Source organism: Symsagittifera roscoffensis, chromosome 5 (genome assembly GCF_963678635.1).
Source record: "Symsagittifera roscoffensis chromosome 5, txSymRosc1.1, whole genome shotgun sequence".
NCBI classification, from domain to species: domain Eukaryota; kingdom Metazoa; phylum Xenacoelomorpha; order Acoela; family Convolutidae; genus Symsagittifera; species Symsagittifera roscoffensis.
The window spans coordinates 10,370,357-10,442,445 of NC_087066.1; the positions used below are offsets into that span (position 1 = coordinate 10,370,357).

The 72,089-nt window shown below is 33.7% G+C and overlaps 1 protein-coding gene across 3 annotated transcripts; it reads right to left on the bottom strand.

Moving 5' to 3' along the window:
- Positions 1-14,280: 14,280 nt before the first annotated feature.
- On the bottom strand, positions 14,281-42,029 carry LOC134845988 (uncharacterized). Of its 3 annotated transcripts, none has more exons than XM_063863137.1 (6): positions 41,870-42,029; positions 27,823-28,090; positions 24,424-24,561; positions 23,677-23,783; positions 15,926-15,991; positions 14,281-14,506 (listed from the first exon to the last, which is right to left on the bottom strand). In XM_063863137.1, exons 2-6 carry the CDS (start codon positions 27,878-27,880, stop codon positions 14,330-14,332), a joined length of 546 nt encoding a protein of 181 aa, XP_063719207.1. In that variant the 5' UTR covers positions 27,881-28,090; positions 41,870-42,029; the 3' UTR covers positions 14,281-14,329. The 3 variants fall into 3 exon arrangements, with proteins under 3 accessions (XP_063719207.1, XP_063719209.1, XP_063719208.1); XM_063863139.1 differs by lacking the exon at positions 41,870-42,029 and adding an exon at positions 36,266-36,448; XM_063863138.1 differs by lacking the exon at positions 41,870-42,029 and adding an exon at positions 31,244-31,545.
- Positions 42,030-72,089: the final 30,060 nt, after the last annotated feature.

Here is a 72,089-nt window from a genome sequence, read left to right on the forward strand (position 1 = left end):
AATGACACATCATTCACAAGATGAAAATACATATGAACAAATTATAGAACAACCCCATACCACCGCTTTTCAGTCTCAAAATAATAATTTTTTTAGCCCACGATGAGCCCTACACCGCTCAAATTCCCACCCACCAACCTCAACACTCCAATTACAATAATTCCACTTTTTGCCTTCCCGCCACCCGATTTCCCAACCAGTAATATAACATCAGGCATGAATTCAGACACTAATTCACATATTTCAGTTTTATACTCCATTTCACAACTCAATAACCCTAATATTGAAACCCCTGATGAATTTGCAGACTCTGAACCATCTCCATCCAATAATTTTCAAACCAACTCCTCAATTTTTTCAACACCCCCTTTTCAACCAATCCCACCAAATAACCCACTCCCATCCATTTCTACACCCTCTTACGCTTCCCAGGTCACCCCAGCCTACTCTTCATTTCATTCAGACCGATCATCCAATTCTCCAGATACTCCCCAAATCTCCCAAGAACTAGATAATTTTATCACCCTACAACAACAACCCTTACACCTTGACACCCCCACTATAAATCAGATTTCATCCACAATAGAATCATCAAACCCACCTACCTCTACACCCTCTTCAGCTTATACCGCATCATTAGCACCATCATCTACACCCACCGAATCATCAAATAGCACTAATAGAGCTTATCGCACTTTCAAAAGAAAATTCCCAAACCATCCATTTCCAACAAAACCAGGAACAGCCCGTGAATATATTAATCATCCAAATCACACTAACACGAAAGATTTTCTAGCAATCACCTTACCTTCATTTCCACAGTATACTTTAAACACCCCTCATGACACTAACGACACACGTAGTTTTGTAGATGAACATGTTTTAATGCCTACACTTCATTGGACATCATATTATCATTTTACTAATCCCCTTTGCCTACCATTATCTAATACTCATATCGATACCCAGAAAGAAATCAAGATATGCTATACCGACTCACCACACCACTAACACATAGACAATTTACTTATATAGGATATAAAAAGTCACTAAAAACATACACTGCACCCCGAGCTAACGAATATACGCTAGAATACTACGATCATAACATCATCCGAGCTAACCAAGACCAATTTTTAGATGATGATCGCTTCGCTAGCCCACAAATCACAGAAAAATTCTTCATCAAAACACCATATGTATTTACACTCAATATATTTGATCGCAAATTCGACCACGTCATTTCTGAAGCACTAACCGACATGCAAGCTTACGAAAGTTTTAAAGAAAGATTTCAATTATTTTCACTAACCTTCAATTTCTTGCACCACATGAACGCGATTTGCACTGCTCACACGACATTATGTTACGCACTAAACAAACCCACACATATACATATTATCGTTTCATACAAAATCATTTTGATCTGCACACTCCATCAAGACAACCACACCACCGTTTTCAGTTTATGAACTCTAAATACACTTCACCATTTTTCTTAACTTCACATATTGCATCAAAGATACTAACCTTCACGGTATTCTTCGCAATTATGATCCCATAACCCAAATGTATATATTTTGTCCCATCACGAAGACCCTTAACACAGAAGAATCCATACCCTTCCTTATCCCACATGAATTTATTCAACCTATAGAAATCCCAATATTAGAATTCATCCACAACACTAAATACAATCACAAATTATATAATCTCATTCAAAACACACCTTATGAGTTTGCAGTTGGCACTGAAGAACTAAAAACTATTAAAGCACTTCAATTGCTTTGGCCACTGCTTCAAACTAAAAACATCATTCGCATACTAGCAAAATTACTAACAAATTCCGACATAATACACGACATCTTCCCCCACGGTTTTTTCCCCGACGACTAACAGGTAAGTATAATTGATACATATTCTTCACTAATAAATTCAAATTAAAACTAACCATTCTTTATCCATGTCTCATTTAGATTTTTAGTCTTCATCCCACGATCATCTGCAAAAAACACAAAAGAAAAATAAAAAATAGAAAACTTCTTCAAATTCTTCTAAACTCTATTAATATTTTGCACTAGATAAATATAAGAAAATTCATACCAATGTAGTAAATTCATTTATAAATTGTTTCCCCAAAATTAGTAAATTTAGTAATGATGAAAATTTGTAACTTAATTTTTCCCCAAAACTAGCAGTAAAATTGAAATTCTATGTAGTAAATTGATAAGACGAAAATGCAGTACTAACCTTTTGATATTTTCATTCACTCGCACAAGAATTCTATCCAAACTCGCACAGCTCGCCCACGAAGAATTGTTTAAATAATAAATTTCAGTTTCAAGTTTTCACACTCAACAACTCTAACACGCGATAACAAGTTTCAAACTTTCCTTTAACCCGGTTGGAAAGGAATTATATACCAAACAAAACTAACCAACGCAGCTTACTAAACACCACAAAACATAGAATAACAGCATGACTAAGAAAAGAAAACCAACGGTACCCAAACCGGATTAACCCAGTTTAAAACTGGATAATTTATTTTTTTGAAGACTATTATAAAGTCTAAGAAAGAAATAATAAAACACAAAAAAGTCGAAAGACAAACCCATACCAAAAACAATTTGATTTTTGAAAAAAGGACACAACCAACGAAACATAAGAAAAACCACCACAAACCCGACATAAAACGTTATCACATAACAGGACCTCTCACAGAAACCGCACGAAATCATACTCCCACTCTTGGCCTAACCCACCAGAGAGGACGTCCTGAGCATGCTCTATAGCCGGCCTAACCCACCGCGCTACATCCACGCTTTGTGACCACACTTCTATTTTTAATAAGAGGTACTCAAGGGTGAGTAACTCTTCAAAATAACCAAACTAAAACAAAAAGCTTTTGTGAAAACAACTAACCAAAATCATAATTAAAACACTAAACTAATAAAAATTCTTTAAAATGTAAATTATACCTTGCAGTATATAGATCAGCACCCCGAGCTAACGAATATACGCTAGAATACTACGATCATAACATCATCCGAGCTAACCAAGACCAATTTTTAGATGATGATCGCTTCGCTAGCCCACAAATCACAGAAAAATTCTTCATCAAAACACCATATGTATTTACACTCAATATATTTGATCGCAAATTCGACCACGTCATTTCTGAAGCACTAACCGACATGCAAGCTTACGAAAGTTTTAAAGAAAGATTTCAATTATTTTCACTAACCTTCAATTTCTTGCACCACATGAACGCGATTTGCACTGCTCACACGACATTATGTTACGCACTAAACAAACCCACACATATACATATTATCGTTTCATACAAAATCATTTTGATCTGCACACTCCATCAAGACAACCACACCACCGTTTTCAGTTTATGAACTCTAAATACACTTCACCATTTTTCTTAACTTCACATATTGCATCAAAGATACTAACCTTCACGGTATTCTTCGCAATTATGATCCCATAACCCAAATGTATATATTTTGTCCCATCACGAAGACCCTTAACACAGAAGAATCCATACCCTTCCTTATCCCACATGAATTTATTCAACCTATAGAAATCCCAATATTAGAATTCATCCACAACACTAAATACAATCACAAATTATATAATCTCATTCAAAACACACCTTATGAGTTTGCAGTTGGCACTGAAGAACTAAAAACTATTAAAGCACTTCAATTGCTTTGGCCACTGCTTCAAACTAAAAACATCATTCGCATACTAGCAAAATTACTAACAAATTCCGACATAATACACGACATCTTCCCCCACGGTTTTTTCCCCGACGACTAACAGGTAAGTATAATTGATACATATTCTTCACTAATAAATTCAAATTAAAACTAACCATTCTTTATCCATGTCTCATTTAGATTTTTAGTCTTCATCCCACGATCATCTGCAAAAAACACAAAAGAAAAATAAAAAATAGAAAACTTCTTCAAATTCTTCTAAACTCTATTAATATTTTGCACTAGATAAATATAAGAAAATTCATACCAATGTAGTAAATTCATTTATAAATTGTTTCCCCAAAATTAGTAAATTTAGTAATGATGAAAATTTGTAACTTAATTTTTCCCCAAAACTAGCAGTAAAATTGAAATTCTATGTAGTAAATTGATAAGACGAAAATGCAGTACTAACCTTTTGATATTTTCATTCACTCGCACAAGAATTCTATCCAAACTCGCACAGCTCGCCCACGAAGAATTGTTTAAATAATAAATTTCAGTTTCAAGTTTTCACACTCAACAACTCTAACACGCGATAACAAGTTTCAAACTTTCCTTTAACCCGGTTGGAAAGGAATTATATACCAAACAAAACTAACCAACGCAGCTTACTAAACACCACAAAACATAGAATAACAGCATGACTAAGAAAAGAAAACCAACGGTACCCAAACCGGATTAACCCAGTTTAAAACTGGATAATTTATTTTTTTGAAGACTATTATAAAGTCTAAGAAAGAAATAATAAAACACAAAAAAGTCGAAAGACAAACCCATACCAAAAACAATTTGATTTTTGAAAAAAGGACACAACCAACGAAACATAAGAAAAACCACCACAAACCCGACATAAAACGTTATCACATAACAGGACCTCTCACAGAAACCGCACGAAATCATACTCCCACTCTTGGCCTAACCCACCAGAGAGGACGTCCTGAGCATGCTCTATAGCCGGCCTAACCCACCGCGCTACATCCACGCTTTGTGACCACACTTCTATTTTTAATAAGAGGTACTCAAGGGTGAGTAACTCTTCAAAATAACCAAACTAAAACAAAAAGCTTTTGTGAAAACAACTAACCAAAATCATAATTAAAACACTAAACTAATAAAAATTCTTTAAAATGTAAATTATACCTTGCAGTATATAGATCAGCATACAACACCAAAGACGAACATCCAAAGACAAAATGAACCCACTACACTCGAAAAAGAATGGCCAACCACAACCAATATGCCGTCCACAATCATAACTCAAAGGATTTAGAGTACGACTTGACTTCGCAGAAAAGGAGTTCATTGAACTAGACCAATGACCACCTCGATGTTCAAGTATACGTACAGATCCGAGTAACCAGGCATCCCCTCCACGCACAATCTCCACGCCATTCCCAGACAAGGTCGAACACAAAAGAAGTTCTCTACGTGAAACAGAAAAACCTGTCATAGCAAACCATTCTGAAATCAGATTGATTTCGTTGGGAAACCCAGTCGTTGTCATAAGAAGACACAACGATTGATATCCATCATTCCAGCGTCCTGGAACTTCTCTAACAAGAGAACCCAGAAGAATATGATGTTCGCAAAATACCAACGTCCATCATCCATCCTTTGAATTGCAGAAAGACAATTCTAAAAAACACTGTAAAACCCGGATGGGTGGAACCTGATCTAAACTACATTTTATGATTGGATAAATTAGATATTTTACCACTGTAAAGTATTTAATATTAACCAATCATGATCCATCTAACTAACAACCCACTTATTTGTAAGTGCTGAAATTACTTGTAATTTCAGCACCAGAGAGATTTGATTTTAACTTAGAAATTAGTTGCCTCTCCAAGAGAACTTCAGCAGCCGCAATAAACCAGTATACCCTAGATCTATTGAGCCTAGCAGAGACTAGTTAAACAACCTGAGACTAGATAGTATAAGAGTAAGATTAGGATCGGTATTAGACTAAGAAGTTGCACGAATCTATCCGGCCGAAAATAAGATAGCGTGACGAGCAGACGGTGTACCCTATCCGAAATTACTCTATGAGTTAACCACATCGGTCATAACTCAGTAAGCAAATTTTTGAAAACCTGGAAAAATTTTATTTTGCTTTATTTTGGAACCTTAACAACTTCCAGTACCCTTCCATTCTTCTAGTGAAGTAAAGCGATAGATTGAGTTTTAAAATTCAAAGTTTTTGATTGTCACAATAAATTTATCTTGGAAATCAGTGTAAGTGGCCTGTTGATTCGATGCTGATTTTGAATCAGAAGAAAAAAAACCAAGGAAGAGAAAATCGAGTGGCGAAAAGACCACCGCGAAGAACCTAAGTGAAAGGAATTGGCGAACAAACCAAATAGAAGGTTTACCATAAAGTAGACTAGACATAGTTGCCCTGGCAGACTGAAAACTTGATCAATAGTTTTCAATAGTTTTTATCAATCAAATTTTCAACAGCTGTAGTCTCTATTAGGTTATCATAAAAATCTAAAGAGTTAAAGCTTTGTCATTTTCTCCTCACAAGCTATATTTAAGTAGGTCATCATTCGCATGAAAATGAAATGGTTAAGCCTCTATCAACGAAGTAAAGACACTTACATGGGTTGTGTTGCTTTTTTCTTACAAACAAGAAATTGTTCACGATCATTTTTTTTGTGATTTTTATTCTTGAACGGTGAATGATGGGGAAAAACGTCCATGGCGTGAAAAGTAAAAACAAAAACTTCTAGGAAGGAAAAATTTAACCTATTTATCCAGTTTTTTTTTCAAATTGGGGCAATTTTCTCAAAAAATTATCAATCATTAAATGTTCTTAAAATTCAAATATCTGTTAAGATGTTAACTTTTTTCTTTGAAATTCGAAAGAGGTGTCTTGTGTTTAGAGGGAATAATCAAAGAAGTTATTACCCTTGTAATGTCGGCTTAGCTACTGCTTGGCAAATATGTTCTCAATACTAATGTACATTGTTTATCTTGTTTCTTGATTTGTTTTCCCTCTAATTGAGCTTCATCAGCGACAAACGTTTACAAGTTTTGGTAGATGTGTTCTTGTACATATTGGCTTTTTTGTTAGCTGGTCACACTGTTTTTGTTGTAACGCAAGAGGCGCAAATCAACTCCGTGGCATAGCTTCACACGAAGCTCGACATAAAGCTGACAGTTAGCCTTGAGACAGTTTTTTTGATTGCAAGTCCAAACAGCAATGCTAATCGAATTGGGTTTCTATCATGATTAAATAGAAAAAGTTGCACTGATATACGGAAAAGATTGTTAATGTTTCAAGGTTTCTACAGCTTGGATATAAGTAATCTCAATTGTACATTTGGATAGTAATTTTTAAATCTTTTTCTGTCCTACAATCCCTTCATATGTTTCCCGGTTCCCCTGAGAAAGGATCTTTGGTTTCGATTCTCGTGTTTCATTCTCACGTTGAATCAGTTATTAAAATAACATACATTGACTGGAGATGATTAAATCTGAGAAAATTGAATTTAAAATATCGAATTGAAGTGAGCCAATTGAACTGAAGTTTTCAATAGCAAAGGTTAGGTTCTAATTAAAATATTTTTCAACTATTAAGTTGTTTTTGAGAGTAATGTATTGATGTCGGATCATATAACGCAACCGTGCTCTGTTCCAGATTTGAAAAATGAGTTGCAGCAAATTCCAAAAAGTCTACTTGATTGACCTGCCGGACAACGTTTTAGAAAATGTCATCGTCCTTTTAGCAGCACCGCGCATAAAAGTTGGCCATTTTGAAAGATCGGGTGTGGATGTTCATTCATTGAGTTTATGTTGTCGGATACTCAACAAGCTTGTGAATCAATCTGCTCTTAATTTCGAGTTCGATTTCACTTCTCATGTCTATCCATTCAATACCGAAATGATATTAAGTTTGGTGCGATATGCTGAAAAATTCAAGTGTAACTGGAATTTAGACCTTGTCAAAATAGAAGTGGACGAAGAATATGTAATTGACGAAGAATATGTAATTGACGAAAGTGACGATGAAGTAAATGAAAGTAGTGATGAAGATTTTTTGCCAAGATATATACCAAAATCCTTCATTCCTTTTTACAAGAATATACTTGAGCTAATTCCTTTGCTAGAAGCCAATGCCAACTGGTTTGCTAGACAGAAACTGGTAATCAAATTTGTAGCTTCATCAGACGAGTGCCAGGAACCTGAACCTGCTCCTACCTGTTTGAGAAATATCCTCGATATATTTTGTCGACTAAGTAATGAAGTCATCCTGGAACTACATGGTTGCCTCTATCAAAACTTGGGAGAATTCAACAACCAAAATCTTAAATTCTTATTTCACCCGCCTTATAATTCTCTTGTTAGGAAAATTGCTCACAACAATATTTCTTACAAATGCAGACATTTTGATGGTAATGAAATTATCCATGACGGTTTTATGGCGTTCCCAAATCTAGATTATATTTCAACAATTGATTTGTTTCTAGAAGAACTTAGCAGTCGCAACATTGAGGCTTTGACCAAATTAAAAGTGATTGGAATAAAAATACCCAAGTCTTCTCAGGAGAGTCTTCCTAAGTTTGTAAATGCGCATTACCTCAAGATTGTCAAAGCGGTGCAAGAAACGAGTGTTTCCGAGAAGCGATTACTTGCAGATGTGATTCCATTGTTTCCAAATTTGAAGACACTGGATATTGAGGATAAATTTAATGACAATGATCTCGAAGAAAGTCTGAAAGTTTTACCTCTAACTTGTTCATCTATCCACGCTGCGCCAAGTGTGGTACCCAAATTAAGTCATTGTAGTCAACTGAATTTTCTTGCGATAAGATTTTCAGCTTCTCGCGAAAGCCATCCCGATTTGGAAAGTTTTTCTGATTCTTTTTTGAACTTGTGTAATGACACCCAGATTTCACTGAAAGCCATTTTTTTAAATATCAACGACTACTCAGAATGGGCTGAGACCGTTTCGGATTCGATAGTGTTGAATTGCCTGATGGCGGTGCTACGCTCCCAACCAACATTAAAAGTAGTTTTAATCAATAGTTATATAGTAATTAATAGTTTTCAGCAATGGCACACAAAAAATTCTGATTTCATTCAGTCTCATGGCGTCCAATTAATCAAATCTTTCGCGATAAAATCAAATGATAGAATTCCTTTCTGTCTGTTTACTGATTCCGTTATACTTTACATGAAGCCGTCCGTTAATTATGAGACAGTAAACCTGATTTCCTATCTTAAAAATCAATGCGAGTGGCCGATTGATTCGAGGCTGATTTTGAACGAAAACGAAAACATATCTAGGAAGAGAAAAGCGAGTGAGGAAAAGAATACTGCGAAGATCGTAATTGAAAGTAACTGACGAACAAAGCGAATAGAAGGTTTTTATTATCACCATTAAGTAGATTTAGTTGCCCTGATGTACTTAAAGCATGATCCAATCTTATCTTTTCATTAGCTTTAGTTTCAAATCATGTATTATCGAAATTTCATTTTTGATCTTATTATAAGCTTTCATTGTCTGCTTGCAAGTTTTATTTTGGTAGCTGATATGCTGATATCTTACAAATGTAGTTTGATATGATTCTTGAAAGTATTTAGTTTGATTATGAAGGACCACGAAAATTCTTTACTGAAGGAAAGTGAGAAAGAATTTGTGCCTCAATCTGATCTTTTTTCGAATTCGATTCACTACTTGTGCAATGGAAACATGGTGTTTAGTTTGATGCAATATGCAGAAAAGTACAAGTGTGACTGGAGTTTAGACCTGGACAGAGTTGAAGTCAAGGAAAGAAAAGTGAGTGACGAAAAGACCACTGCGAAGATCCTAATTGACGAATAAAGCGAATAGAAAGTACCCATTGTCACTTGAATTTAAAAATATTTGCTCTAATAGACTGAAAACTTGACCAAAACCAATTTTGTTAACAGCAACTATCTGAAATAACTTTCGGCCCAGTGAAAAATCGTATAATTTTTCGACAGCAGATTATACTGATTTCTTCGAATACATCTCGATACTGTTGAATTGCCTAAAGCAGGTGGTACGTTCTCAGCCAAACTAATTTTGTTGATCAAATGTGATATAACATTTAAATGTCTGCAGAAATAGCCTATTTTTTGAAGCTATCAATGTTCTGACTTCCTTCAGTTTCATAGCCTTCAATTTTTCAAAACTTTCTCGAAGGTATCAAACAGAATTGGATGCGGCGGGTTCGTCCAATAAAATAGGTTGCTTCATTACTTTATACTTTACATGAAGCCGTCTGAAAATTGTGAGACAGTAAATCTGATTACCTAGCTTAGAAATCAATGCGAGTGGCCTTCGATTCCTGACTGATTTTGAATCAATGGAGAAAAAATTGGGGAGATGCTAGTGACGTAAAACCAGTGGGAAGAAGATAATTCAATGTTACATTATCACGATGAAGTAGACTTAGTTGCTCTGATAGACTAAAAACTTGATGAAATTATCTATTTTCAACGGTTTTAATTTTACATAGTATAACGTAAAAATTTACTTTTTTTTATTATTTAAAAGCGTTATCATTACTTGTATCTTAGTTTTAGTTGAAAATCATACACCAGAAAAAAGGTAATGTGAAATATTAAAAAAAATCTATGAACGCAGTGAAGAAACCTTCATAGGTCATGTTGATTTTTGTTTTGTTTTTGCTCAAAACATTTTTTTCACGCTTAAATATTACTTTTTATAAATTTGAAAAAAGTTGAAAGTGTTTAATTTTTTTTTACTTTTCGTTTTTCTAGTTATTTTTCTACCAAGTTTTGTCAAATTTGCATATATTATTATGACTGTCAATTAAGCCTAATTTATAGTTTTACGTCAGATCCTTTTGTTTTAGTTTCACGTCAGATCACACCACCCAGAAAAAACCAACTAATTTGAAAAAAAACTTTTTGTAATTTTTTAAAAAGACTATGGTCGGAACATTCTGTGCTACTTGCACAGTAACCAGCTATCCTTGTTTTTATTAATTTTGCTGCTTAGTATTGTCAATTTTTAAGCATCTCTACCTGAGTATTTAGCTAGCTTTCAAAGTCGTGCGGCACTGACGCGAGAACAAGAGATTTTATTGATCCAGCTTGTTCTACACTTTTGCAAGCTTCTGTTGGCTATTTTTTCTACAAATATTTCAAGCAAAGCGACGTATTGCTACTACCAGGTGGCAATTTGGATTCAGTTTGTGCTGAATGGAGGATATGAACATCTCAAGGTGTATTTCTTTGTCAATAGTTGTGTAATTTACAGAATTCTAGCGAAACAGTCAAAAAGTTCTAGCATTGTGGTTATATTCAACCGTATCTCGATTTTGAAAATTGCACTTTTTGAGTTATATTTAACGATGACTCACGATGAGCACCATCAATAGAGTGTATTGTCTGGCAATGTTCGGGTTTTCTTGCCCAATCGAGCTAGCAAGCGTAGTCTCTGATGGTAGTTTTTAGTCTCTGAGTTAAATTTTTATGCCCATTTAAAGAGATATCAAAGGATATTTTTGAAAGATCAGTTGAAAGATGTCGATAGACCTTTATTAAAATTTATCTAGTGATGAATCGGCCCAACATAAGCCTACATACATTTTTGGAATAAAATTGTTCCGAGCATTTAGTTTTAGCGCCGACGGCTTGCAACCCATTTTTACTAAAAAGGCACGGACCGTGGAAAATGAATTATACCTAACCTTGTCTTTAGGAAATGAGAATATTACGGAGCCTAACATCAAAATATAGGCAAATACTTGTTTATTTTTCTTCGTTGACGATCATTTAACATCAAAAAAACCAGGTGTTTTGGCCAAAACAACTCAAAAATCTGATTGTTCCTGCTAGAAATCGAAGTTTAGATGGCTTTGTCATGAGCAGCGTTTGAGCAAAAAAATAAATCTTTAGTGTAAGCGAAAACTTTGTTTCTGTCGTGTGGTTTTTGTTTTTTCCAATATATTCATATCTAATCTATCTATCTTGTCTATGAATTACTCAACTGGCGTTTGACTTCATCATGCTTGGGAATTCCCTATTTTGACGAGTTTTAAAATTTTAGAAAAGCAACCTTCTAACTTTGGGTGTTGTCGGTGTTTTTTCAGTGTTACAAATCTGACCTCAAAATCCTTTTAGTTAACGAGATTTGACATTTTGACTGAAATAACTAAAAGCAACGAACTGAAATAACTATCACGTGCGACCAACTAATTGATATCGAAACATTTAAATTCTGATCAAAATTTTGATTGAAATAGTTTTCGCTACATTTTCTTGGACAATTTGACTTCGTCCGCGTTCGTCTATCGGCTACTTCATGATGTATGTGATGTGAAGTTGTATGTGGAATGCGTTTTTTCGAAGATGTCATCCAACTGCATCCTTTATAAACAATTTCCATATATGGAAAATGCTAGTCATACACTTTCCATACAATTCCATACGTACAGAAAATTGCATGAAAGGTCTATGATTAGTATTTTTGGCTCTTTATCTTTTTCCCCCCACCTGCAAATTTTTCAATTTGAAATTACTGTTCACTTTGTCCGATTGTCATGAAAATTGACATGCAGACTGATTAGGCCATAACAAACATATTTGGTTTTCTTAATTAACCTTGTAAAACCACTCGTTAGACTATAAAATTCATGTTTGTGTGAGGTGGGGGGAAAGGAAAAAGAGCCGTATTTTTTCATATATGGAAACTGTATGACTAGCATTTTTCCATAAACCCCCCAAAAAATTGATTTTTCTACATTTTTTAGTTCTCAAATTTTTTTTGGTTTGGTTGTGTTCGTAACCGAACACAAATGACATAAACCTTACTTACTCAAACGTAGTAACCAAAGGTTTGGCCGTCTCGCATTAAAAATGCTTTGCAAACAGCCTGCAGTGTCCTAATTCTGTCTTACGCAAATAATATAACAAAAGTATCAAAGTTTTAAGTTTTGGCAAACTTCAAATTACCAGACATTGATCAAGGCATACAAAAACATGCCATACAAAAAAAGAAGAATCTTGAGCATTTTTAAAAAATGTTATCAAGAGAAAAGGAAAAAATCCATGATTAGTATATCCAGGACTACGTTATACAAACAAAAAATTAAATTTTGCAAAAAAGTTTGTTTGAGTACGAATATCATTTTGCGGTTGGAAAAAAAACAAAAAATTTTTGGGGGCATTTTCAAAAATACTTTGAAAAATTTTTGTTTTCGCCATCAAAAAAATGCTAGTCATACAATTTCCATGTATGCAAATTGTATGATAAGCATTTTTTGACAAAAAATTTTTCTTTTTTATTTAGTACGGTACACCAAAATTTATGCCAAAACAAGAGAAAAGTTCTTTGAAAATTGATGAAACGAGTTAAGCAAAATGTATGAAATTTGAATGATTCGTATTTTTTCAGGGACTTAATTTATGGAATTGTATGATTAGCATTTTTGGTCTACGGAGGTCAACCCGGGTTAATAAATTGAATGACTGAAATTCGGTCCTTTTTCAAATTGCTGCGTAGAAAACGACATAAATGTCTAAAAATTTTCATTCAATCTATCTATCGATCTATCTTTCAAACGTATTTGAACCGCGTTGACCTTGATACATGTTTAAGTCCTATTTTGGAATGATTTGTAAAAAAAAATTAACAAAACTGAACAATTGAAATTTCTTGAAATTTGCCACTTGATTTGCCAAAATTTATGCTATGGGATAACTACTCGGTAATGGTTAGAATAAACGGTATCAAGAAGAGCGTCTTAGTCGCTCAAAATGTCAAAAAGAGTTTTTCGGTAGTTTCACTAAAAGTTATTTGTTTAAAAGTAAAATCGTGTTTACATTTGGTTTTAAAGCAATTTAATCTGAGAACTTTTTTCGCATTTTTTGTTTTAATTTATTTTTCGAACGTTAATTAGATTTTGACAAGTTTTGATTCGAATTATATATGGTGGTCATTTTTAAAATATATTTTGTTTTGCTCCGTTTTTCTGTGCGGTTTCAGGTGCCTCAAGGAAAACTCATAGGCGTCAAATGTACCATATTAAAGCCCTTACAGTCGTTATTTGGATTCCAAAATAATTCAAAACACACCCTTTTTTGTTTTTATAGAAGAGATTTTACCAAATTGAAACTTTTAAAAACAATTTGCGTCCGTATTTCAAGGTAATGCTGCTGCCCAAGTAAACTGCAAAACAAATTTTTAACATATCAGCGATACACTTTTTTGTTATTTTTAAGCTTATTTTAGATAATTGCCGTGGACTTAATATTCTTTGCTACTTGCTAAGTAACTGACTATACTTCTTATCTGAAGGTCGTTTTTTTCAGTTTTTTATATTCGACCGCCGTTTTTTATTATGTACATTAAAGGAAAACAGAAAGTTTAATTAGATTTTCCGTCTAGTTTCCTTAAGTTTAACGAGTTTTCTTTTGCCATTAATTGCCGTGCCTTCAAGCTTAAGCTTATTAACACAAAAGGTGCATGCCTCTGTTGAATGATAGTATAAAAATAGGTATTGGTAAATTGGGATTAGAGATAAAAAACATCGAGATAGATTGTTTGTAATAGACCACTACAAAAATATTTTCTGCACAGCTATTGAACACAGAATGAGAAGAGTCAGTTTCATCGGGAGGGGGGTTGAATGAGGGTGGGGGGCTGAGTTGCAGTACTCGGAGGCACAGCAGTTGAAGGTGCAATCCGCCATGCTTCCCTGGCACATTTCATTATAGGTCTTGCTCACACATGTCTGAAGGCACACAAAATATCCATAGTAAAATCATAATGAAAATGAATCTAATGAGCAAACGATACAGAAAATGATTTAATGTAGCAAACGATGTAGCCATTCAAACGGTGCAACCTTCAACTGAAGTTCAGTTTTGCTTTTTTATTTTGAGCAAGCGGTATGGCGCAATGCTCAAAAAATGGGACACAAAGGAAAGATTTAGATGAAGATCAGTTTCGCCTCAATGTGTGTTTCACCCCCAAATTAATTTGCCTCGCTTTTGTTCTGGAAGAAGACGTAGTCAGGTTTAAACAGCTGCGAAAAGAAGGTTAGTCGGGGCCGTTTCAGCAAATTTGCGATATTTCGAGATCATGCATTGGTCTAGAGCAAGACTCTCGGAGAGTAGAGCCAAAATTTGCAGTGGTCGATTGGAATGTTTGTAAAGGGGTACTCCGAGACGAATATCAGACTAACCATGCTGTGGAAGGATGAAATGTCAATTTCAAAAAAAATTGCAGCGAAACATCCATATTTGCCGAAATTAATCTGCGTTTCAAAGATGAACAAAAAAACGCAGCAATTAACGTCGAAAGACTGATGGCCGGAGAAGAAATTAGGAAAGCGAGAAAAAGTATGTGAATGCCAATCAAAAACTTTAAAAAAAATTGCCCTCCAATACTAACTAAATGAAGTTCACAAGTACTTGAGAAATTGTACAACCAATGTTCACTTATCTTAAAATGCAAGCTCTTTAAAATCTTTTCTATCTCTTTATTCTTTGTAACTCTGTTAAATTTGATGATTTAAATTAAAACTTTGTTATTTTCCTCTTATCTTTTTGACCAAAAAATTTTTTGGCTAAAAAATCAGATTGAAATCGGCTGAAATGCGTTTATCCGAAATTTCGTGGCTCCATATTAAAAGATTTTGAATAGACAATTAGCAAATGATATAGTACACGAACGTAAATGAGATACTCTTCGAACTAAGAAATGATTACAACTTTTTGTTCGAGATCTAAACTGGAAGTATGTATGTCTTGGCTGTGACGCATTAAGACAAAAAGACGAATAAAATATTCATAATTCTTTAAAAAAAACTTTGCTTTCATTATGTAATTGAGTTTTCTTGAGGAATTTCATCAGATTGTAGTTTGCATCAAAATGTTTAACGTTCAATTTTTTGTACATGCAAATATCCTTTTGACAGTTAAATGTTTCTCAAAACCGTTTCCGATTTTTGTAGCTTCTTTGTCGCTTTGAAAATGTAGATTAGACTTTTTTTATTGTTAAAAAGAAAAGTTTGCTTGAGTTTTTCTGGTGCTAAGGTCGAAGAAATCGATTCTTCCAATTAAATTATGTAACCTCCTTTAGCAAAAAACAACTAAATTTTTTGTTTTGTTTCATTCATTCCTTAGTGTGGCAAAGCAACTATACTCACGTCTTTTGGGACACATGACCTCTGTGTGGTCCGAGAGTCAATCCCACGCAAAGTGTAGCTCAATACCTACACCAAATAAAACAACATTAAGACACTAAGTAAAACAAGGATAGGACCATGTTCCGCAATTAGGACTATGATCCGACCGATTACAATGATTAAAAATCCAAAAAAGTTATCAGAGGATAAATCATCGAAGAAAAGAATTCCAAAAACAAGAAAAAAAATCCCAAATGAAAATTTGTTTCTCATTTTCTGAAACTTTGTTTTTCTCAAGTTTGCCGTTTCTTAAATTTGCATTTTCGGTTTCTTAAATTTGCCGTTTCGTAGATTTTTCCAGTAAACAGCATTGTGTTGGTAAGAAAATGCGAAAATGAGGTTGAAAATATCTAACTTAGCTACTGTTAATGTAAATTAACTATTTACAGAATAATTGAATTGAGAGTTCATTCTTTTAGCATGCCATATCCAAATTTTGTGGCTTTTAATCTGAAAAACGGAAATTTCTGGCCAATTTTTCTCAAATCAGATACATTTTTTCTAAAATTCTGAGTCACGACTCGGTCTTTTATATGATACAATACTTGACCTCCTGCGAGCTATCTCTGAGGTACATAAAATTGAGCGAAAAAACTCCCAGTGCCATAGTCGTTTCCCATTTTGTGGGAACTTTAAACGGCCCTAACTTTTCACGCATCCCCACCTAATATATAAAGACAAGAGTCCAATTCATGATCATTTCTGTTATCATTTTTCAAGATTTAAAGGTTTCGACCGCTTAGGTAAAAAGACCCCCTGTTTGCAAACATAGTCTAACGAAAACATCTTTTTTTTGCGAAAGAGGGCTACACATGCTTTGATTCCTAGTTCAACATTTTGCTGCATATGTTTAGTCTCAGATTGGACTCGACTTAGAAACCGAACAGCTTTGCCTTGGCGCGTAACGGGGCTATTATAGAGCGTAGCACCTAGCAGTGATCAGTTGGACCACTGACGGTTGTCCTGAAATTCGAATTTTTTTGCTGCTGTTCAGACCATTTTACGTGTATAGCTTCCTGAATGTTACTGAACGAAAACTTGGCAATCAGAATTGAGTATTTAAAAGTTTCAGAGAAATCGAGACAATCTCAAAAAGATTAAATGAATCAGTATTAGCCGGTTACAAAAACGCAGGTTGTGCGATCGGGCAGGTACATTTTGCGTGCTGCCAGGCCCTTCCTCTTTTTTAAAATAACGCGAAGCTCCCCTACAGCCACTAGAATTCTGATTTTGGTTTCCGCATATTTCCTTCAACGAATATAAACTTGTTCTGGCTTTAATCGATTCTGATTGGTTGAAGTATTTCAATTATTTCAAAGCCACTTTTTGTCAGTATTTCAGTAAATGTATAGTTGAGGACTGTCTTATTGGCAGTCCAAAAAAAAACTAAAAAGTGAAATTTGGCTTCAATATAATACAAACTCAATATATAATACAGTGCTCGCTTAAACTATCCGCACAAAAACAACGCGCTTGGAAATTTTTAACAAGTTTTTCTCATTGGATTGAAATTGGAATAAAAAGTGATGAGAACAATAGTTATTTAGAATTTTACCCTAACAAAACCAAAAAATTTGTGAATTTCTGACCCGAAGTTTCATCTTTTTTTGATTCAATCAAGAATTACTACAAAATTACTTTATCAAAAGTGGAGCCAATTATATCAATTAGATTTTCTTATGCAGACCAATAAAGTTAAAGAAGGGCATAGTATCCAAAGTTTTGCGCATAATGTTTGAATTTGTTTTGGAATCCAAAATTGGTCTTTTATGTCGCAAAAACGACATTTTTTGGGTTCTAAAACTCAATGACTTTCAAGTTCAAAAATTTTTGGAGATTATGTCATTTTCAAATTTCATTGGTATAAATAAGAAGCTTACTTTAATATAATTTGCTTATCAATTGACCAGGTAATTTTTGCCTAGCTCTTGATCTGCTAAAACAAGACATGAACCATGAAAAAGTCATTTTTACGCTTTTGATTAGCGATCGTTACGAATTCGGAGTAAAGACTTTGAGGTTGATGCAATTTTTTATCAGGTATTTTCCGAAATTTTGCATTGGATTTTCAGCTTATTGGAAATCAGCTTTAATTCTGTCGGTTTTTTTACTGAGTTTTTTGTTTCCAAAAGTTGTCCGTTGTTTTTTTTTGAAATTGATGACCCAAAAATTTTGCGAACGCTCGAAATCAAACCCACAAGAGGATCTTTTTAAAAAACTTTAATCTGAAGATGGAAAAAACCTTTTCTTTCCAATTGTGTCATGGTTCAAAATCCTCTTTGCTAATTTCTGAGCGACATACTGTTTTCATTCCATTTTGTTTTTTGTAGGAACCATTTGCGCCATTTTTTAAAAAAAGTTTTCATAATTTTTTTTTCATTTTTTTGGTTTGTTTGCTTTCTAGCCATTTTCGTGGAGTACGATATAAATAATTTTTTTTCAATAATCAATCTGTGCCTATAGCAGAGTGAAAAAAAATCAAACTTGCTTGAGACACATAGGCTTAGTGTTTGATTCTTGTCCGGACCCATTTTTTTTGCAAATTGAAATTTTTCAATATTTTAGACTATCGTCCGTCAGCTTATTTTTGTCGGCTTGGTTAACTTATACCAGACTTTTTTTGGAAGTTTGGCTCTTTAACCCTCCAATTGCTCTTTGTATAAATTCTCGAAGTACTTGTAATTGAGTTCCGAGTTTTTCAGGATTTTCTAAGCTTTTTTTGTAACTTGTGGTTGTCGATAGATCATTTACGCGTAATCATTGTTATTCAATTTTGTATCAAAAAAGATACGAAGCTCGGATTCGACTCTGCATATTAATTCTGGTGAAAAACAAAGAATTTTTGCTCTCATCGCATTTTGTTTACTGTTAACCCAACTTGAAAAAAGCGTTTTAAAGTTTCTAAGCTTGTTGTTACTGTCCGGATAATTAACACTGGTACATCATAAATGGTCGACTTAAAAACAGTCTAAAATTAAGATTAACATCTATTGTTGTGTCAACACACTTCATTTTAATTAATAGTAAGCACAGTCTCCTCACATGCTATCCTGATTTACTATTTTGCAGTAGCCATCTCACCGCCAGCGACCTATTTTTCAAATTAAAGCTAGAAAAATTTCATGAAAATTCAATAAAAACCGTAAGTATTTCATCAAATCCGTTGTTTGAAATTACAAAAGTGGCAAAAAAAGTTGCTTTGATGCGTATAAAGAGATGAAGTTGAAATTTTTGACCAAAATTTTTAAACTTTCCTAGAACTTATTCAAACTCATCAATTGTTGTTTCTCTTGTAGTACTTTGCCCAATTTTCTCAATAAAATGTCCAATTAGATCTACTCGAAAAATTATTTTCGCGAAATCAAATGACATGAATTATGATAAAAATCTGAAAAACGAATTTAAAAGCGTAGTCATGTTTTTAAAAATATAAATATAAATCGGATCCTTGCTCGAGACGCAAGAGAGTATAGCCTCTTGAAGGATTGAAACCTTGCAGTTTTACCAGCAAGTACACCTTTTCCAATCGGAAGGTGCAGAAAAATCAAATAAAAATTATTGAGATCTTTTATAGGCTCAGAGACACTTCAAGTACGTACAAAAATATCAGACATTTTCAAATACTGACAATTCAACCAAAAAAACTCTGACAACTCAGCTAAAGACAGATCGGCCAAATTAGATTAGAGAACCAGATCAACAGAAATTTTTTTTTTATTAGTGTCAGCTTTAAAAGACTTTGTGAAAGATTTATTAAACAATAAGTGACAAATTTCAAAGATCAAAACTATGAATAAAGTTTCATCTTTATGCATAACGTGTTTTGATATGTTTAAAGTAGAAGTAAAAAATTTCAAATACTTCTGTAATTAGTCTCGATTGTAGTTGTTTGCATTTTGCAAGAGATTCTAGTTAGCGATTGGAAAATAGGGCTTTGCTTTTAAAAAAAATATATTGAAGCTGTCATTCCAGGCATTATTTATGCGAGATTCTCCGCTTACCACCCGATTACAAATGTTCCAATCAACAATGTTTAATTCAGTTTGATGCGTCTGTTTCTACGACAGGTGGCAATATAGGTGTCTTAAAAGTAGTCCGTTACACTTTGAAATTCCACTGAAGGGTCTTTGTTTCGGAGTTTTTCGAAAGCGAAGGTTACATCATGAAGGGGAATGCCAATTAAATCAGTTTTTGACCTTTAGGCGAAAAACATCATAGTCCGTCTACTTTTATGTATTTTGATTAGCTTGATGTATAATGATTTTTTTCATACTATTCTAATTTTGAAAACATGTTAGATTGTAAACGATTCTATAGGGTTATGGTCCTATTGCCTCCTTGTTTCATGGATTATTTCATGTGCAGTACCGGGTTGACCTCCATAGGTTGGAAATGGTAGTCATAGAATTCCGTGAACTGACTAAGTTTATGCTGCTAAACCGCCAGTCAAACAATTTTCTTGCGAGTGTTCCGTCAGAGAAATGTTTCTGGCGAAAAAATGCTAGTGATACAGTTTCTCCAAATGAAAATTGTATGGCCAACATTTTTTGATGGGGGAACCCAAATTTTTTTATCAATTCTTCTCGAAATCTGTCGCAACCATTTTTTCTGTTTTTTTTTTCAGCGCGAAAAGAACTGTGTACTCCAAGATAAGTTTTCCCAAAAACTTTTTTGCGTGTAAATATAATTTTTTGTATGCATGACAAATTTTGGATTGTTTTTCGTTTTCTCTAGATAGTTTTTTTTGACACTCAAAAAGCTTGTTTCTGATTTTTCTTGAATATTTTTGTATGCCTCGTTCTATACATGATTCATCAAATTTTCATATTCAAAAAAAACTAGCTTATCTGAATTTTTTTGCCACAATATTTATGAGTTTGCTACTTTCGTTACACTGTGTGTAAGAAATCATTATTCAAGTCGTTTCTAATGCATTGCACATAGACGACCGGTCACTTTTTGGCGAATCTAGCTGTAATCAACCAGAGTTTTAATCGATCGCTTGAGTTTGGTTACGAACACAGCTCAAAAATTTTCCGAAGTTGTCTTTCAGAAAATATTATTGTTGCATTGGTTTCGTTTATGAAAAAAACTAGTCATGTTCCTTGCGATAAGCAAAGCTATTGCTATCGGTTACCAGATTCTTTCCCCGTAAACATTTTTGTTCACAGGCCTCTTTTCATTGGGACTCATTTCCTGGAAGCCTCTTTTAGCAACCTATAAATGATGTGCTTGTTGGCATTTTAAATATCTGTCCAGTTCAAAATTTTTTTAATATTGGTCTTAATTTTAACTACCTGCTTTAATAAATTTTCATGTTTTTTTTTTTACTTTTTTCGGTTTGTTCGTTTTAGACCTTTATTAAATCGGCTTAGTGGCCTCATTTTTCGTCGTTTGACAAGCGAATATATTTATTTTTTGTGTTGCCTGTGTGCGTTTCGAGGCTGAGAAGGACTTATTTACTTTTTTGGTCTTTATTTTTTTCGTTTCTTTTTTGTTTTTTTTTCCTTGTTTTTCGTTTTGGTAAGTTTCTGCCTGTTTTATATCGTATTAGTGGCCTCATTTGATTCATTTGATGAGCGGTGAAAGTTTTTGTGTGTGTCCGTGTTAAAATTTTTTTGAAGTTTTTGGCTTGAAAGGTATCTGCTGAGGTGTTTTCGGCTCGGTAATATTTTGTTCAATGCTAATTTTACCTTCTATTGTTTTGGTGCTTTTTTGTTCATTTTGATAGATAATTTTTTTTCGACATTTTCAATTTACACATTATTTAATTGGCGTTTCACTTGACACATGTTTGACTAGTCCCTATGTTGACATATTTAAAAATGCCAATATTTTGGAACATTCAATATGTTTTATCGAGTTCAGCGTTTTGATTTTCTAAGGTCATCTATTATTTTAACTGACATCTGATGAAGAGTGAAAGCTTTCATTGTACAGTTTTTTGTTACTTAGCAATGCAATTTTTAAAGCTTTTAGTTTCAATATTTATTTGAAAAAATTGAAATTCTCAACCTTATGATGGGGTGCTCTCAGAGTACACTATGGGGTTGCTTTTATGCCCGCTGAATATAACTGCTCAAATCTCTTTGGTTGTCCAGATGTGGCGTTTTTGTATTTTCTCATTGAAAATTTTTTGAAGATTTGAGAAACACTAAAAAACTTGAAACCTGAAGTGGGATGCTCTCAGGGTACACTATGGACTTGCCATTTTGCCTTTCATAAATGACTGCTCAAATCCTTTTGGTTCGCAAGATTTTATATGTTATTATCAATTGTTTCAATAAAAATAGAATTTCTACAAATTAACTGAACTTGAAGCTCTCCGCCGTATCGTGGTGTGCACACAGTGTACACTAGGGGTTGCAATTCTGCCTTCTAAATACAACTGCTCAAATATTTTTGGTTTTCGCGATAATTGGGGTCTCTTATTAATTTTTTCAAAAAACTTTAAAAAAAAACACTTAAACCTTGAAAACCTCAACCGTATGCTGGGGTGCTATCTGGAAAACTTTACGAGTTGTAAATCTAGCCTCTAAATTAATACCTCTCATTTTTTTCCGGTTTTCTAGATATGGCGTTTGTAGGATTTATTCATTTTTCTAATAAACTTGATTAAAAAAATTAAGAGAACTTGAATCTCTCAACCCTACGGGAGAATTCTCCCTGGGTACTTTTTGATGTTGCTTTTTTGCTCACCAAATAAGAGTGCTCATTTTTTTTTGGTTTTCGAGATATGCCGTTTTTCATAGTTTTTTCATTTTTTTCCAAAAAACTTAAAGATTGAAAAAAGTAACATAACTTGAAACTCTCAACCCTATGTTGGGGTCCCTTCAGGTTACACTTTTAAAAAATATATGAAAGGAGCAAGAGTACGATGTCGGCTTTGAAGGGTCTTTTTCTGATTTTAAAGTGTCACAAAACTGATAAAACTCAGTAGTTTTGGAGACATAACCATTTAGATGAAAAATAACATCAAAGATTGTTTTTTAAAAGGTTCAATTAATGAAGTGAAAAACCCATATGGATGGGCCCAATTCAATTTAACGGTTGTATTAAATGTCGTTTTGTTGTAAATAATTCAGGAAATCCTTTTCACGTTCAACAATCTACTTGAAGTACCGTAGGTGCGAGTCATGCGCTAGTTTTTTGTATTTTTTGAATTCCATGAAAAGTGTATGACTAGCAGTTTTCCATATATGAAAATTGTATGATAAGCATTTCTGGTTCACTCGGGTTTGAAATGAATTATTTATAAGCCATCTAAACATGTTTTGCCGCATGTGAAAAGTTTTCGCGCCTCTTTTAAAACGTTTAATTTTACTCAAAACCATTTGGCTGAATTGTCTCACTCAAATTGGCTGAATTACCGTTTTCTAAAAAATTGCTGAAATGCCCGTGACGGAATTGTCTGAACGAGCTTTAATAACATAGTGTGAGCTTTGAACTTGTCTGTTTCACAAAAAAAATCCAGTGTAAACCACTTAAAATGTTTGACATGCATAAAATGCTTATTTTAACGCATTTTTTCCAAATCTTGGTAAAAAGATCAAGATAGGATCGTGCACACCATCGTTCAAGGATCAAAATCGCTTAGCACTTAATTTAAATGCTCGATTCTGATTGGCTGAAAACTCGACTTCAAGACCAAGTGTATATCACCCCCCTGAATCTTCCAGTGGTCCAGGTAAAATATTGTTAGGATTGCTTACGTAGCAGTATCCGTCGCAATCTATGGCCGGGTATGCCTCTGGGAACATGTTGCCTCTTACACAGTCACTGTTCGGATCCTTCTCTTCACACACGTAACACTTGAATCCTAGAAGTACATAATTACATATAAAAGAGTGAAGTGTCACCCATATTTGGGCTACTTTTCTTTCCTCGTCCACAGCATTTCAAGTTTTCTGTTTTTGTAGTTGTTTTCGTATTATAATGGCTAAATTCCTGATGTTACAATGCAAAGAAAGAACAAGACTGCTCGTATTAGGGCGAAACTGTCAATGTCCTGACTGACTTTGAAGCTCTAAAGCTCTATGGAGTAGTGTTCGCTTTAACAAAAATTGATGAGATTTTCAAAAAAAAAGAAAAAAATTATGAATTTTTTTGTGAGTTGTTTTTGAAAATCATCAGCCCACACTGTGTCGTACAAAATGATAATTTTCGCTAATAGCAAAGCATTAAATAGACCAAATGCCTCAATTAAATTTTTTTTCTAATTTTTTTTTTAATTTTGAATGTTTAAACCCGCCATGTGGATCTTTCAGCCATGTGGGATCTCATTTACAACTGTGTGAGCAACCAAAAAGAGTGAAGACATCATTTGGTAGAAGCAATTTTGTCAATAAATTCCTGACCAGTAGCTTTTGTAAAAGTCCAAAAAGTCTTTTTCGAAAATCCCCCGACGAAAAAATCCTGCTCCACGAGAAAATTCTATATACTAGCGTGACTGTACTCACTGTATTTGGGACCACTGTATTGCTCATAGGAGCTGTAGTAGGCGTTGTTCGTCCCCCCTACTCCATCACTTGGTGAGTCATAGGAGAACGCTCCTCGGGATGCGAAGTCGGCGGGTGAATTGAGCCGAAGGGCAGTGGCTAAAACAACAAAAAAATGGGAGGCTGAATTCGAAAAGCTTTAAATGAGGAAACAATGTTGAATGATTAGTGTTATACGTCCAGTACACTTTTTGCAATATTTTTTGCTGTTTTAGTGCAATGTTTTTTTAATAAGCTATCAAAAGAATAGTTTTTGAGGGACATTTTTATACTCTTTTGAAACTATTATGTTTATGATTATGTAAAATGATTATGATCTGTGATATTATTGTTCCGACTTTCGATACGAAAGTAACGGAATATTTGTGCTCGGGGTGGGTTTTTTTTTCAGACAAATTTCGACTTTTTACCTAGCCATTTTTGACGGAATTTTTTTATATCATTCAAAAGGTATTGTTGTTTTGAGCTTAACTTTGAAAAGATATTTCATCTGTGATCATTTTTCGTAAAGTTATAAGGGTTTAAAAATTGCCGTTATTAACGCGTAAGCGGAGATTTAATCCGTCTTAGAAATTGTTCCAAATTGGTTAAAAGAAGCTTATTTGCCATAATTGATCTGTTACAAGGAGCGAACATTATCCTTTTGTACTTAATATGGGGTGTGGGGGGATGATTTTCATTAAAAAAATTAGAATTTCAGAAAAAAAAGTTTTTCATTTTATTTAATTATCTTTAATTTTTTTATAGGTTATTACTGCTCCATAAACTTTAAAAGGCAGTCGGAGCATTCAGGGCTTCGCCGTGATACGAGCAGTCTTGTTTCTTTTATTACAGTTAACCAGTCAGAGGCCTAACCCGAAGATTAATTATTTAAGGATGGCTATCCTACAAGAGCTCGCCTCGCTGGGCACCGTCACTACTGATGCGCCACAACGCCAGTATATTTCGCATAGGTTTGTTACGGTGTCCAGCAAATAAGATGACAGCTGCTAAGACATTAACCGATTTTGATGGGCTTTGAAACGGCGCTATACACGGTCTGCAATTTGTCTTTCTGAGAAACGGAATTCACTTAAGTTCGAACAGTTCAATTTACTTGTTTTAACTCTCATTTGTCTAATCCATGATGCTCAGTGTGTCCAGGCTGTACTCTTAGCCGAATTCAGCGCTCATTTAGGTAATAAACAAATGTGTTCAGTTTGTTTCCGTGCCGTGTTTGAAAAACTAATGCAATATTTGAAACACTAGTGCAATATTTGAAAAACCAATGCAATATTTGAAACACTAATGCAATATTTGAAAAAACTAATGCACTATTTGAACCACTAGTATACTATTTGATACACTAGTGCAATATACTTCCTAGAACAATCAGTCAAAACAAATTAAAAAGAAAAGAAATCGCGTGTTAACGTGAATTTTTTTTTCAAATTTGTGTTTTGTTAAATTTATTCTCATGTGTCGCATACCAGATAAGCAACAGTTTAAATTGCTTCTCGAAATTTGTACACATCTCGGCAGTGCGTGTCTCGATTTTTCCACTAAATTTGTTGATGCAATATTTAGCTGCTGCTTATCTCCTACATAAATGCATAAAAACGCATTGATAAATCAAGCTCTGATCAGTGCCAGTTAAACGCTCACGTGTACTGATTTATTGCTGTAAGACCACTAAAAAAAAGCAACGAATCGCCGCTAAGTCAGCGATGAAGTTACACTAAAAAAAAGCTGAATGCTGATTTACCACTGTTATACCACTAAACTAGCGATCAACCAACAGATTTTTATATAGTTTTGGTTTTAATTAATTAAAATAGATTTTCTTTTAATTGTAAAATTTTATCCAAAAATTGTTTTCCAAGAAAAATCTCCGTCAGAGTTCTATACTGAAACAACAATCAATCCAAGTGAATTGTTAATTGTAAATCATAAATTTAAAAAGAGCTAACATTAAGATTTTCACAATTAAGGGCTCCCGCGGTAGGGAAAAGTTAACATTGACATTATTTTCATATTTCATTTTTTTGTGTGTGTGTCTGTGTGTATTTACAAAAGTGTTAGCTTGCAGACCTAATTCGTTGTCGGAACATCGCGGACAAAAAAGTAAAATGTAATTCCTGGCGCTAATTCATCAGTTAAACAACGTTATTTTATAACTGAAATACTTATCTACAAAAAAAAGAATTTTTGCTAAAACTTCCATAACATTGATAAATCAATTCCCTAGAGATAATTATCTACGTCAGTACAACCTGAACGTAAGCACGGTTTCTCTGATCTCAGCGAATTATTCCAAAATTTGAAGCGCACAACTAATTTTTGAAAATTGATTGAAGGAAGCTTAATGTTTCCGACTAGAGAGAATTTATGGTTTCTTGTGCTGATCATTTCGAAGTTTGGGATTTTTTCTGTACTTTTTTGCTTTAAGAGCTACTTAAACCATTTTTTTAATTTAATTGTTCTGGAATTGCAGCTTCACCTTGTCCTCTGAAGTATATGGAGAAGGGCGTTTATTTACGCCCAATTTTTGGTTCATCAGGCGTCTTGTGAGAGATCGAGTGTGGCATCATATTAAAGCTTTTCTTAGTTGTGATCTGGATCGAAAAAAAATTGCCAAATATTTTTTTGAAATCCGTTAAAAACTGGTTTTAGTTTCCCACTTTTCCACAAAAAAACTCAACGCAAAAAAAACAGAACTCTAATTTTTCTGCGATTTCCTCAAGTTGCAAAAGTTATCAAAATATGTAGCTAAAGTTTTATCTTAATTTGCGATTTTTCTGATTTTGATAATCACCCCCAGTTAAAAAGTGTGATATGCTACTAGTGCATCAACCGGTAGTCTTTTTCTAATTTATAAAATTAGCTTTTCGAGTTTTTACTTTTTAAGTTTCGCGCATAGTTATCTTGTTTTGAAACGTCAAAGCAGGACTTCTGACTTTCATTGCGAAAGTTAAAACGTCACGAAAAATATGATCGACTTCTAGTTTCGAAAAGTGAATAAAACAGAAATTTTCAGATTTTTTTTCAGATTTTATTGTGAAGTAGATAATTGATCTTTGATCCATTTTTCCTAAATTGTGATAATTTTATCGAAAAATTGCCAATCATAAATTGTTCTAGAAAATTAAAGAGCTTCGAGGGCATCTATTCTTTTGAAGTTCAAAAGTTGACATTTTTAAAAAAATAAGTCTTTTTCTGTTTAATTGTGGTCATTGACTCTTTTCGAAGTATATGTTGGGTATGTTGTTCTATTTCAATCAAATTTTTTTGCAACAAGTTAAAATTTTTCTAAATGTTGTTTTTCAATTAATTTATTTAATTAATCCTAGTCTAAATGAATTTTTTTAAAACAATGCATACCTTGTAGGAATATCTCGATGAGTTGGACGAAGAAGGCAATAAGCGTTGATATCTTCATAATTGGAGAGATAAATAAGCAAACAAAGAAAGAAGCGGTAGATTACCCGAGTAGTTAATGGACACAATCCATAGTGGTGCTAATGTAGGTATGGATATAGTGCCATGAGTGGTTCTTTGGTCTCTGAATTAGTATCAGCCATGGTGAAGAGATGCTCATGAAGATGATGACTGAACACAGTTTTAATGCATAGTCAATTTAGAAATACATCTGAAAATATCAACAGACTCTTAGTAGAGACATATTTGCTACCCTTGAAAAAATGCAATAAGTGAAAAAAAAATCTGCAAAAAGAAACAAATGGGAATTGCTTAAAGAGCGGCAATGATTTTTATAGTTTTCACTTAGCACTAAAAATAGTAAAAATATCAAGGAATGTTGAGTTAATTGATATTGGTTTTTTTCTTCTCGTTTTGTTTACTTCTTGTTCTGTTTGGTCTGTGAAAACAGAATCTACTGATCAAAAGGGGGGAGTTATTTCCACGACTGCTGAATTATTGATTTATTCTGTAAAGAACCATCAGTTACTTGGAAGCGTACAGACATATAAATGATGTTTTTGAAATGAAATTTCATCAATTATTTGCGCCGATAAATTTGTATTATGTTGATATGATGATAAAAATTTCCATTGTCGGGCAGAAAAAAAAAACGTTTTTTTTTGTTTTGTTTTTATTGCCACATGCAGGTAAATATCTCCTCTTTCATTTGTCGGCGGACAACACAAAAGTAAACCAATTTTCAAAATTGCGGCTTGAGGTACATTAAAAAACGGAATTTACAACGAAACAATGATAGATGTAAACACACTCGAAAATTGGTATGAAATTGGAAAGCTCAAATTCATTTCACCTTTTGTTAATCAGGTCAGACCCAATTATGAGCTTTCTCAGACTTCGCAACATTTAAGAAGTTCTGAATTGCTCTGTTCTTTGGAAAAAATGTCGAAAAGGTTTAAAAAACCATTCCTCGAGTCCTGAATGATTAAAACCACAAAAATTAGTTCAACAATCAAATGGTTAAAAGTGTCTTTTGAAAAGTTTTGAGCCAGTTTTTTTTAAAATAAATTTTGATAGGAAAAAGTTGAAGTAGTTAGATTTTTGGCTGTTTTTGTCCAAATAAGCGAGTCTCGCCTAGCTATTTTGATAAAAATTTAATTGAAGAAAATGATGAAATTTTCAAGTTTTAATTCTAGCTTCCGAGTGCTTAAATTCACAGACCTGCTCATTCGCTCTTTTTCGTTTTTTCTATCCATCAAATTTAACTGGCTGTACCGATGAAACAGTTAATATCGCCAAAAAAATTATTAAAAAATAGTTCTATTGACTGAAAATTAGCGTGTTAACCGGTTGCAAAATTGGATGAAAACTGAATATGCTCGTGTAATTAAATCAAGTAATCAAACCGAAGTCCCGAATAATTAAATCGGCCTTTCAAGGATTTTTTTGCAAAAGCAGTTACCAAACATGCTTTTTTCGGAAATCTAGCTTTGCTTTCAAAGTTGAGGTTCTTATATATTGATGCGATTTGCATCTTCTGATGAAAGCGTAAACAGAAGTCTTTTTCTCCGACTGAATCGATTTTGGGAGCAGATTAAAGTGCTGCGTGCGTGTTATGCATACAAACTAGAAATAAGTACGTGTAAGATAAGTCCACCTAGGAAATTTGTTAGACCTTCAGTACTTCTTAAAAATGTACCTAAACAAATAATATTTTGAAGCTTGCGGTCATCGATATTGCCAGTTTATCTTGGCCGTCATCAAAACCTATCTGACGAATCAAACGACCAGAGTGTAAGACTCCTCTTTTTCTTCGAACTTTGGAAAAGAAGTTTTGGAGTAAAAATAAACAAATGAAAAACTTTTACTGTTTATAATATTGAAAATTAACGAAATGTTGGTGGCGAAATATCTATTTACACATCTTTAAATAATCTTTTTAAACAATGTATCAATTGTTTAAATAGATTCCAGTTTTTTCCAAGCACGAAGTGGGAATAGCCTCGGTGTTCGGGTGTTTTTTTTGCTGCGCTAATTTTTGTCCTATTTGCTCATCAACAGCTGTTGTTCTTTTAAATTTTTATAACGATTGTATATCGATTGAGCAGTTTTGTCTAAAAAAATTGAACTGAAAAATTGATCTACCGAAATAATAGAACACGGTATCAATGAGTATATAATTGGTTTCTTTATTTTTTTTGTTACCCTTTTTAGATTGATGATTGTTTCAATATACTGGATGGTTTTTGTTCCAACTACTATTGAAGCATGGTAATCAGCTATAAAGTAGGGCAGGGTTTTTAAACTTCTTTCAGCCGGGATTTGTATTCTGAAAAGATTTTTCAGAATTTTTCCCCAAGTATCGAGCGAGTAAAGCGATCGTATAACGTTCGCTAAATATAAATATTGGACATTTAGGCTAAAAAAAACTTCTCTGCATTAAGCGTTTTTTGGCCATAATAATTTTCATCCAAATCTAAAACTTTTCGACAAAAAATTAGGAAATTTAGGAAATTTTTTGGATTTTTTTTCTTCATTTTTTTCGTTGATATATTTTTTGAAGACAATTGTAGCATTTTATGCCTAATTTACTAACTTTCTACGCGTTTATATAGTTCCATAATCACACCACGCAGAAGAAACGACGCTAATTTGAAGATTAAAAACAAAGTTTTTTTCGTAGTTATTTACGAATGTGGTCGGAACATTCTGTGCTAGTTGCACAGCAACCGGCTATCCTTTTTTGGTTTCGTATTCACAATAACTATTTAACTTAATGTAAGGAACCAATTGTTCAAAATTAGGGTTCTTAGATTAGATAAAAGTGTATTTAATCCTGTCTGAGCATGGATTTTGATCAAACGAACCAAAGAGTATTGTTATGTCGGTTCATTTTCAAATGTTTCACTGGTCTTAACAAAGTGAAGAAGACAAGACAACTAATCTGTACTGTACCACAAACAAGCTTTGCGACTGAAAATAATGTTATCTAAAGACGCAAAGACTGCGGAAATACAAAATGGCACCTTTATGATTAGCTGCTGACATTCAAACTATAATTGTCTCAGGGTTCCAACTTTATATAAGATTATATTCCAACTTTTATAAACTTTATAATCCAAAGTTTATAAGTGTCTTAATCTAGATGTGTTTAAGACATCTCTAAGTCGTCATTATGGAGTCAATAAAACCTCAATTTTTCTCAAAAAGGTCGTCCGCAAAGTTGCACCTTGTAAAAATATAAACAGAATTATATCAGAGAACACACTAGTTAAATACGCAATAGAAAAAGGAGCAATTTTTTTTCCGCAGTCTGCAAAATAACTAAAAAGTGTAAGAAATATCAACTTTTTGAATTAAAAACCTTTTAGATGATATATTTCTGAATAAATAAAGTAGACATGTTTCGCCGGCTAACGATATTGCAATCAGCTAAATAATGATACAGAGCTGAAATCAGACCAGTAAAGGAACTAATTTAATAAACCCGAATGAAAGTATATTGCGGGTCTTGATTTCAATGAATGGGTTTGAATGATGAAAGAATGCATTTTGGTACTAAGAGGGGACAGAAGACAATAAAAAACAGATTTGAGCGGAACTGGAGTGTCAAATCCAATCATGCATCTTCCTCGCGTTCAAGTTCAAAAAGTCGAATTGCGCAAATAGAAGAAAATGAAAAGGAGTTAGTGTATTCAAGATTATAAATTATTTACAAAAAACTTGAGTGAAAAGGGTAGATCAGCTGATATGCTCTACATCTACCTTCTGCCCTGATTCTGCCCAGTTGAGCGATTAAAACAAGGCTGAAAGCTTCCCCAAACTGGTCGAAAAATGATTTCCGAACACTTGTCGAAATCAAATTGCGTCAAAATCTATCCTCGGAACTTTATTTTACCACAACTTCGTAAATATGTTTCTACAACTTTCTGTTTTTGAATCAAAATTTTCTGAGCATATAGTATGGTTGAATTTACTTTACAATAAATATCATAACCTATGCTAAGAATGGATTAGTAAAAAAAACTTAGGCAGAAAAGCCGTCGACCAATTATGTTTTTTTTTTTACTCATCTGTTTGTACAGTTAGATTGATTTGAAAAATTTGGATTAGTCTGATTTTTACTAATGTTTTCAACTAAAATTATTTGATGGTATTGAAAAAAAAAGAAAAAATTGTTAGTTGGAAAACAGTTCAAGAATAACATCAACGAATAAAAAAAAATTGAAGTGATTCTAAATTAGTTTTTAGGGAACTATAATAGAATGAAAACCATCATCGGTAGTGTAGCAGTTTTAGTGTTTCAACAATCAATCAAATTGCAAACTGAAAAATTCTCAATTAACAGTGCAACTTCGTGCATGCATTTGTTCAACGATGAACGCAAAAAGCTTCCTGAACAAATTTGTTGAAGCGGTAGATCAGTTCTCTCGATACGATTAAGTTTTGTAGTTGTTTGGAAACCGAATAACGAATTAAAGTGTTTCAAGATGATTTCTTGACCCATCTGACCTTTGGCAAGAAAAAAAAATAAAAAATAGTTGATTCGTATGCAAGTAGAACAAAATGATCCAATCACATCAAATAATACACAAAGAAAATTAACGTAAATAAAAAAAATTATATCAGAGCCCATGAAAATCGAACTTTGAAAATAAAATTCAGAAAAAACTGCTGCAGTTTTTGTAGGTTTAGGAAATGAAATTAATTTAAAACAAGCATAGTCGTTTGCTGTGCAATTAGCACAGAATGGGATCAATTGAGCAATCTCCCCCCCCCCCATTTTCAAGTGGTTATAAACATGTCTCAAGTACCTATTGAGCTATCTCCCCCCCACGCGAGAATGGGGGGGAGATTGCTCAATTGATCCACAGAATGTTCCGACCACGTTCATTAAAAAAATTTTCCCCTCAATTTAGTGTCTTTTCTTTGAGCCTGGTGTGAGGGCAACACAATACTAATGCTCAACAATATGGTGATATACGCATAATTGACATTAGTTTTCTTTAATCAATGAATAACAAACAAATAAAAATCAAATATCAAAATAAGTTATGCTCAATAATTCTTGTGCGTTTTTAGTTTTTTTATGCCAAAGAAGCTCGAAATGAAGCTTGCAAACATAGTTTTATTTTTCGTAATATCAAATTTTCTAAGTCTAAACGATCGTTTTTCATATGCCGAACATTATGTGATTGCTCTACTTGCTCAAAATTTGACAAAAAAATTCAAAAACTGTTAGTCGGCTTTTCTCGACACTGAGATATTTTTGAAAATTTAATACGGTCGCTTGATTCACGACTAAAAAGGATTGAATATTGCAACCACTGGACCTTTTTTAATGTTCATTGTGGCCCCTGATTTACCAATTATTTTTCCAAAAATTTACCCCTGCTTAAAACGCACCCGAACGCAAAGCTCTTCGCCATTTTCAATGGTCGAAACAAAAAGAAAATTAAACACTATATCATCTTTACTAGATGTGCATCAGTGGTAGATTTAAGGTTGGGTTTTATGCGGATGCGACCACTTCATCCTCTAAAGGGTCACCCGTTTGGTATCATTTTACCTTACCGTGATGCAACAACTCGCAACAAAAGACAGCTCGCAATAAAAGACAAATCTCAACAACTCACTACCGCAGGTGCGCCAACATGTTGCGAGCTCGCCATCAAAGGAAAAAACCTAATACAAATTTTAGAGCTAGTTATTGCTCAGTAGCATTTATGCGCGTGAGCCCACCGGCGACCTTAATAAAAAAAACTCCGTAATAAATTTATTATTAGTTTTGCCAGTTGTCGTTTTTCCTTAAAATTTGCGAGTTATCTTTTGTTACGAGTTGTTTTTGTTGTAAGTTGTGGCGGCACCCTTTTTTACGACATACATTTCGGTCATCAGACCCTGAAATTTTAGATAACTTAAACGCCAATTTATAAAAGTTTTGAGAAGGACGCGTCCCGAAATAACAAGCTTTCATGGTCGAAACCTTCGAAACTCTACGCAAAAACCAAGCGTTTGATTTTTAGATTTTTCCTCTGACACATGCTAAGGTAATAAAGTATTTTGATCAATTTGGTCAAGCTAGACAAAGTTCGACTCGACAATATGTTTTGAAAATACATCCCTAGTTGTAATAAATAAAACATTGAAGGTCAATCTAAGTACAAATCCGGTTTCAGTCTCAATATTAGTCTGCAAAACAGAAATTAAATGTGGTACGTATTTCGAAGCTATAAGCTCTGAATGCTCGAAACATTTTTTCAATCTATATATTTTATCAAGACAACAACTCTCATTTTATTTCAGACAGGGGTCTGATGACCGAAATGTATGTCGTAAAAACGTCTGCAAACTAGACTAATTTTCAGCTATATATCAAGAAATTTTCCGACGGAATCGTTTCAATTTTTGAAGCGAAAAACAATGTTTTGATTGCATTTGAGGCACTCATTACTTCAAGAATGTTAAAATCGCACTTGAACTTGATCCAAAAAACTTCAACTTGATCCAAGAAACAAAAAAATTCTTGTCCCAAAAACGTCTGAAAACACAAACTACGATTTTTTTGAAATAAAAATTCTGCAGCCTAAAATTATGGTCATACTCAGGTTAAAATTATAGTTTAATCACGGTGAAATCCTCAAAAAGTGACCAAAAATCTCCGAACTTGAAATAGTAACTATTCAAAACTAAGGAAGATAACCAAGATAAATAACATATTGATGAAGCCACTCTCCACTCTCCTCAAAACATCGATAGCCCAAAAAAAACACAACTGGTAAAAATTCATACATCAGCTTTTGACAAAAAATGGTATTAGTTTCAATTCAAGAACATCACTGAAAGCTAGGGGTGGATCGAAGGCTTTCTCGAGGGGGGGGGGCGGATTTTCAAAAAAGGTTCGGAAATTTTGTCGACCTTTTTTTTAGGTCGACCAAATTGATTTTTCGAGCTCTCCCAGAGCACTAAAAAGTCCCTGTTTTGGTCAAAACTTCTGCGCCGCAGGCAATTTTTTTTTTTAAAATAGGCCAAAAAGGCGTTTTTAGGCACTTTTTGGAAAAATTTGACCAAAAAATCGCTTTTTTTTCGGCGCGCGCTCCCGCCCCCTCAAAATTAGTGTATATTGGCGCCAAAAGTGCCCCAAGAAAATTTTTAGGGTCGGTCATCAAAAATGGGTATTACAAAATGGTACAAAGGGGGGACACTTTGGGTCTGCAGGGGGTCGAATCCCTGAGGGGAGCGGGCGTCCCCCCCCCCCTAAACCTGCCCCTGCTGAAACTCACGCTACAGATTTTTATTTTCCTGTCTCAGTGATTTTACATGCTAAAGTTACGAAGAGTTATGACACGTAGCGCAAAAGAAACCGTGGAAGGCCTGGAAACAGTACATTTGTGCGTTTCAGGGATGAACAAGCTCCTTAGAAGTCTTCATTCGGCCTCTAAAGCAAAAACCACCATTGAAAGCAAAATGACAACAAAAATGACAACTATGTCAATCAAAGTGTTGGAAACGGGCCTGACTTTCAAAAGAGTTCACACCTTTTACACTTCCTTTAACACCGTGTTTTTACACGGGAATTTCGTGTTTTCATCAAGAACGGGCCGAAGTTTTTGTTTTCCAAGCGGGCCGGGCCCGGTTCCAACTCTGATTTAAATTGATTTTATAGTTTCTTGCTGGCATGAAGAAAAACTGGCAAAAAAGTTTTTCTCAAACGTAAAAATTAAGGTAATATATCAGTTGGTAATGCAATGAATTGCTATTACGACAGACAGGTAATTAGTAGGTAACACGATGTTGTAAGTATCAATAAATAAATCAGTTAGCTATGACAACGGGCGAGAAAACAGCTGAAGATTTTTTCCGCTAAAAATTCGTTTCGGATATTTTTGCATTCAAAAGTGTTGAACTTCAATTTTGGGTACATCATTGAAGTTTGATATAAAACAATGAAACAGTTTCGAAAGAGCAAATTTCGGTAAAAGATGCTTCATCAAGTAATTAATTCTTGATTAATTCAAGAATGGAATTCTTTACTAGCTACCATACAATTATTAATAGGTCCCGTATAGGGGGTTTAATAACAATGATTCAAGGTATTTGTCAAAATCTGAAAGATTCCCACTTTAATTAACGATTGTTTCAAGTTTCAAATGTTCGCCAAACTTTTTATTTAATTTATGATATCGATAGTTCAAATGCGCGGTTGCAGTTTTGCTTTTGAAATGGATACACTTTGAAATATTGAAAATTATTGAATTTTAGCTTTATGAAACAAGGGAGATAAATTTTATTAATTTTTTCCGTTTTTTTTCCAAAGTAGACGCTAGTATATCCGCTGCACGGGTTATAAAATTCGGCAAATGTGTTAATAAATCAAAATCAATACCGCCAGATAATCAGTGGAAAACACAGTAAAAAAGGATATTGAATATTTGGTATTCGGCGCTGAAAAGGCTCTTTTTGGACGGGCTTGAATATGTTCTGCAGAGGATTAAGAGCTAAGTAAAGGAAAAAAGAGTAAAGAACTTGGCCAAATTATTTTAAGTCTCAGGAAAAATCAATAAATAATACCAACGGCAAAATTATCCACAAATAAAACGGAAAATATTGATTTTTATATTTTGTTTAAATTTCAGATAGCAATTGCTTGTGGTTAAAAGATTATCTTGTTCACAATTGCAGATTATGTTTTTCAAGAGTGCTCGTCAACATAAAAGCTTCAATTTCTTATTATATTTTTCCTGTATTAAAAATTACGTACTATAAATATGCGTACTTCTAGGCGCCAATTGATATTCTTGGCCATAAAATATGGCCTGTGTAAATTTTTTATTTTTGGTTTTAAAAAAATGACAGATGCAAGCTTGAAATCAGACGCTTGCTGGAAGATCTAATACCAAATAACTAAACTATATTCCAATTAAACTCTCAATCAGAAAAAAAACTTTAGAAGTAATTTCACAAATCTGAGAAGTAATCCTTAAAGAGCTATGTCAAATAAAAATTTAATTTGAAATTGAAATGAATAGTCTGTGAAAAGAAAACAAAAAAAATTGTAAAATTTTATTAAAAAAGATAAAAACGAGAAAAATAAATGATGCTTTGAAAGAGGGCATTTTGTGTTGATTTAATGTATGAGAGGGTTTGAACATGGGGCTAGTATAGCACCCTCATTAGTTCACCCGGTTGGCCGGTCGGGATTTCCATTTTCTTCGGCCACCCAGGTGAGATGAAAAGGGAGGAAGGGTTGGAAAGAAAGAGAAGAAAAAGAGCAAATAAATTGGGGTCGCCTCTCGAAGGAGAAGTCAAACAAACTCTCTTTGTGATTTATTCGATTCATTCCATTTGGCCAGATCCTGCTGCGTGTATTGTCATTTGTGGGGGGATTGGGAAGAGATGAAAATCTCTTTAATTTGTCTTTTCCGGTTCAACATGGCTTCGCGTGTAAAGGCTAAATTAGAATCCTGAATAGAGCTTTATTTGGTCATCGCAAATTGAGGATAAAAACGAAAATTACAAAAATAAACAGCAGCAAAGTGAACTGAAATGATGGCTTTAAATAATTACGATCTTCCAGTATCATCACGAAGGTGAAATGATTAGAACCGTCTTTGAAAATTATGGGATTATTGAAGCTTTGATAAATGACAAGTGCGTCGCAAATATAATCGAGTTTTGCTAGGCTAGTGATTTACTAAAATGGTTGTTATTCCGACCATTGAAGATGGGGAGGAACTTTATATTCGGGTGTTTTAATCTTTTTCTTTTTGTTTTCCACGCAACATCCTCTACCACAAATAATCATCGGACTCGGTTGAGTGATATATCATATTAAAGCCCTTTTAGTCGTGATTCGAATGATATTAAAATATTCAAAATTTTTTTCCAAGTGTCGAGAAAAACCAGTTTAATTTTTTTGGTTTTTCGTCTAATTTCGAGCGAGTGATCAGGCTGTCATTAGCTGATTTATGCTGAATTTAAGCCTTGAAATTTAAGTTTTACTCGTATGAAATTAATTTATGTAGTTTTAGCTTCATCTTAGGAATCAAAAACTTCAAATATTTTGGAAAAAAAAATTTGAAAAATTGAAAAAAAAACAGTATAAAAATTTTTAAAAAATTGTTTGATTTTCTTTGTTTTTCTTGATAATTGTCTTCAAAAAATGTTTTGCAATTTGCATAATTTACGATGATCATCGAAAACGCTTAAACTCTACGTTTTTTGCTCAGATTCTTTTATCACATCACGGATGGATCATTCTGGGAAACTTGCACAGTAACCGGTTATCCTTGTTTTTCTTTTTCTTTTTGTTTTCCAAGCAAAATCAGGTACCACAAATAATCAGGTACCACAAGTGATGTATCATATTCAAGTCCTTTCAGTTATGATTCGAACAACATTGAAAAAAATTGACAATTTTTTTTCCTATGTTGAGAAAAACCAGCTTAAATTTTTTGATTTTATTCCAAGCGATTAAAGGCGGGCGAGCAGGCTCAGAATAGCTTAATCATGCTTGATTTAAGCCGCAGCAAAAACGCTTCAGATTGTTTTATCTCACCACGCAGATAAAAACCGATACTCATTTGAAAAACCTTTTTTTGTGATTTTTTACAGACTATGGTCGGAACATTTTGCACAACTTGCACAGTAACCGGCTATCCTTGTTTTTTCTTATGTTGATTCGTAATCTTCCTGGTTTCATTTAGCGAATTTCTAACTGTTTTCCCACTTTTTGCAAAAGGAGGATATTCGTTATTAGGTATATCATTCGCATATGCTTAACCGTTGAATTATTTCATGATAGGGGTGGCAATTTGTTTCTAGGTACAAAAGGGACAATAGTTAAAAAGAACCCAATGAACTTGTAACTATTTCATTTAGATTACAAATTGCCGTACAATGATGAATTTTTTTAAAAATTTTTTGCTAGAAACTTCAAGTGCACGCAATTTCAGCACGCTTTTTTCTAAAGAAATCTATTGGCTCTTTCTCTTCCCCCCTCTCACTTCACATAATATCAATTTTATTGTGTAACGAGAAGTCTATCACGCAAAAACAGCTAATGTATTTGCCAAGGCCTAATTAAACCACTTGCCAATTGCCACAAATTTACGATGCGAACAAAAGTTTTTTGAATGGATTTTTGATAGTTTTTTTGCGATAGCTCGAAAAATCTATTTGATCTGCCAAAAATAAAGAATCGTTTCGCTCCTTTGTTGTAAATCAGCTGATGACCAAATACTTCTATCATCTGAAAAAAAAAGATATATGGCTTGCGCTCAACCTTAAAAAAATCGACGGACACCATTTTTTATATATCAAGGGCACAATAAAAATTGCTACATTGTTTTATAGACTGAAAAATCATTGTATAATCAATATTTACTTTACACAGCACCTGGAGAGAAAACATTTTAACTATTTGATTTAAAAACTCCTGAGTTTTTTTAGTCGCAGAATTGTACCTTTTGAGGCGGATTTATTTGTCAGCCGGATTTATTTGTCACTCAAGCTACGCTACAATGCCTTTGATTTAAATATCCAGATAATGAATTGTTAAAAGTAACGAAAATGATAGTTGCCGAGAATTTTGTTGAAAGCATCATTGTATCATCCCGTGCTTCATTTTTCCCGTGCTTCAGATAATATGTTTTAAGCTATAACGAGGCTATTTGATTGACAAAAAAACTGCGTAAAAACTGCGTCATCAATTTTATTTTCAAATATTTCAAGTGAATTTAATCAAGTTAAAATTTAGAGTAGATAATGTTTTTTTTTGACAAAATGACCTCACACGGGCCATCTTGATCTCATCAAACCTAAGTTTTATACATGGGTAAACTAAGACAGAATATTTTGTTCCGACAATAAAAAGTGGGGGAAAATAAAATTTGTATTCGGGGGTGCTTAGGCTTTTTTGTTTTCCACGCAAAATTAGGTAAAACAAATAATTATCAAAATGTGTCGAATAATAATTCAAAAAAATTAACCTGTGTAGTGAAAACACGTTTAAATTTTTGAGCGCTAGTCTAACTTCGAGCGGGTAAAGCAAGCGAGTAGGTCTTAAGAAGGAAAAATTTTCCTTTTAAATAGTGAAAACCCAATTTAGGTCTAGAAAAGTAAATTTGGAAGTATCATATAGTGCGTTTTTGCTTTTACTTTATTACACTACTAATTTTGCTTTTACTTCATTCAAGTTTGATTGAACATGAAACACTTTAAATTTTTTTATAAATTTGTTTTTTTTTTCGGTTCAATTTGTGTTTCGATAGCTTGATGAACCAAATCATATAAATTTTTTCTGTTTTTACACACTTGGTTCAACAATCAAATAATTATCGATTTAATTTATTTGAAGCTTCTCAATTTCAAATTCAAAAACTGCCAGTTTCTACTGTTTTAGACACCAAATTATACGCGAAAAATTTTTGCCATCCAAAACAATGTGCTTGTGCTCAAAAAAAATATTAATCTGAAATCTCCTTCGTAATTTTATGACAGATTAATTTAATTAAATGTAATTTTTAAGGTGGAAGATCCCCATTGAAATCTTTCGTTAATTTCACAGCGTCTGGAGAGAAGATTCTTCAAAATACGTCTGTTAAGTAATTTCAAAGTGACTGCATTTTTATTGAAAAAATCAAAACTCATCTCAGCTGCATAAAAATTAAGCCAGCTCAGAACTGAGCCTGATTTATTTGCCACTTGAGCTGCCTTTAATGCAATGCTGATTTAAATATTCTGGAAAATAAAAAATGACCAAAACAAAAGTTGATTTGAATTTTGTCAAAAAATCATGATGTTTTTCTTTTTCTTTTCATTTTGATGAATCTGCAAAATCTGCTTTTTTGCCATCACTTTTTTCAATGTTGATGGTTATTTTTTAAACGAAATTTTTCATCAAACAATAAGCTCAATTGGAAGTTTTGGACTACCTAATATAAAAAAGTCCATACAAAAAATTGTCATCAATGTTTTTCAACAGCTTTAAGTTTCGCGGATACATGCATCTTAAGTGAATAAAGTTTGGAGTAAAATTAGAGCTTTCCGATGAGACGGTTAAGGCGTTACAAGGGCCAATTTGATCTTCAACAAACCTAAACATTCTACATGGGTGCACAATGACACAATAGTTTTGGTTACGACCACAGGAAATTGAGAGAAACTTTTTCTTTGGGTGTGGTTATTTTTTTTGTTTTTAACGCTAAATTAGGTACCACAAAACTTCATTGGAATAGGTCAAGTAATATTTCATATTAAAGCCTTTTTAGTAGTGATAATTCGAGCAATTTTGACTTTTTCAAAACATTCTCCCTGGGTAGAGAAAAACCCCTTTGAAACATTTGGGTTTAAGTTTAATTTCGAGCGAGTACAACAATCAAGTTAATCTTACGAAAAAAAAAAATTTTTCTTTCAATAGTAAAAAAACTTAGTTTTGATTCAAGAAAGTTATTTTTGGAAGCATCATATAGCGCTTCCTTGACAAAACAATTTTTAAATAAAATTTTTATGCAAAAAAAAGTTTTTTTTTACTTTTTATTTGTTACTTATTTTGCGGAGGCAACTGTTGTTGATTATGCCTAATTACCAATGTCTGCGCGCTCCATTATTTTTTAAATCGTATCACGCACAAACAAAACGATCTTTTTTGAATTTTCATTTAACTTGAAAGGTGCAACTTGGACAGAAACCGGCTATCCTGGCTGCGTTTTATTGGAAGGTGAAATTGATAAAGTTCATAATAGTTTTTCTCGATATTTTCGATGAATTAGAATTAAAAATTGCTCTGTTTTGGTATACTGCCGTGCTACGTGATTGTTCACAAAAATTGAACGCGGTTTATTTGGTTTTTTGATTTTCTTTGACCATCTGCATAAAAAAAAACTGATTGTTTTGACATCTTTTGAGCCTTTGTCTATCCGTTAGTTATCAATCAGAATTAGCTCTGGACTGAATTGTAATTGCGGATCCACTTAACTGTTATCCCTACCTGAGAACAAAATGAGGAAACGAGAGACTGGAAAAGATAACTGGAGATCTGGACACTGGGGCGACGGATATACTTCAACTGGAAAAAGTAAATCCCACTTACACACCAATGCAATCGTTGTTTTGAATACTTGTTCTTTTTTCTTGCTACCAGCAAATTGCCGATTAGCGAGCCTCAATCAAAGTGGAACTATTTTATTTTGACCAAATTTCGGTTGTAAACTTTTCTGTAGTTTTTTTTTTCATTTTGAAAACGTGGATAGGTTAGACAGGCAAGTTCATAAACTGTGTTTTTCAGTTCAAAAAGTAGTGACAGAATACTCTTGGTATGAGAAGTATCGATAGATGGGCACCTGCCCTGGGGACAAGTAGAGATAAGAGAACCCTTGTTGTCCCTCTTCTAGCCCCATTTCGACCAGTCTACCCGAAAACAAACTACCCTATTCGTTCAACACTTGTCAGCGGAAGAGGTTAGAACAGCCCAAAAGTTTGATCACATGCTTTTTGTTGTAACTCGAAGTGCACTAATTATGTTTTCAGCTTTCGGTCTCTTTTTCCAAAACACTTCTAGCATAATCGAGAGATGATTACAGCCGAGACTAGCATCTCTTTTTTGTTTGCTTCAAAGAAGCCCGCCTGAAATAATGAACAATAGAAGACCAAATTAGGATGAGGTCAAAACATCTTCTTTTCCAGACGAAAAGAACGAATTTTGCTGTGAGGAGAAATGGAAAAAAACATACCAATTGTTTTTTGTTTGAGACAATTATTTGGAATTCGTTTAGGGCTGAGGTCCAGTAGCAGATTCAGGGATATGACCTGGTCACCCAAATTAAAATCCTTTGACCTTCTGGGCTACCAAATTTAAATCCTTTGACCTCCTGGCTACCCAAGTTTAAACCTTTTGACCTCCTGGCCACATACATTTAAACCTTTTGACCTCCTGGCCCCTCTCCCCACCTCAGGGAATTGACCCCCTTTGACCCCTTGACAGCCTCCTTTGGTACTATTTTAGGACATCCATATTTTGCTATTGGACCTTAATGTTTTTCTAAAGGCGCCTCTGGCGCCAATACTTTTTGGGGGGGGGGGTCGTAATCAAGTATAAGTATGTTCTATGTACTGAAATACAATATATGTACAAACCTTCTAAAAGAATAAAACGTAAAAGAAATGTGTTCTAAAAGCAAAACGAACAGAGAATGATCGACAACTGGTCGCTTTAAAGCAATATTTGACAGGTATCTAATCAATACCGAAGGTCAAAGGTATAGAGTATTAAAACAAATCACAACAGGGCGCTTGCTGAAAACTTGGTCGGTCAAAATGAGTTATCGTAATATGGGTAAGCTCGGAAAATCAATTCAAAAAGATCAACAACATTTCTTTTATTTGGAAGTCTATGGGCAGACTATCATGACAATTTTTGAACAGTTTTGCTTAACTGACAACTCATAAGAGTTTGCAATTAAGTTTGACGATAAAACATTAAGCACTTCATTTAAGCATCCTGTAATTAAAATTTTATGTTTCAAAAAATCTCCTCTAGTTATACCTTATCTATCTTGCTCTTGCAAAAACTCTATGTCGCCTATAACTTGCGGATAAGTTGGAAAGTTCTTAAACTGTTTTTTCCATTTCAAAAGTAGTGACAGAATACTCTTGGTATGGGAAGTATCGATAGATGGGCACCTGCCCTGGGGACAAGTAGAGATAAGAGAACCCTTGTTGTCCCTTCTATAGCCCCACTTCCACCAGTCTACACGAAAACAAACTACCCTATTCGCTCAACACTTGTCACGGGAAGAGGTTGGAACAGCCCAAAAGTTCAATCACATGCTTTTTGTGGTAACTCAAAGTGCATTAATTATGTTTTCAGTTTTCGGTCTCTTTTTCCAAAACACTTTTAGCATAATCTAGAGATGATTACAGACGAGACTACCATCTCTTTTTGTTTGCTTCAAATAAGCCCGCCTGAAATAATGAACAATAGAAGACCAAAGTTAGGATGAGGTCAAAAAATGTTCTTTTCCAGACGAAAAGAACGAACTTTGCTGTGAGGAGAAATGGAAAAAAGCAACCAATTGTTTTTTGTTTGAGACAATTATTTGGAATTCTTTTAGGGCTGAGGTCCAGTAGCAGATTCAGGGATATGACCTGGTCACCCAAATTAAAATCCTTTGACCTTCTGGACTCCCAAATTTAAATCCTTTGACCTCCTGGCTACCCAACTTTAAACCTTTTGACCTCCTGGCCACCCACATTTAAACCTTTTGACCTCCTGGCCCCTCTCCCCACCTCAGGGAATTGACCCCCTTTGACCCCTTGACAGCCTCCTTTGGTACTATTTTAGGACATCCATATTTTGCTATTGGACCTTAATGTTTTTCTAAGGGCGCCTCTGGCGCCAATACTTTTTTGGGGGGGGGGGGGGTCGTAATCAAGTATAAGTATGTTCTATGTACTGAAATACAATATGTGTACGAACCTTCTAAAAGAATAAAACGAAAAAGAAATGTTTTCTAAAAGCAAAACAAACGGAGAATGATCGACAACTGGTCGCTTTAAAGCAATATTTGACAGGTATCTAATCAATACCGAAGATCAAAGGTATAGAGTATTAAAACAAATCACAACACGGCGCCTGCTGAAAACTTGGTCGGTCAAAATGAGTTATCGTAATATGGGTAAGCTCGGAAAATCAATTAAATAAGATCAAAAAATTTCTTTTATTTGGAAGTCTATGGGCAGACTATCATGACAATTTTTGAACAGTTTTGCTTAACTGACAACTCATAAGAGTTTGCAATTAAGTTTGACGATAAAACATTAAGCACTTCATTTAAGCATCCTGTAATTAAAATTTTATGTTTCAAAAAGTCTCCTCTAGTTATACCTTATCTATCTTGCTCTTGCAAAAACTCTATGTCGCCTATGTCACAAAAAAGACAAACAGACAAAAAGTTAACTAATTTTTGTCAGATTTCTGACTTTGAAAGAGGCTAATTGTTGAGAAACTCATTTCAAATTTTTATTGTTTCTCCTACAATATTGATCTTTCTGTTATTTTGAAAATCTGATTGTATATAATGACTAGCTCAAAGTCATTATTGAATTTACAGGAAAACTATTGAGAGTAATAACTAATTTTTCCGACTTTCGTAACAAAAAGTCAAAGTAACAAAATATTTGGGCTCAAGGCGGTTTTTTTTCTTCGATCTAATTTCGACTTTTCAACTAGCCATTTTTGACGGATCAGTCAAAAAATTTTTTTTTTAAGCTTTAAATTGAAAAGCCATTTTGCCTGTGACCAATTTTTGTAAACTTATGGGGGTTTAAAGATTGCCATTTTGGACAATTTGGGACAATTAACGCGCGATATATTTCGCTCTAGTAACGCGTAGGCGGAAATTTAATCGGTCTTTGAAATCGTTCCAAATTGGTTGAAGGTAACTTATTTGCCATCATTGATTGGCTGCTAGACGCGAATTCTATCACTTTGTACTTCATATGGCCTGTGGGGAGACAATTTTCACAAAAAAAGTTCTCAAATTTTGAACTTTTTTTCCATTTTATTTTATTCATGTAATTTTTCATTTTACTACTGCTTCATAGATTTAAAGACAGTCGGAATATTCAAGGTTTTGCCCTCATACGAGCACTCCTGTTCTTTTTAACAAACAATGAATAAAGTTGCAAGCAGTCAAATCAAAGATATCTGGAGTTTTTCGGCTATCCTCACCCTCCGCTTTAATAATGAAAGAAGTAAAATCAGAGATCACAAAAAAATTGGATCGATATAATTACAAAACCCAAGGCTGATATCCACCCGCCATGGAATTGAATAAATAAAAATCGAATACATTTGAGTTTTTTGTCAGGTTTATAAAAGTAAAAAACAATCAATTATAAGCAATTGAAAATAAAAAATATTGCTAATTATCAATAAAGCAGTGAAATCCATTGCAAAGCAATGATAATTGCATTTTGTTTTTTTTATGGATGATGAGAATGAAACTTTAATTTAATCATTTTTTTCTGCTTTATTCAGGTACAACGTTTGACGCACACAAAACTGATTGCACGTTGCAAGCTAAATTTGGTTACCTGTTGCTCAATTTCAACATTTTTCTGCGCAACTTTGATTTTTGTTACTCATTTTACTAATTGTTACTCATTTTACAATACTGTTTTTTTTCAACAATTTTCTTGGTTACTTTAAGGGTTAGGTTTGGGATTAAATTTTTGTACATAAGTAATTAGGAACTTTAAGGGGAGTGGAGCCTTGGGGGAGGGTTGGGATTAAATTTTTGTATATAATAAGGATCAGCATGTATCTGAAAACTTTTGATTTGCACAAAACTCATAAAAATAAAACACATCATAATCTTTCCTGAAACCTAAAACTTCTGCAATGGCAAAACGATTCCATCCCCCCCAACGTTTGTCCCTTTGTCGCTTACCCCCCACTAAGCCACCCCCCCCCCCAATAATGAAAAACCCTCCCACCAGAAACAACCCAGTCGTATTATATTTTGCTGCTTCCCAGCCTGAGATTTTTAACACATGATTCCACATAAACGGTCAAATGATGTACAATTTTCATCGCAAATTAGGACGGTTCTTTTAGTTCCCGGTAAAGTCAAACTAATTTGTGCAAAGTCAAATAATGTCCGATGAAGTCGGACAAAGTCGAACAACGTTCGATAAAGTCGAAAACAGATCTAAACAATGTCCAGTAAAGTCAAAGAAAGTCGAAGAAAAACGAGCAATGTCCGGTAAACTCTAACAAAGTAGAAAATGGACATCTTTTGTTTCAAATAGTCGAACACGGACATCGTTTGACCCAAAAAGTTGAAAACGGACATCGTTCGACCATTTTGGTCGAATCATGAGTCAAGCACCTCAGCCCGGGCTGATGTCAAAAGGACCCCCTCATAGTTATCCCCAAACTTAGCCTCACTGTTGATGATATCAAAAATGGAACCAAGAAAAGAGAAATGGAAGAGCTTCACATACATAAATATAAGCAAAAACGATACGTGAGAGTATGGCTGGATAGATCAGTTCAATACAATGAAGACCTAAAACAATTAAAATGAAAAATTACTTAAAACAAACTTTCCTTCAACGAAACTTGTTTCTTCCAATTGAATTTTGCATTACAGATGAAACGGTGTTCGAGTGCGTTCAACGCGATCCAATTTTTCCAGATAAACTACAAGCAAAATTCTCCAACTTCCCACTTATTTTCAAAACAATCGTTGTTGAAGAATTATACAGAAGAAAAAATTTTTTTTTAGAAGCAACCGCAAAGAATCTTGATATCGAACTGTAAATTAATCATTGTAACTCATATTACACCACTCTTCAGTTTTTATTTGGATACTGGACTACAGTGTACAATAAATCATCATTTTATACAATACAGATTGCGTAAAACATTTCACAGTATTGATGTGTCAGTAGCTGTATTTAAGCATCCTGTAATTAAAATTTTATGTTTCAAAAAATCTCCTCTAGTTATACCTTATCTATCTTGCTCTTGCAAAAACTCTATGTCGCCTATAACTTGCGGATAAGTTGGAAAGTTCTTAAACTGTTTTTTCCAGTTCAAAAGTAGTGACAGAATACTCTTGGTATGGGAAGTATCGATAGATGGGCACCTGCCCTGGGGACAAGTAGAGATAAGAGAACCCTTGTTGTCCCTTCTAAAGCCCCACTTCCACCAGTCTACACGAAAACAAACTACCCTATTCGCTCAACACTTGTCACGGGAAGAGGTTGGAACAGCCCAAAAGTTCAATCACATGCTTTTTGTGGTAACTCAAAGTGCATTAATTATGTTTTCAGTTTTCGGTCTCTTTTTCCAAAACACTTTTAGCATAATCTAGAGATGATTACAGACGAGACTACCATCTCTTTTTGTTTGCTTCAAATAAGCCCGCCTGAAATAATGAACAATAGAAGACCAAAGTTAGGATGAGGTCAAAAAATGTTCTTTTCCAGACGAAAAGAACGAACTTTGCTGTGAGGAGAAATGGAAAAAAGCAACCAATTGTTTTTTGTTTGAGACAATTATTTGGAATTCTTTTAGGGCTGAGGTCCAGTAGCAGATTCAGGGATATGACCTGGTCACCCAAATTAAAATCCTTTGACCTTCTGGACTCCCAAATTTAAATCCTTTGACCTCCTGGCTACCCAAGTTTAAACCTTTTGACCTCCTGGCCACCCACATTTAAACCTTTTGACCTCCTGGCCCCTCTCCCCACCTCAGGGAATTGACCCCCTTTGACCCCTTGACAGCCTCCTTTGGTACTATTTTAGGACATCCATATTTTGCTATTGGACCTTAATGTTTTTCTAAGGGCGCCTCTGGCGCCAATACTTTTTTTGGGGGGGGGGGGGGGTCGTAATCAAGTATAAGTATGTTCTATGTACTGAAATACAATATGTGTACGAACCTTCTAAAAGAATAAAACGAAAAAGAAATGTTTTCTAAAAGCAAAACAAACGGAGAATGATCGACAACTGGTCGCTTTAAAGCAATATTTGACAGGTATCTAATCAATACCGAAGGTCAAAGGTATAGAGTATTAAAACAAATCACAACACGGCGCCTGCTGAAAACTTGGCCGGTCAAAATGAGTTATCGTAATATGGGTAAGCTCGGAAAATCAATTAAATAAGATCAAAAAATTTCTTTCATTTGGAAGTCTATGGGCAGACTATCATGACAATTTTTGAACAGTCTTGCTTAACTGACAACTCATAAGAGTTTGCAATTAAGTTTGACGATAAAACATTAAGCACTTCATTTAAGCATCCTGTAATTAAAATTTTATGTTTCAAAAAGTCTCCTCTAGTTATACCTTATATATCTTGCTCTTGCAAAAACTCTATGTCGCCTATGTCACAAAAAAGACAAACAGACAAAAAGTTAACTAATTTTTGTCAGATTTCTGACTTTGAAAGAGGCTAATTATTGAGAAACTCATTTCAAATTTTTATTGTTTCTCCTACAATATTGATCTTTCTGTTATTTTGAAAATCTGATTGTATATAATGACTAGCTCAAAGTCATTATTGAATTTACAGGAAAACTATTGAGAGTAATAACTAATTTTTCCGACTTTCGTAACAAAAAGTCAAAGTAACAAAATATTTGGGCTCAAGGTGGTTTTTTTTCTTCGATCTAATTTCGACTTTTCAACTAGCCATTTTTGACGGATCAGTCAAATAATTTTTTTTTAAGCTTTAAATTGAAAAGCCATTTTGCCTGTGACCAATTTTTGTAAACTTATGGGGGTTTAAAGATTGCCATTTTGGACAATTTGGGACAATTAACGCGCGATATATTTCGCTCTAGTAACGCGTAGGCGGAAATTTAATCGGTCTTTGAAATCGTTCCAAATTGGTTGAAGGTAACTTATTTGCCATCATTGATTGGCTGCTAGACGCGAATTCTATCACTTTGTACTTCATATGGCCTGTGGGGAGACAATTTTCACAAAAAAAGTTCTCAAATTTTGAACTTTTTTTCCATTTTATTTTATTCATGTAATTTTTCATTTTACTACTGCTTCATAGATTTAAAGACAGTCGGAATATTCAAGGTTTTGCCCTCATACGAGCACTCCTGTTCTTTTTAACAAACAATGAATAAAGTTGCAAGCAGTCAAATCAAAGATATCTGGAGTTTTTCGGCTATCCTCACCCTCCGCTTTAATAATGAAAAAAGTAAAATCAGAGATCACAAAAAAATTGGATCGATATAATTACAAAACCCAAGGCTGATATCCACCCGCCATGGAATTGAATAAATAAAAATCGAATACATTTGAGTTTTTTGTCAGGTTTATAAAAGTAAAAAACAATCAATTATAAGCAATTGAAAATAAAAAATATTGCTAATTATCAATAAAGCAGTGAAATCCATTGCAAAGCAATGATAATTGCATTTTGTTTTTTTTATGGATGATGAGAATGAAACTTTAATTTAATCATTTTTTTCTGCTTTATTCAGGTACAACGTTTGACGCACACAAAACTGATTGCACGTTGCAAGCTAAATTTGGTTACCTGTTGCTCAATTTCAACATTTTTCTGCGCAACTTTGATTTTTGTTACTCATTTTACTAATTGTTACTCATTTTACAATACTGTTTTTTTTCAACAATTTTCTTGGTTACTTTAAGGGTTAGGTTTGGGATTAAATTTTTGTACATAAGTAATTAGGAACTTTAAGGGGAGTGGAGCCTTGGGGGAGGGTTGGGATTAAATTTTTGTATATAATAAGGATCAGCATGTATCTGAAAACTTTTGATTTGCACAAAACTCATAAAAATAAAACACATCATAATCTTTCCTGAAACCTAAAACTTCTGCAATGGCAAAACGATTCCATCCCCCCCAACGTTTGTCCCTTTGTCGCTTACCCCCCACTAAGCCACCCCCCCCCCCAATAATGAAAAACCCTCCCACCAGAAACAACCCAGTCGTATTATATTTTGCTGCTTCCCAGCCTGAGATTTTTAACACATGATTCCACATAAACGGTCAAATGATGTACAATTTTCATCGCAAATTAGGACGGTTCTTTTAGTTCCCGTTAAAGTCAAACTAATTTGTGCAAAGTCAAATAATGTCCGATGAAGTCGGACAAAGTCGAACAACGTTCGATAAAGTCGAAAACAGATCTAAACAATGTCCAGTAAAGTCAAAGAAAGTCGAAGAAAAACGAGCATTGTCCGGTAAACTCTAACAAAGTAGAAAATGGACATCTTTTGTTTCAAATAGTCGAACACGGACATCGTTTGACCCAAAAAGTTGAAAACGGACATCGTTCGACCATTTTGGTCGAATCATGAGTCAAGCACCTCAGCCCGGGCTGATGTCAAAAGGACCCCCTCATAGTTATCCCCAAACTTAGCCTCACTGTTGATGATATCAAAAATGGAACCAAGAAAAGAGAAATGGAAGAGCTTCACATACATAAATATAAGCAAAAACGATACGTGAGAGTATGGCTGGATAGATCAGTTCAATACAATGAAGACCTAAAACAATTAAAATGAAAAATTACTTAAAACAAACTTTCCTTCAACGAAACTTGTTTCTTCCAATTGAATTTTGCATTACAGATGAAACGGTGTTCGAGTGCGTTCAACGCGATCCAATTTTTCCAGATAAACTACAAGCAAAATTCTCCAACTTCCCACTTATTTTCAAAACAATCGTTGTTGAAGAATTATACAGAAGAAAAAATTTTTTTTTAGAAGCAACCGCAAAGAATCTTGATATCGAACTGTAAATTAATCATTGTAACTCATATTACACCACTCTTCAGTTTTTATTTGGATACTGGACTACAGTGTACAATAAATCATCATTTTATACAATACAGATTGCGTAAAACATTTCACAGTATTGATGTGTCAGTAGCTGTATTTAAGCATCCTGTAATTAAAATTTTATGTTTCAAAAAATCTCCTCTAGTTATACCTTATCTATCTTGCTCTTGCAAAAACTCTATGTCGCCTATAACTTGCGGATAAGTTGGAAAGTTCTTAAACTGTTTTTTCCAGTTCAAAAGTAGTGACAGAATACTCTTGGTATGGGAAGTATCGATAGATGGGCACCTGCCCTGGGGACAAGTAGAGATAAGAGAACCCTTGTTGTCCCTTCTATAGCCCCACTTCCACCAGTCTACACGAAAACAAACTACCCTATTCGCTCAACACTTGTCACGGGAAGAGGTTGGAACAGCCCAAAAGTTCAATCACATGCTTTTTGTGGTAACTCAAAGTGCATTAATTATGTTTTCAGTTTTCGGTCTCTTTTTCCAAAACACTTTTAGCATAATCTAGAGATGATTACAGACGAGACTACCATCTCTTTTTTGTTTGCTTCAAATAAGCCCGCCTGAAATAATGAACAATAGAAGACCAAAGTTAGGATGAGGTCAAAAAATGTTCTTTTCCAGACGAAAAGAACGAACTTTGCTGTGAGGAGAAATGGAAAAAAGCAACCAATTGTTTTTTGTTTGAGACAATTATTTGGAATTCTTTTAGGGCTGAGGTCCAGTAGCAGATTCAGGGATATGACCTGGTCACCCAAATTAAAATCCTTTGACCTTCTGGACTCCCAAATTTAAATCCTTTGACCTCCTGGCTACCCAAGTTTAAACCTTTTGACCTCCTGGCCACCCACATTTAAACCTTTTGACCTCCTGGCCCCTCTCCCCACCTCAGGGAATTGACCCCCTTTGACCCCTTGACAGCCTCCTGTGGTTACCGATCAACGGACAGAAGAAAGCGTGCAATGACAATGTTTCTTGGTGAGGAAAACCCATAAAGCCGCCAACGATCAGGTCTTCAAGAGACTCAGTTTTGAAGCTAATGACTTTTATGAAGCGGAGCTAGTTGAATCTATTCTAGAAAATCGTGAAGCGATCATAGCATGAAATTTATAATACAGTATGCTAAACTGAGATAATCAGAATTGTTTTAATTTTTTTCCAAATTTGCGACATCAACAAATTTGAAGAGCTCAAATTGGACTTATTTTCAGTTTTTGGCTTTGGTAGAAGAGTATTTAAATTAGTGAATCATTCCAATATAGCAAGGAGAATGGATCGAAAAGCAAAACAAAGATTTTCGATACGATTTTAGTGCAAATCTGTAAAACATTTTTTCCCCGTTTTGCTGCTCCAATCGCAAAAGGATGACAAAATTTAACCAGGGTTGTTCTATGGAGGATATCAGATGCACAGAAATGTTTTGCATTTGGCGGAAAAATAATTGCTGTTACAAAGGTAACAATTAAAAAAAAGTTTAGCAAAAGACTGCACAAACGAAGATTGGGAAACCCTGTAGCTGAATCGATGACCAATTAATCATTAAGTTGCAAAGTTTGAGCAAAATAAGAAACGCTCGAGCTATTTTACCTTAGTAGGAAGTTTACTGTGATGGAATACAAACTACACCTCAGAATTTGTACGAAAACATGTAGAAAACTGTAAACGATGCAGTGATTTAGTTCATTTTTTGTGTATTTAAATTTTTTTCGACAGTTGATTTTTTCAAACGCCGCGCTCGAGTCAATTTGACAGTTCAAGTTTTTGGGAATCTTAAACTTAGCTGTATCGGGAAATTTTTGAAACTTACCATCTAATACTCTGAACCCTATAACCTATCTTACAGCATAGGAAATTTTATTCCCTATCTTAATACATAGCAGGGTGACCGGATATTTATGGATAAGTTAATACTTGAGAGGCACATGGGGTACCCAAAATTTGGCTCCGCAATTAACTACCTGGATGTTTTTTGTACTTTTTTTATTTTTCAGAAAGTACAGTGAGCAAAAAGGAAAACATACTGAACATATTTTCAAGTATTGCAATTGAAACAACGGATTGATTGATTAAAAACCACAATGCAACAATCTGAATTCAAAGTAAATTGCCTTTTATTCACTCCCCTACATTTCACATTTTCCATTTTCTTACTTGTTTTACGTGTTATTTCAGTTTAATGCGTGATGTTACAATCTAAAGTATGAAAAACAAACAAGTTCCAAATATTTAGTTTGTTCATCATTTCACTGCATTATGACAACGTTAAAAATGGCGTTCAGTTTTGACTTTCCTAGGTGGGGGGGGGGGGGGGGGTTTGATGTAATCATGCTCACAGTGATCGATGGTTACATCAATTCGCTTTCACACTGGTTAAGCCATTACAAACATTGTTATTCTTCATCCTTAACCTTGTGAAGCCCATTGTTATACAATAAATTTGATGCTTAAATATGTGAGCTGGGGAAAAAAAGTGAAAAAGAAAAGGGCTCTTCCCCTCCCCCATCCTCACTCAAACATGAGTTTTATCCTCTAACGAGTGGTTTTACAAGGTTAATTATGAAGACCAAATATGTTTGTCATGGCCTAATTAGTCTGCATGTCAATTATTTTCATGACAATCGGAAGAAGCGAACAGTAAATTCAAATATAAAAATTTGCAGGTGGGGGGGGGAAGGAAAAAGATCCAAGAAAAGAACCAAATCCATTACTTGTTTCTGTCGCTGTTTTTTTTAAAGAAAAAAAACTTTTTGTTTCAACAATGACAGATCCAGAAAAATTACTAAAACAACACGTGCAAAGCGGCGAAACTATCCTTGACTAATATTTTTATCTTTTTAGTAGTCTCTCATTGCCAGTGGAATTACAAAGCCGTCGAGTTCTGGGTGTTTTACTATCATCTTGTGTCGTTTCATTGTTACTCGCACAGCGATCATACATACAATCGGCCACAACAAAGCATGTTAACAATATTCCACTGGTTTAAAATTACGATTTGAGCCGGCATTCATTATATGGCAAAATTAGGAGCGAAAAGCGGGTTTGGTAGAATACTCTTCGGTAGAATACTCTTTGGTAGATTTTGTGACCCCATGACAACTAGGATGTTTGCCTCAATAACTATTTTCTGACGCATCCATTCGCTGTAAAAATCCGTTCGACTTAAACTTTTTTCGGTCTTTTCCATTTTAGACCTCCCAAAATTATAGATCGCTGAATGGAGGTAGATGGGCTAAATTTGTTCTAGGCTGAGGGGATCATAATAGAATAAACTCAAAAGTTGTGAAGCGCCCATAAAAACAAATTGGCAATAAATTACATAATAATAATCAAATAAGGATATAAAATGGATAAGAATCGAAAACTATTGGTATTTGTTTTTATGAAAATCATCGATAATAATGACAACTATTCATTTTCATGGGCTAAAACTGTAACCATATTGCATTATAAGGACAAAAATTTTGTAACCTCCCCCCCTCCCCACCTCACATGAGCATCAAATTTATGGTTTGAACGAGTAGTTTTACAAGTTTAATTATGAAGACCAAATTTGCATGTCCTTAATAGTCCGTATGCCAATTTTCAAAATGATTGATAATTGTGAACAATTTCTTCATTTGTAAAACTTTGCTTGTGGGGAAAAAGGAAAGAGCCTATCTTTTGGCTCTTTTCTAGTTCCCAATCATCCAAACTCAATTTTAAAAAGCTTGTTTAACGTTGTCATAGTGCAAGGAAGTTTGGCGTGGTGAACAAATGACCAACTGTGAACAGATTTCTTCATCGTACAGTACATCAAAGCTTTTCGAATTTAGCCGTAATAACACGCAAAACAAACATAAAACTCGATATTTTGAGAGATAGGGGGAGTGGAAAAGAACCCATCTTTTATCAATAAAACTCCACTGTAGGTATTTTTTCACTGGCATTATAACGATTGACGTTTGAATTATCTGAAGTGATTTTTGGTGAAAAGATGATAAGAGTTAAGAAAACGCTAAAAATTAAGTCAACAGATTAATAAAATTTTCAAAAACTTGAAAGAATCAGAAATTTTTGACGTGTTTTGTTTTTGAAATCGCCATCAGAACGCAAAGCCTATACGCAATGACTACCACTAGGCGTGATGTGAATTTGAAAAAAAAAATCAATTTTGCGCCTATCACAGTAGTATTTAGACTTGTAGCTTCCTTTTAAAATGTTTTCTGAGCATTCTAAAGCGTTCAGAGATTTTAAATTGTAGGTCAATTATCACAAATAGGCCAAAATAAATTACTATTGATCATTTGTATTTTGTGTAGGTTGACCCTGTACTTTGATTGACAGATGATGAAAAACAGGGACCGGTAAATTTTCCGAAATGTAATCTTTATACTTTGTTGATTCTTGAAACTTAGGCTCTTTTGCACTTCCACACATTTGAATTCAGTTTTGAAAAACTAATCTCTCTTTGTCTTAACGTAAAGCAATTTTGCATGGTGTACAAATCAACAATTGGAGACGAAAATCAAGGTAGGGACGGCGCGACTCAGAAAAAACTATCGCGATCGAGATGGAGCTACATGGGTTACACAGAGGCGCAACATCGCTCGCGGAAGTTCGCAGTTTGGGTCGCGCATCAAGGCAAAATGGGTTGAGAAAATTCGCAATAAGAGTTGCACATTTGAAATAAAATATCGGGCAGATAAAAAAAATTGCACAAAGTGACAAATTGGGTTTCGCAGAAAAGTAAGCTGGCTCACAAAGAATTCGCAATCTTTATCGCACGTTAGAGATAGCATCAATTCTAAATATCGGAAATTTTAACAGATATAAGAAACCACCTCGACCTATATAAAATCCTGAACTACGTTCATCTACTCTTAAAATGACCAATTAATCATAAAGTTGCAAATTTTGAGCAAACTAAGAAACGCTCGAGCTATTTTACCTTATTAGGAAGTTTACTGTGATGGAATACAAACTACACCTCAGAATTTGTACGAAAACATGTAGAAAACTGTAAACGATGCAGTGATTTTTTTCATTTTTTGTGTATTTAAATTTTTTTCGACAGTTGATTTTTTCAAACGCCGCGCTCGAGTCAATTTGACAGTTCAAGTTTTTGGGAATCTTAAGCATAGCTGTATCGGGAAATTTTTGAATCTTCCCATCTAATACTTTGAACCCTATAACCTATCTTACAGCATAGGAAAAATTATTCCCTATCTTAATACATTGCAGGGTGACCGGATATCTATGAATAAGTTAATACTTGAGAGTCACATGGGGTACCCAAAATTTGGCTCCGCAATTAAATACCTGGATGTTTTTTGTATTTTTTTGTTTTTCAGAAGGTACAGTAAGCAAAAAGGAAAAACATACTGAACATATTTTTCATGTAGTGAAATTGAAACTACGGATTGGTTGAACAAAAACCACAATGCAAAGCAACACTCTAAATGCAAAGTAAATTGCCTTTTATTCACTCCCCTACATTTCATCAATAAGACTTTAATAGCTAAGAACTAACCAAAAATAAATTAGAAATTAGACAAAACATTTTCAAAATGTTATACGATAATAATTTAATTGAAATGTCTCTACGACTCAATAGATCAGAGCCGATATTCCGAACGATAATAGAATTACCCGGAAATGGAAGAAGACCTCGGACAAGAGACGACATACGACAAAGTAGAAACTTCCTATTTAGTTTTATGATTGTACGGCAAAAGCCAACACAGACTTTTGTATTTAGAATCTTATTAGCAATGAATTTAGATGTTCATTTGCAAACATAAAATTTTGAAGTAAACCTTCATGATCATTTCAGGCGCTAAACAAAACTATTAATGTACAATAACGATTGATAAAAAGATCTCAGATCGTTTTCTTAATTTCTGCAGTATTATACAAAACATATTTGAAAAATATTTATTGAAAATAAATATAGAAATTAGTAGCATGACAATAAATGTTAGTAATCATAAATCATCCTGTTGTTCCAGCTTCATCACCTAAACATAACAGCAATCATCAGCTCACTAATATCATTAAAAAACTAAATCTTTTTATTAAATAAATTTAATCAAGTTTAAGTTTAAATTCACTTAATTTTAAAAATCAGATCATCAAGGCTTATCCTTGGATCTTAATAAATTTTCTATTTCACTAAATTTAAAATCTGATCATCAAGGCCTATCCTTGGATCAAAAAGAACAATTTTGTTCTCCCCCACCCACTTAGCAAGTGTCTAACGACCTCAAACGTCGATTCACTATCCAACCTTTTCAAAAGACCCAGGACTAACAGATATTTTTCAATAAAACTAACCATTCAAAATAAGATAAACAGTGAAGAACTTCGGTAATTCATCCTTCACTTGAACCCTCCTCTTAACAGACCCAGGATAAATCGTAGACTTCGTAAGTTTAAAATAGTATCTAACGAACTACTTGCGTTCTAATTTTACCTGAACCTTGTGGATCGATTTACTATTCTCCAACCCTTGAACACAATCACTACCCCTAAGTAAGATTAAGTAAGTTAACACCTTAACTTAGACTAGCCACGAGAAAGTAAAAAATCAATTTTCGGAATCGATATACTTTTCTCTCCAACCCTGAACAAAAAGACCCAGGTTAAGCTAACCAAAAAACCGTAAGAACTAACAGTCTAAGGAAATAGAAATAACTAACAACTTCTTGCATCCCACATCCTAAACCTTATGTCATTCAAAAATTTAGGAAATAAACAAACAATCGTGTTACACAACTGTGAAATAGATAACAAAAAATACGATCTTGTAATCATTCCACATACACAAACAGTTGGATACATTAGAACAAAACGACAAACAATAAAAAAGGAAAATTATAAGCAAACAAAGACAAATCACACGAAAAAGATTTTGAAAAAATAGAAACGCATTTTCTGAATCAGAAGCCAGCATTTTAGACGAACTATACAAATTAAAAGAATCAATAGATAAAAATTTACCCATTCATGATCAATTATATTTTTCCGACTCAGAAACAACTTCAAATTCATCAAAAAGAGGAAGAAGGAGAATAAAAAAGCAAAACAAACACAAACCAGTACACTTGTATAATTAGAATCAACCAATTAGACACATCGATAGTTATATATTAACAGTCATAAAACGAAAAAATGAGCCACACTCAAAGTGACGAAAGTCCAGATGGCGAAGCAGTTTTTCCCTTTCTTATAGATTCACTCGATGATAGAGGACAACACGATTTTTGCAAGAACTTACTCGTGAATTTGTTTGAACCAGGAATCAGCCCATGCAAAACAGTATTCCCAGATGTAAAAATCAAAAGACAAATTATTGAACATTATTTAAAAGACATATGTAATCTAACACAGCAATACGGAATCTACACCATAGACTTTAGCACACCAAATACAGCCCACCGTAACTATGTAATTCAAACAGACGATATTGAAATAGAATTTTCAAAAATATTTTTTAGAATATCTCAAAAGCATACAATATCATAACTCACAATGAGCAAACTCCATATTCACTAACAAAGTTTTTGCAAATATATATAGTTATATATCTATATTAGAAAAAACAGAAGTTCAAAATATATCACCAACTGAAACATCCAAAAATACAAAAGTACGAAATGAAATCACAGTAATTTCAACATTTCTATATATAATTTGCGAAAATTTCACTAAAGAAGATGTTTCACAAAACACTAAACATGATTTACAAAAAACTTTAGCATGGTTTATAATAGATTATTTCACCCACAATTTAGATTTAATTTCACAAGCAAGAAAAAATTTTAGACCTCAAAATACCAATGATGACACTGCCCTTTCAGATCAATCAGATTACGTTTGGGACCCTGACTGGTCTCATCATGCATTTCTAAATATCCCACAAGGTATCTCAAGTCAAGCAATAAGTACAATATCTTTCCATAGAGATTCTGTAAAAGTAGTACCATTAACCATTGATGCAACACCATTAAATTATAACACATTTTTACCTGATACACGGAATAACAGTTTAAATTCGACGGTCATACAAAATGAAAATCTCAATGGAACCAGAAATCTTGCACAACAAGATATTCAAACACCATCACACTTCATAAACGAAGAAATCGTCCAAACAACAACAACAACTACACAACAAAGTATTTCACCAATACACCCCAATCTGACAACACCAAGAAAGAAATACAAATACATCATTAACACAGGTAACTTTACAATCAACCGTTAAACCTTCGGTTGCTCCAAAATATTCACATATGGACTACCAAACGTATAGACCAATCCGTCAAAAACACGAAAACCTTTCACAAGAAATACTTTTGCAGAACACAATTATAATTATGCTCACAAACCAAGAACAAACCAACCTCCCCGAGAAAATACACAAAACTTAAACCACGTATGTTCCCATTATTGGAATCTCCCAAAAACAACGACCAATTCAGTAAATTTTCCAGAAAATCCACAACCTACACAGGATTATAATGAAAATACCCATTCTTTCAACAAAATAAAAATAAACAACATACACCATATAATACAAACTATTTATCATCTGAAGAAGACGATTATCACCAACCAGATATTTTTGCACCATATACTAAAGAATATCGCACACAAAGACCGCGACAATCTCAACTATCTCAAAATATAAAAATTTACCCACAAAATCCAACAGATATACAAAATCCCCAACAAATGCATATACAAAACCCATTTAACATACAATCTTTTTAACCAATACAACCACAAAACCCAATGTTAATGCATTCTTATCAACCAACTCAAATGCAAAATGAAATACCGCTTCCATTTTACCTTCAGCAACACGAAAAAACAAAAAATCAACTTTCAAATTTTTCACAAATGCCAAATGCCGCAGAATCAATACAGATGACAATGAATCCATACCTCACGGGTGGATCATCAATAACATCCAATAAACCACTGATGGTATTCACAGGAACAGACCCTGAATATTCTGTAGAAGATTATCTAAATGCAGTAACAGCAAATTTAATTTTAAATATAGGACCTGAACCAATTCATACGCCACTACATCAAAATTGGATACATAGACGCACAGCACTAACACAAACAATATTAGATGGCGCAGCTCAAAAATGGTTTTCAGTATTACCCATAGAAATAAAATCAGACTGGAAAGCATTCACACAAGAATTTTCAAAAATGTTTGATTCTGAAAGAAGAGTTTTATGCAACGAAATACGTAGACTACCAAATGAAGCAATTAAACAATTAGCAGTACAAATCGAAAAACTAGTTCGAAAAGCATATTCACTTAATACACATGACTATAAAAAAACAAAAATGACAGAAATTTTAATGATGACCTTAACACCTCAATTAAGGAAAATAGCTATAAAAAAGAGAGCATCTCATCCTTCCTCAATTCGAGAACCAGACCTAGATTTTCGAAAATTAGTAGATAAACTAGAACAAGCAGAAATCACAATGAAACTTGAAGAAACAGAAAATCTAAAACTACAATATGTTAATCGGATTGAAACAAATACTACACATATAAATAAGAATCAGACACAGACCTGATTGAAAAAATCACTGAAATACTAAACATCTATGAAAGAAACCCAAATTTTAAAGGCAAACCATCTTTCAAAAAATGGTGTAATTATTGCCGACGATACGAACACAGTATTTCCGAATGTAGACAAAACCAGCAAGACAGTCTGAATAAACCTCAAATACACAAAGAACCAAATAACTCGTTCTATCAATACATGAAAAAAAAACCAAAATCTACCAAACAAAATTATATATAGTAATAACAGTTCAAGAAAACCCCTTCCAAGCAACTCAAGTTACATAAGAAATCAATCACCACATAACTCAGGTTATAGAGGTAGATCACCCGAACGAGGAAATATACGAAATTTCTCAAAAAATAGATATGATCGATCGAATAGCCAAAATAACCAAAATAACTATTCACGATCAAATTCCAATACAACACAATTTATTTCTGGATCCAGTTCCCAATCAAACCCAAGGAATAGAAACTATTCCAATAATCAATCACGAAATTCATCATACAATAGAAACAGAAACTATTCAAACAATAGAAATAGAAGTTATTCAAACAATCGAAATCAGAATTATCCAAATAATAGATCAAATTCATATAATAGATCAAATTATCACAGATCAAATGATAATTACCAAAATAGATCACAAAATAATTCACAAAATTGAAACTCAAGTTACAAAAATCGATACAGAAATTATTCCCAGTCGCCACATAGGAATAATAACCCTTAACCCTGAATCTAAACATCGATACAGAAGTAGCACACCAAAACATCGAAGACACATTAATCAAGTGCAAACAAATGAAGAAACAACTTCAGACCCTTCAGGTATTGATGACACAGGAAGTCACGAAATACTAACTCAAATAAATTGGGAATCATCAGATACAGAAAGTGATACAGATAATACCATCTCAGTAAATATGATAACAGTCGAAAACGACTATGAACCTATCATATATGAACAACTTTTCACTTCACATATATATGAAAATCAATTGGAACTCCTCCACAATTACTATATTGGACCCATTAATAATACACAAACTACACAAGAAGTAAACGAAATTAACACGGAAATTAAACCCGATAAAAAAGACGAAACACAATTCTCAAACACAAAACATTTTATCAAAATATACAAAAAGAACAACCGAGAGAAAAAATTTGGACAATTCCATTTCTCTTAGAAAACCCAAAAAATAAAGAATTTCAACCACCAGATCTTGAAATCGATTTTTTAACTGACTCAGGAGCAGAATCAAATATAATTAGTATTCCCACATGGAGTGAAATTAAAACATTACATCCAAATTTAACACCTTTTGAAACCTCTAGTAAATTAGCAACAGCACAAGGATCAACAATAGTAAATTATGGAAAAATCCAATTATTTCTTCTCCCCACGAGAACAATGGAACAAAACAAAATTCAAAAAACAAAGAGCAAGTAAAGTACCGATTCACTTACATGACAAGGTAAATAGATTACTTGACATTTTAGAACAATACAAAATTATCTCACCAGTAAATAAAGAAGAACAACCAAAAGGAAACACTTTTATCAACCCTGTTATTATTCTAAAAGGTGAATCACTAAAAATAGTTTTAGACGCGAGATATCTCAATTCACTAATTGACGAATCAAAATGCAATTGGCCTATTGAACGAATACAAGTTATCTTAACAAAGATAAACGGTAAATATTTCACAATCGCCGATATGAATAGTGCTTATAATCAAATGCCACTAGATGAACAATCACAACGTTTAACACAATTTGTTATTGGAAATCAACAATATGAATTTAATCGCTTATTCTATGGAATTTCCATAGGACCAGCAGCTTTTTCAGCTTTTATGAGTAAAATTTTCAGACCACCAATACTCAAGAAAAATGCAATCACATATTTAGGTGATGTTTTTACGCAATCGCAAACCCAAGACGAGATGTTTATAGTTTTAGAACAATACCATAAGATACTTCAGAACGAAAATCTGAAAGCAGTCCCCGATAAATCACACTTCTTCCTAACACGCGTTAAATTTTTAGGGCATAATATTGAACAAAACACTATCACTACATTAAAATCACGCATTGATGCTATTCAAAAACTTCAGCCACCAACAAATAAAAAGAAAATCCAAGAATTCCTTGGAATGTTAAATTTCTTAAGTAAATATGTTTACAAAATGCAATTATACTTAAAACCCTTCTATAAAATCCTCAGACAACAAAATAATTTTGAATGGACCACTGAACATCAAACACGATTTGAAGAAAACAAAAAACTTTTAACTGAACAAATTTCAAATACAATTCCAGATCCAAATCAACCATTCCATGCAATGTGCGATGCTTCAAATTTTGGCATCGGCGCAGCATTGCTACAATCACATAGTGGAACAAACAAATTGAACCTTATATCAGCAAATTCACGATTATTCACTCAGGCAGAGCTACGACTCTCAACTCTAATGAGAGAATGTACAGCTATAGTTTATACACTTACAGAATATGAATTTCTGATACTTGTGTCAAAACACCCAACAGTTCTATTCACAGATCACAAAAGTCAATTCCAAATCATAGAGTTTATAGTTTTCAACTAATTCTAATGAAATTTCCAAACTTACATATAGTTTGGACAGCAGGAAAAAACCTTGCATTACCAGATACATTAAGTAGAAATACGCCACCTGAACTACTCACAAGAAAAACTACAGTTGAAATACCACAAAATATTAAATTTTATCTCGCATAAGACGAAACATCACCCCGATTAGAATGCAAATATGCAGTAAAAACTGATATTGATCAATCACAGATAAATAACCTACAACATTTCCCACTTTAATTAGTTTAACAGAATAATCACTTACTAGGCACATCAACTTTTAAACCAATTCCATACTCACAATGGATAAAAAATAACACTCAACAAAAAAGAATAAAAGAAAACTCGCATAAAAAAGACCCTTTTCCATTAATCGAAAAAGAAAACTTAACCGATAAAATAAATTTATCAGGACCACAAGCAAAGGATTTGAAATACACAATCAACCAAGTTTTTGACCTTCATGACCCACTTGACACAATTCCCTTATCAAAACTAGAAATTGATAATATTTTTCTCCCCCCAACAGACAAAATTACACTTGAATTTTTAAAACAATATCAAAATCTCGACCCAGTAATTAGACAACTAAAAACATGGCACAAATACAAAACTAAGCCCGTAAAAGCAGATACCACAATTTTAGGAAACAAAAAACTCCTCCGATATTTCCGAAAATTTAATAACACAGCAATTGATGAAAGTACAGATCTTTTAGAATATCAATTAAAATTCCTTGTCTTCCTTTAAGTATGATATTAATAGCTTTTAATATCTCACATACACAAAATACTAAAGGACACTCCGGATCAGAAAAACATACTCAAACTTTACCCAAATTTTTTATTTCCCAAATGCACCAATTTGGATAAAAGTATTATGCAATGATTTTATAATATGTCAATTGAACAAACCTTATCCAAATCAAAAACAAATAGCACAAAAACAAGATTTTAAAGGAAAAAGTTTAAATTTTAAGCTTCGCATTTCATTCGATACAAAAGGACCAATTTCACCATCCTCTGAAGGAAACTCCTATATTATGGTCATTGTTGACGCATTCACACATTATGTAGCACTCAACCCAGTACCACATTGTAGTGCTTATTATGCTTACACAACACTTTATGAACATTGGATAGCTAATTTCGGACTACCCGAAATCTTAGTTACAAACAACGGCACAGAATTCATAAATAATGAAATCATCACACTATGCCACTCATACAACATCAAACATAAACCACGTACATCTCATGCACCTTGGACAAACGGTTTAGTCGAAGGTATGAACCATTCACTACAAGAATATCTTAGATGTATCATAAATGGAAATGATACAAAATACACAGAATGGTCAGCAGATGAAAAATTATTTCCCTTAGCATACAATTCACAAATCACGACAACTTTAGGAAAGTCACCATACGAAATGGTTTTTAATCAAAAGCCACGTAAACCAATTATGTTTACAGCAAATTCCCATAAAAATGCACAAGGTTAATGCCAACCAAATAAAGACTCAATTTGTTATAACCTATCTTTACACACACATGATGAAGATCATTTTCATCACCCACAAATTCTTAAATTAGCCTCCGGCACACACACTGAATGGATTTTAAATAGAGATAAAAAACTCAATGAAATTTACCAAAAAGTAACAAAGAAATTGTTACAAAGGCAAAATATTAACGACCAAATTAATTCACGCTTTACACCAGCCACAGATTTATAAATTGGAACATTTGTTTTAATACCTAACTTTATTACACAAAAGGAATCTCTAAAAAGTTACAACTTTTTCGAAAAGGACCATACCAAATCATTGCCAAACCCACTGACGTAACGTACAAACTCACAGATTCGACCAAAAAAATTTTTTCAACATCGTAACAATCTATTGCCCTACTACCCAAAAGAATACGCGCTACGCGAATTAACCCAATTATATTCTTTCACAGGTTTAAAAGTTATTCAAAATCATACAGAAAAACAAATAGATGAACAACACAACGTTCATCATAAAGATCAAATTCAAAAACAAACCACAACTCAAAACAATACAAAAACGCCAGACCCAAAAATACCTCAAAAGGAAAGAAAAAATAGGAAAATGATAGAAAAAATTCTACAAGAACAAGTAGAAAAATCACAACATGGAGAATTATCACGACTTAGAAATCAACCACGTAAAAACTATAAAACATTCATCCCACAATCTAAAATATTAAAGAAAGTTGAATTTCAAAAGCAAGTTTAATTTTAAAATTAATAATCTTTGCACCTCTGGATCATTTTGAACTTTCATTTTTCACAATAACATGTTGACAAACACGCAACAATTCTAATTCAGATTCAGCCAATAGGATTCACTTACATCCGTCACCTTCTATATCTCTAACACCAATCTATTAGCCGAAAGATATGAAATTCCAGGCATATCTATAACTATAACTTTACAACCTCCAGGTCAAAAATAAGCAATTCGCTAAAACTTGACAACTAAAATAAATACCACCATAATATTACAACCCTCCGCTATCCAATAACGCAAAGATCAACAAAATTTTCCCAACTCAGACCTCAAAAACCCTCCAACCAAAAATAATAAATTAGCCTAAAGAAAAAAAGGACCATATTCATTTGGCCTAAAGTACAAATGTTTCAAAAATACCCCAGATCACCCGACAAATAAAAATAAAGCAAAGAAGACCTCCCGAACACCAAAGTTAGCCCCCAACAATTGTTCACAAAACTCAACCCACTTGTCAAAAAATCAATAAATAACTCGACCACACTTGAAACTCGCCTCAAACAACAAAAAATATTCGACAAAGAAATCATTTCTTAAATGCTCTTCTCTCGATCAGTCAATATCTTTAAAAATACAATTTTAAATCTTTCAATAAACTTTTTCATACTATTCAAACTTTCGTTCATATTTCTATTTGTTACTCTTGAAGCTTTTATAATCATTTTAATAACTTTTTGCAACATTTTTTTAAATTTTCTAATCCCTATTTGAAATATATCTCCAACTTTCCCAAATCATTGATCATATTCACAGGTACGATAATCCAAAGTCTATTTAAATGATACGAACAATTTTTAGTAGAACAGATATTTTTTTACTATTTGTAGTTTTCATCATATTTTTATCATCCCTCATACTGACAATGTGCAAATGTGTAAAAAAGGCAATAGTCACATTCGCCTTAGCAACAATCCTTTTAATTCTTTTCATTGAAGAGTACTACAATAAACATAAATTTTCCCACTAGAAAAAATCAATAAAACACTTTCAAAAATTGCTAACCAACAATCACAAAATCAGTCTTTACCGACATCATCCCAAAAAAATTCAGCAATACCCACAACTACCCAAAACCCCCAAACATCCACACGAATTTCTTTTCAAGATAATCCATACACTTTTGAAGAACACCACGCTCGCTTATCCGAACAATTAGAACCAGTTCGGCGACAGGCACCCCTAAGTGAACCAACATATAACTTGTACCCCACATTACCACAAGAATTAAGCAGAATAAGAAACATTAACAAAACCAAAATACAATCTAAATAAATAGACAAATTATACATCCACGACGAAACGGAAATTTTCAAACCCCCAGAGTTCATTTTGATATACCCCATTCACCAACACCAACTACTTCAGAAAACCCAAATAGTACATTACCAGAGACTCCCCCACTCCTTTCACAACGTAGCACCTCAAGTATACCCTCAGATTACTTAGGTTCAACACCAACATCTGAGCAAATACCTGAAAATCCCTTTAACCCCCCCCCCCATCCCAACGCACAACTACCATATTGGACAACACACACTCATATACACAAGGTGAACCAAACTTAGTAAGCGACCCAATAGATATTTCTACGGATACAACACTATCATCACTACCAGAAACATTATCACTACCATCAACACCATCATTAAGTCAAATTTCACCGACGCTATTCCCTTTAAATTTTCCAAATAACCTCGACGCTAGATATCGAGAACAATCATCAACAAATATCCCTTTACGATTAGATTGGAACACATTCGTATCATCTCCCCCATTATTTGGACAACATAAAGAAAATAACCGACTCCACAGTTGGGCACTCAATAGACTACAAAATAGACAAGATATCCACGAAGATTTTCCTGACCACAATATTCAAATACTTCAACAAAGTAGTCTCCAATTAAAATTCGAAATCACGATTAAACTTAATAATATTGTTCAACATCCCTATCCATTAAATCCACCAAATATAACAGCTCAATCGCTACCACCACCGTTTATAACAACTGAAGTAATATATAAATACGACAGATATACCAAAAACACAATTGGTTACATCACATTTTATAACCCATACTCAGGATTATCATACACATGTATATTTTAAGAATATAAACGTTTCAACACATCTTTTTTCTAATATTTTCCGACCAAAACACAAATCCTTCTCCTCGCACAGGACCCCAAGATTTATTAGTAACACAATACGATTGTGAAGAAAACGAACAAAAAACACGACATAAATATGCAATAAATCAAGTATCACAACGCGAAACAGAACCACAAGCTATCGAAACTACAAATGTAATAGCAACATTATATTCAAAAGCCCGAGCAACAACAGTCATAGGATATAAATTTCAGCAACATTTTCCGAAAAGAAAGTACATTGTTCACAAGTTTCAAACGGAAATAAAAACCGACTTGACCACGAATCGTTTTACCAAAGTAACATCGAACGACTTTTACATCTAAATCCCGATGATTGTAAAAATGAATTACTCAGACTAAACCTAACAAGAAATAAAAACACAGACAGAAAATTAGTAAATTTTCAAATCTTTGCTGATTCTGTACATCAAGCAGAACTTGAACGATATCAAGGACATATAAAATTAGACGAAAAATATCCATACAACGGCGCACACGGAAGATTAACTTATGACATACACGATAAACATTGGATACCACACATTGGAATAAATGACCCCTCAAACTGCAAAGCAGACACAAAAAATAAAGGATGTCAACAAATAATGTTTTTCGATTGGAAAATACAACTCACACGAGATTTATCTGATAACACAATGATCTATCAAGGAATTAGATTACCTTGCAAAAATGATCAAGGTTATTGTGACCCTACAACAAGGACCCAAGCAACAATTGTTTGGTTTCCCGAAGACACATGCACAACATTTCTAGTTGCAAAAATACACGCCCGAATGATAAAATTCCACGAAAAATATTTTATTGAATCAATCCCATACGAACACGTGAAACCATCTCGTAAACAAAGCACTGATTTCAAAAACATCCATGATATAGAAAATAAATTAACACGTTTTCAAATCTATCAAGAAACAGAATTTGCATGTAAATATAGCAATCCACTTTATAAAACACAATACTCTGAAATACTTGTCGAATACGAAAAAGGTTTCGACATGACCACTGGAAAAATAAAATTTGACCCTTATGCCACGAGTCACCTTATAAATGGAGGAACATCTTACATACCATTTAACTTTCAAAAAACCACAGGTCAACCTGGTGGAAAACTAAAACCACATGACAGTAAAAGCACACGTTTACACGAACTATCACTAATGGATAGCACCTATTTTGGTAATATTCATTATGATATCCACTTAGATATAAAGTTAGACTACACAATTAGTCGAATTTTTCAAGAAATGTCACTCTCCGAATTAGAAACACTTCATCAACTATGCGAATTGGAAAGACCACAAATCCTACAATCACTCGCATTAGCAGTACTAAAAGTACCTTACGCAGGATACTTATTATCAGGAAATAGATCAAATTTTCTAGATTACTATGGGAATCATTTTATGGTTTTTTACTTGCACCAAAAAAGTATCACCATTATATGTTTTCGAAGATAAACGTTGTTATAAAAGAATCCCTAAATTCTAAAAAAATAAAGTACATTTCGTAGACACACTTTCAAGACGAACATATTTTTGGGATACCGCAGTCCCATGTGGATCAGAAAATAGCCACAATGTAATACAATTAAATCCCGATGAGGATAAATACTATCTCCTTACACCATACCCTACAATAATGCAATCACTCAAAAAGTTTTCACCCGAAAGCATCAGAGCCATTGCTCGTAACCCAAATATTGATTTACAATCAATTGGAATATATTCTAAATCAGACATCCAGCATCACATTAGAACACAACAATTTCAAGAATTATTAACACAAATGGACACAATACAAAGATAATCAATTGACCAGAATTTGAGAAAACTTGCCGAAACCGCAGGACACCTATACACAAGACTAGAGTGGATATTTTAAAGATATCAAAGACAACATATATTTAAACGGTGAAAAATAGAGACCACAAGATATTTCACCTATAAATATTTTCAGTTTTGTCACCCTAAAGAACGAAATTTTAGCTTTTCTAGGATGGCCCTATTACATCTTAGAAAAATTAACTATCTTATACGCAATGTTTAACTTTATAGGATTTCTTTTTTCACTGTTAAAAGGAATCTATAACACCTGCGCTATACCTACACAAGTAAACAGACAAGCAAGTGTAGCACGTATACGATTTGCAGGATTTTTTGGAATTTTTTCATCATCAATAAACAAAATACTTTTAGATGCACAAATAAAAGAATATAATACAAAAATATCCACAATAGAATCCTCAAACCCACCTACTCCTACACCCTCCTCAGCTTACACTGCATCAATCACACAATCATCCACATCCACCGAAACACCTAGTAGCACTCACCGAGCTTATCGCACTTTTAAACGAAAATTCCAAAATCACCCATTCCCGACCAAACCCGGAACATATTGCGAATAGATTATTCACCCGCAACACACTAACACGAAAAATTTTCTTGCAATCACCCTACCTTCATTTCCACAATATACATTAAACACACCTAACGATACTAATGACACACGTAGTTTTGTAGATGAACATGTTTTAATGCCAACACTTCATTGGACAGCTTATTATCATTTTACTAACCCCCTTTGCCTACCACTAACTAATACTCATGACAACATAGAAAGAAACAAAGACATGTTATATAGACTCACCACAACACTAACACCTCGACAATTTACTTACGTCGGTTATATAGACTCACCACAACACTAACAAAATACTTTTAGATGCACAAAGAAAAGAAAATAATACATAAATATCCACGAGACCAAACACATACAATGAAGAACATAATAATGTAGATACAACACCTACAGCACCACAGATACCACCCCTACCACGAAACCATCCATTATCATTAGTTCCTTGAACTTTTCGAAACTTAGCAATTACACATAATCCAAATTTTAGACCAAATACAACACAAAGTCCCATCCAACAGATAATACCACATCATTCACAAAATGATAATACATACGAACAAATTATAGAACAACCTCACACCACCACTTTTCAGTCTCAAAATAATCATATTTTAGCCCACGATGAGCCGACAACTTGGATCCCTCCATCGCTCAAATTCCCACCCAGCCAACCTCCAAACTCCAATCCCAATAATCCCACTTTTTGCTTTCCCACCACCCGATTTTCCGATTATTAATATACCATCAAGCACGAAATCTGATACTAACTCAGATATTTCATTTTTATACTCTATCTCACAATTAAATAATCCTAATGTAGAAACCCCTGACGAATTTGCAGACTCCGAACCATCTCCATCAAATGATAATCAGACCAACTCCTCAGTTTTTTCAAAACCCCCTTTTCAACCAATTCCATCAAATCATTCACTCCCATCCGTTTCCACTCCTTCTTATGCTTCGCAAGTGACCCCAACCTATTCTCCACTTCATTCCGACAGATCATATAATAATTCTCCAGATACCCCCCAAATTTCCCAGGAACTCGATAGTTTTATTACCCTACAAAAACAATTAATATACCCTAACACCCTCACAATACATCAACTATCATCCACAATAGAATCCTCAAACCCACCTACTCCTACACCCTCCTCAGCGTACACTGCATCAATCACACAATCATCCACATCCACCGAAACACCTAATAGCACTCACCGAGCTTATCGCACTTTTAAACGAAAATTCCCAAATCACCCATTCCCGACCAAACCCGGAACAGCCTGCGAATATATTAATCACCCGCAACACACTAACACGAAAAATTTTCTTGCAATCACCTTACCCTCATTTCCACAATATACATTAAAGAATTGCCGACGTGGGTCCAATATATTCTGTAGTAGATTATCTAAATGCAGTAACAGCAAATTTAATTTTAAATATAGGACCTGAACCAATTTATACGCCACTACATCAAGATTGGATACATAGACGCACAGCACTAATACAAACAACATTAGATGGCGCAGCTCAAAAATGGTTTTCAGTATTACCCATAGAAATAAAATCAGACTGGAAAAGATTCACACAAGAATTTTCGAAAATGTTTGATTCTGAAAGAAACAAACAACACCAAAGAGTTTTATGCAACGAAATACGTAGACTACCAAATGAAACAATTAAACAATTAGCAGTACGAATCGAAACACTAGTTCGAAAAGCAATTTCACTTAATACACA

Excerpts from the sequence above, each read along its gene's own strand:
- LOC134845988 (XM_063863137.1), bottom strand. The coding sequence starts at position 27,880 with ATGAAGATATCAACGCTTATTGCCTTCTTCGTCCAACTCATCGAGATA. Across the intron at positions 24,562-27,822 it reads CATCGAGATATTCCTACAAG|CCACTGCCCTTCGGCTCAAT; the intron begins GTATGCATTGTT and ends TTGTTGTTTTAG. Across the intron at positions 23,784-24,423 it reads ATACAGTGGTCCCAAATACA|GATTCAAGTGTTACGTGTGT; the intron begins GTGAGTACAGTC and ends ATGTACTTCTAG.